The 72,089-nt window shown below is 43.0% G+C and overlaps 2 long non-coding RNA genes across 3 annotated transcripts in view; one reads left to right on the plus strand and one right to left on the minus strand.

Annotated features, from left to right (window-relative positions):
* LOC309525408 overlaps window positions 1-1,165 on the plus strand; it is a 12,789-nt gene extending 11,624 nt beyond the window's left edge. The window contains exon 5 of the long non-coding RNA XR_014216242.1: window positions 876-1,165. This is a non-coding gene — a long non-coding RNA (uncharacterized lncRNA). The remainder of the gene's footprint in view (window positions 1-875) is intronic.
* A 5,237-nt stretch (window positions 1,166-6,402) lies between these two features.
* LOC309525527 lies at window positions 6,403-26,677 on the minus strand. 2 transcript variants are annotated; one of them, XR_014216382.1, is made up of 3 exons: window positions 26,431-26,677; window positions 23,518-23,624; window positions 6,403-6,855 (listed from the first exon to the last, which is right to left on the minus strand). It is a non-coding gene; the product is annotated as an uncharacterized lncRNA (long non-coding RNA). The 2 variants fall into 2 exon arrangements; XR_014216383.1 differs by lacking the exon at window positions 6,403-6,855 and adding an exon at window positions 17,964-18,212.
* Between the last annotated feature and the right edge of the window lie 45,412 nt (window positions 26,678-72,089).

Here is a 72,089-nt window from a genome sequence, read left to right on the forward strand (position 1 = left end):
AGGACACTCTTCAAAGAGTGACAAGGTCTTCTCTTTGGTCACCACCTGCCTGGTTTCACCTGACAAAAGACACCTGAAGGATCTCTGGTGCAGATCTTAAACTCCAAGAGTTCATAGAGGAGAATGCTGTGTTCCAAGGTCTGCAAATCTTAGCAGGATCTGGACTCACACTACACTTAGTAGAGCTATAGGTTTATTTCAGAGTTTCTTCCTTGCATAGGAGTACTCTTTTAAGTTTTTCTGTACAGTCATATTTATACAGTCTAACACTTTCTCCCAAAACTTAGTGAGAATTGGACACTGTAAGAATGTATGTTTCGAAGAGGCATTATCCTTATTTCATCTCCAACAATGAGCTGCGTTAGACAGTCCTTCTCTATACAAATTCAAAGGAGTTGTCCAATAGATTCCAAATATTATTTTCTGTTGTGTAAGTCTTAGTTTGAGATCCATCGATACCTTTGCTACGGAAGCCAAGAGACTGTTCCACTGTCTAGGTAGTAGAGAACATTCAATTCTTTATTCCAGTCGTTTCTTAAAGTTTGCGTATCAAACTTACTAATTAATAACAAATAGGAAATGATTGCTTTTTTTCTTTCCAAAGATTTGACCAATTGTTCTAATATCTCCTGTGTCTCAGAAGCTGAGAATGTAGGAAAAGCATGGAAGCCAAATTTGATTAATAGAATACCTGGCCTCTAGTGGGCGGGGCTTTTATGCTGTACTCTAGAATTGGGCCCACCCTTCAGTTGTCAGTTAAAAAAGGATAACTGTCACTTACCTCAAGATGTTTCATTTCTCTTAGTATGTTACTATGTTACATTTTTCTACTATTAAAGCTTTGGTGTGTGCATGTGCGTGTGTTTACTTCACAGGATGAAAAGACAAACTCTGCTAAAGAAGGAGAACGTGGAATATCTTACACTGGATCAGTGAGGAGATATTTCCCTAACAGGAGGACTGATTTTTAGTCACCCCCCGCCCACAAGAGAGAAAGCTGCTGGTCCAAACACTGTTGTTACAAGATGTAGCTGCAGTAATTGCCATTGGGATGCATCTGATCATGATATTTATTTCTTAAAACAATGTACATATAAAATTCATCTTCCTCATCTATCAGTTGATCCAAAGTCAATATGCCTGTTTCCACCCAATTTTTCCATATTACCATCTTTTCCTCATCTATCAGTTGATCCAAAGTCAATATGCCTGTTTCCACCCAATTTTTCCATATTACCATCTTTCCCCGCAGTTTTAAAAATTGGATTTCTCCACGAAGTTAATTTAGTGTGGGGAAATGGCTCAAATTTGTTTCTATTAGGCATTATATTCCATATCTTTCTAATGGATTTGTTTCAAGAGTCTCCCAAATTCTCAAATATTTTGATCCTAATCTTTGGTCCAACCAATCAAAGGTGTATGTGTATATTCTAAAGTTGCCCAAGTTGGATAGTTAGCATCAGATATAGGTTTCCAATATTTTATACTTGACAATAAGTAAACATGATGGTTTTGCTCAAAAATTTGAAATACCAAATTCATCTTCATTCATTTGTAGTTGCATTTTTTTAGCAGGGTATTTTTGGAGTCATTGAACGCTAAAGAAATTTCCTGAACAAACAAACATTTTTTTTTAAAATATGCTTTTTTGCAATGCTGCCTTTAATTACAATGACAATATTATAAAATAATTAGAAGAATAAAACCCAGCAGCCAAGTTTATTCATTATAAGTTAGGAGGAATAATAATATCAAAAAGCCCTCTGACTAGACAGCATCTCAGTACTATAGATTGAGGAGTATGACTTGTAAGCCATGCATGTGGTCTGAGCCGAGAGCAATCAAGTCCTAACCTCCATTACACAAATATTTCACACAGTAGACTAAGTGTTTCCAAATTATTTGTATAGAAACACAAAGAGGGATTTGCTAAAGCCACACTTGGAGTGATCTCCCAGACATCCTTCCTGCTCGGTTACATGGTAGAAAAGAGAGAGTTTTGATATAACTCGCTTGCTGGATGAACTCAGAGGCTGTGAAAACGAACAAAGGATTAACATTGGATTGATTTATGGGAACCACCTGGACTAATTAAGAAAGCAGTGCAAATGTGAGGTTATGGCGATCCTCCGACCTCAGAGCATGGGAAGTCAAACAAGGATTTATGATTTGGCTTAATATTTGGACTGTTTGATTATTTTACAATTCAGAATGTCTTTAATGTGGCCTTTATTGGATTGTTAAACTGGAAAACTTAATAAATATTATTTTTTAAAAAAAGAAAAGAGAGAGAGAGAGAGAGAGAGAGAGAGAAGAAGAAGAAGAAGCAAAGAAACTTGACTTCCTTCCTTCCAAGGTGAGGGATGTGCCCCAGATAAGTCTAGGAAAATAGCTTCCCTATGGTCTTAATTAGAGCAAAGCATGCTGGTTATATGAGGCTGATTTACCTCATAACTAAGTGCTGACATGACAGAAGTGCATAACATGCATAGCATGGAGAAAGTGGATAGAGAGAAGTTTCTCTCTAACTCATGGACATCCAATGAAGCTGAATGTTGGAAGATTCAGGATAGATAAAAGAAAGCATTTCTTCATGTAGTGCAGGCTTCCTCAAACTCAGCCCTCCAGATGTTTTAAGACTACAATTCCCACCATCCCTGACCACTGGTCCTGCTAGCTAGGGTGATGATGGCTATGTTCTGCCTCCACTATCAGAAACAATATGGTTCTGAATACTAGTTGTTGGAAACCCTAGGAGGGGAGAGTGCCCTTACACTCAGGTTGTGCTAGTGGACTTCTCTAGGAACCAGGTGGGTCATTTTCCTGACCCAGCAGGCTCTTCTTATGTTCTTATGTGTGTATTATGTATGCCTTCCAACTTGGATATCTTCATACCACAATAACTTTGCAAATATATGCACAGCTTCAAATTTCTGATTATTGTATTTTGAAAGTGGATCTGTGTCGTACAGTGGTACCTCGGGTTAAGTATTTAATTTGTTCTGGAGGTCCGTTCTTAACCTGAAACTGTTCCTAACCCAAAGCACCACTTTAGTTAATGGGGCCTCCTGCTGCTGCCACACCGCTGGAGCACAATTTCTGTTCTCATCCTGAAGCAAAATTCTTAACCCGAGGTACTATTTCTGGGTTAGCGGAGTCTGTAACCTGAAGCGTATGTAACCTGAAACGTATATAACCCGAGGTACCACTGTACTCTGCAAAATACCCAAGTGCGGGGCATTTGTGGAGGGTAGTTGGCTGACCACTAAATCCTATATAAACAGCTGGTCCCCCCTCTCCCTGCTTGCTTTCTGCAGTATTCTGAGGAACTGATCTTTCATGAAGAAGCAAAGCACATGTCAAAGGTTGTGTAACTGTACATGTAGGGCATCGTGATATTGTTTATGATTTAGCTGGCATCTTTATAGATCAGAAATATGGCTGGTCTTTCATACCCTTCATGAAACAGAAGCCAGAAGACGTATGATGCTTTTAGAATGATGACAATGAGAAGGCATCTGTAAGAAGATTCACAGACAGGAAAAACAGGCAACAGGCAACCAGCCCCAGCATGGAGTCTCTAGATAAGTAGTTTAATTGCCAGACTGCATTGCTTGGAAGGAGAAGGAAATCTAAGCTAAATTAAAAGATTAGAGAGAGACATTTTTTTCATCAAGTGGCAACAAATAGAAGAAATGGTCGTCTGCTCAGGAGAAAATAAGAAGAAAGGAGCTGTGAATGTTGCAAAAATACATCCATTAGGCCTGTGTTATCAAAACGTGCCTGTGCCCCTGTATCCAGCCGTACATTTCCATAGCAACAAGGCCTTGTCAACGAAGAAGAAAGTGTTTTTGTCAGGGATAGGCCCAAACACATAAAAGCCATTTCTATCTGGGAGCAGTACAATCCTCTTAAATCAATACAGCACACGTAGTAATTGCACTCACCATTTCTCCCATAAATCTTCACTTTTACCCCTTTCATTTCCTGCAACTTGTCATCATATGAACTAGAGCTGGTTTTACCTGCTTTCTGCAGTTTTGATTGCCCCTTACCTTCTTCCATAGAAAACAGGTTCTACATTCGGAAGATAAGCCATTTCCTCCATGCCTAGATAGAAATGTTGTGTAGAATAGTTCCAAGCTGGAGGTCTTCACTTTATTGTCTTCCTGGTGTTTCTTTCAAGACCAACGGCACCAATTCTAGCTACTAAAAGTGCTAGTGGTGGAACTCTTCTCTAGGGAAATCAGTAACTGAAAATTCAAAAACAAGGAGAACCCTTCCCCTGTGTAGATGCAATGGATGATACTTGAAAACGTTTGCTCCTTTCATTGGACCACAAACTCAACCTGTACTGGAATGCAAGTACCGACTCTGGGTTATATTCAGGGCTGCAGCTCTGATTGCACAAGACTTCCATGCACACAATGGAACTTCCTCTTCCTCTACAGTCAAAGGTGGATTTAGGGGAGCAGGGCCTTGGGGACACCACAATGAAGATTTAGAATAGAGCATGAGAGGTGGTGGGGGGCACTGAATTTTGGTACCACACAGATAGATTCCAAGGTCTGCCACTGTCCTCTGACCAAAAAGCTACAATTTAGTTTCCAATTAAGGTTTCAGATGAAGGTTTCTTGAGAAACATATCCTATTGATATGAAAACCAGTAATAAGACACTTCTTACTTTGAGGGCCCTAATATATATATATATATATATAGGCAATTTCTGATGTGTTGCAAATAACATAAATACCATAAGAACCAAACCTGGTTGCTTCCGCTGGGAGCTTAAAAAGTATGTTTTAAAGTATCTGATATTTAATCAGATTTCCCCTAGAATGGTGGTTGTTGTTTTGAGACTTGGATCAGTTATTATCAGCTTTTCAGCATTCAGTACCATTGGCAGCCTGTAAAGGGTAAGAATTAGAGGAGATATAATGATTATGACAGGAACACTAACAAGACAATATCTTGCATCTCAGAGAGCCCCACATTTTGACAGATGGAAATGAAAATGTTAATTTGGAAGTGAAGTAGAAAGAAATAATTCCTAACACACATACTCAGTGTGGTTCAAAGAGAATGAGATGCGAGGGAAGGACACATTGTTCTAACCGACAATGCTTTTTTTTGGGGGGGGGACGACTGCTGGCCCACAAATGTATCGCTCCTACCACTGACTTATTCCTGTGTCAAGGCAACCTCAGCATCAGATATTATGAAAATGCAGTGGAAGAGGAAGGATTAGAAGTATGTACTGAGTGAAAGGCGTAATTGATTAGTAGGACTCATGCTTTGCATGTAAAAAGTCTAGTGCCTTCTACGTGTGCCCACTGTGGTAGTTAAATGCACCAGAAACACATAGCTCATTCCGTTTGGTGAGATGGCCTCAAGATTGCCTGCAGCTAATTAGCGTAGAGAAGGTACTAAAAAATGAGGGCCCTATCCTGCTGAACAAGGAGAATCCCATCCCTTGAAACATGGAAATTACTGAGAGATTAAAGAATATAGCCATAGAAAATGCCACTATAATGACGAGATTGTCTCATTATCTTTCTCCACTTTGAAAGTTATACATACAGGGCTTCCCCCGCCCAGCAGGAACTCAGTTCCGGCACCTCATCTTTCCCTCGCTCCCATTCTTCAGTCACCTTTTGTTTCCTTGGGTCCTTATAGTGGCATCACCCATCTGTTACTTCTCTTTTAGTTGACATGTTTGAAAGCTGTTGCATATAAAACAGAAGTTGCTCTTTATAGGTCTACAGAATTAAAGTGTACCTCTGTTCCCTTTAGGAAAACACAGAACTACTTGGAACATAACTTTCAATTATTGGCCCTAAAACGCACTGCATCTGGAGAAAGGTTACGGCAAGATTATGATTTTCGGAAGAGAACCCAGCAGTCTTTTGTGGGAATGACAAAAACGCCCATCTGCTTTGAAGCTCACAGAACGTTTGGTGCATTGTTGATGGGTATTCTTTATTTGAATTTTATTTAGCAAAATGTGTGAACTGCATAATCAAAAGATAAAATAATTATCAATAAAAGGTAAAGGGACCCCTGACCATTAGGTCCAGTCGTGACCAACTCTGGGGTTGCGGTGCTCATCTCATTTTATTGGCCGAGGGAGCTTCCGGGTCATGTGGCCAGCATGACTAAGCCGCTTCTGGCAAACCAGAGCAGCACATGGAAACACTGTTTACCTTCCCGCTGGAGCGGTACCTATTTATCTACTTGCACTTTGACGTGCTTTTGAACTGCTAGGTTGGCAGGAGCTGGGACAGAGCAACGGGAGCTCACCCCGATGCGGGGATTCAAACCGCTGACCTTCTGATCGGCAAGTCCTAGGCTCTGTGGTTTAATCCACAGCACCACCCACGTCCCTATCAATAATAATTATTATTATCAATTAACAAAAAAACCCCCAAACCAAGAATGCATAGCTACTTGTTGTCTGGGTAGGCTTGCTGAAATGAAGCAGTTTTTCTTTTCTTTTTTAGCAGGCATCTTAAAAAATGGTGCCTGTCCAAGGGAGGGCAGGACATTCCAAAGCATAGGTGCTGCCACACTGAAAGATCAAGTCTTCACAGATGCGGAACAAACATGTGGCATTTGTAAAAGTGCAAGTTCCATAGATCAAAGCAATTGAGTAGGTATGTATGGAGCAAAGTGATCGTTCAAATAAACTGGTCTGAGGCCACAAGATACAGTGTTTGCATTGAAGTTTCACAGGGAAATGGTTTGACCCACTGATCACCAGTTTAAGCTATTGGACACTTGAAAGCAAAACCAATATGCCTGTGATGAGATGATTATTTGCCTGTTATTTGTTGTCCTCACTAGAAGGTTTTGCTCTGTGAATAAATAAAATAAATGAAAATATCAAAAGTTTTTTTTTATTTAAAAAAAACTGGAACTCCTCCTAGAGGTTATATTAATATTTCTGTGTTTGATGGATATGTGAATTATTGATACTGTTCTGTTTTCATCAAACACCATAGCTAACCCAAACTAAACTTGCAAAACAAGCCTGCAAATGGTCAATTATTAATCATTCAATTATTTGTAATTTCCCAACAAATTTTGCTCTACAGTTTCGATGGGCTTTTCTTTGAGGAGCCAAATCTGGACACTATGGTATCAACATGGATTCACACAAGCAACTGCATAGCGTAGAATTTGGGGGCATGTGGAAGGGCTGCAGGGAACTGTAGAGGAAGGAAAGGCCCTGTTGCACAAGCTGCAGTAGATAAAAACATAAGATGAGCCCTCCTGGATCAGATTAAAGCCCCATCCTGTTCTCACAGTGGCCAACCAGAGGTACTGAGAAGCCCACAAGACACTGATATTAGGTCAAACATGCCCACTGCTTTATTGATTATGGTCTTAATAAAGGTTACTGCTACCACAGAGCATGGATTCTGCAGAGGGCAGCCTGTCTTTTGGCTGAAACTTCATGCTCAGCCTATTGGCTGGGCACTGGAAGTTGCTGGGTATTAGGGTTCCACCCCAGCGTAGACCATTCCAGTGGACCCTGCATAGAAACTGGGTCTGTGGTGACCAACTTCAGCTCTTTGATCTAGAGCTGGGGCTGTGCCAGGGAGGCTAAATCTCCGGGGCCCAGCTGTCTTCAGCCCACCCAAAATCTGTTAGGAGGGGGCCAGGCCCCCTCAATGTTGAGGGGGTGGAGGAGGGTGAGGGCAGAGCTGAGTGTGGAGCAGCTTCAGTGGCTGGCTTCTCATGAGCGTGAGAGAGGAGGAACCGCCGGGCATTGAAGCTGCCCCATGCTGGGCTCCACACTCGACCTTCTCCCGATGATGCAGTGTTGCTCACATGTTGCGTGCTGGGCACATTGTGTCAAACACACGTGATGCATGATACACGCATTATGTCACACACACATGCCACCACATGCAGCGGCAGAAGAAGCCGCTTGGGTGCCAAGGGGCAGCACGCACTGCAGGGCCTCTGGAGTCTGCCTCCCTCCTCCCACTCAGCCACCCTACAGCTGAGGGGGAGACAGCGGGTGGGCTGTTTGGGCAGCGCAGAGCCTGCAAGTGCTCCATCCACTGCGCCTCTCCTAGGAGAGACACGTGGCTTGGGCGCACTGCAGGCCCTGCGGTGAGTGCCACCCAGCATTTTGTCACACACACCCCTCGGTGGTGACATCCGGGGTGGACCGCACCTACCACACACCCCTTCTTCTGCCCCTGGCCACATGCTGGGCCCTCACAATCTTGTGTGCAAGTCGGTGCCTCTGGGCCATTACGGGTTTCTCCCTGTTTGGCTATAGAGCCTGTCCAATATGCCTGCTCTACCAACACCTAAAGTTGCAACAGAACAATAACTTGAGAACAGAACTTGACAGAACTGCTAACCAGTGACTCTGCAGTAAGGCCATTTTTAACTGAGGGTGAGTAGGTGAAGTAACCATAAACAATGATATGGTGCTGGGGAATGGTCCTTAATTTCTGCCTGTGGGATGGGCTGGAGAGAGAGAGAGAGAGAGAGAGTTCTCTCTTGGACCTACTCTGAGGTTGCACCCCATTCACTCTGGCCAGAGCCTGGGATTGGTTCCACTTCTTGATCATGCAGTCCTCTTCCACCTGCCTTCCCTATTTCAGTGTTTAGCTTTGAGCTAGTCTCAATGCAAGCGAATGATATCTTCACGTACATAAACATGGGGATTAATTAGTGCATGCAAAGTGCTTTGGAAATGTTGATTGAAGGGAGAGATATAAAAGCAAAGTAGTGTATCATGCTCAGTAGCCTTCACCAATTTAGGAAAAGGCACCTGGCCATTAATCAGACAGTTTTAAACCTGTACCCATAGCCGCTTATGAATAAATATATGCTTCCTATTCACATCTCAGAGTGGCTAGAGACCCTGTCCCTCCCGTCCATCATTAACTCCCTATGTGCTTATCCTCCTCTGATGTATTCATGGTGTCAAGGGCACGGAGGTAACTTTATATCTTTGGTGTGCACATATAAAAGCTCAATGGTGGGTGGCATTATGAGTTTTATTGCCAAGCATGTAATGACTGCCTCTCTTTTGCATGAATGAATTCAGTGGGTGACAGGTATGTAATTCATAGCTTTGTAAAAAGCTTTGAGAGTAAGTGTAAGAAATGTACTATATAAATGTCAATATAATGCACATTTTAAAGACTATGGTTTGAATCACAGAGAGGTAAGTTTGTGGACTGGGGGGGGGGCTGTGATGGTGGGTGGGAAGAGAGAGAAAAGAAACATAAATAGAAAAGGAACAGCAGGGTTTTTTCTGGGTAATGATGACTGGGGATTTGTGCCGCAGTTCCATAAACGCATCTGCTCTGTCTAGAGCACTTCTATGGGCCTCATTACTGGGATATCTGAGTGACTCACAAACATGAAGAAATGTATATCTGCACAAAACAGTAGGGAAGTCTATTACCCTGATTTTACAGAAGAGACTCTGGGGCACAAAGAGATTAAAGAAGCTCTCTGTTGCATTCACAGACGGCAGGCAACAAAGGTGTGGTGTGAACTACATCCCCTGGTTTCGGGCCCAGCACCTTGATCAGAGCAAATGGCATGTGTATGTTTTGGTCCCCCAGGGAAGAGGAAAAAAGACTATGAAATCCATTCTGCTATGAGCCATTCATCGTCCAGCTCTTTCTCCCCTACCACACAAAATGACCCTTGCAGTCACTTTGCAATGGAATCTCTGTGGAGCTGTTGGCCAATTCACGTGACACGCCCCATTCCAAAATGAATTGTAATCATAGGCACCTTTAGGAAACAAGGTTTGTGAAATTCCAAATAACTGAAAATATTTTTGTGCACATCCCAATGTCCAAGAGCCCCCAGTGACCCAGGGTTTGGTTTTCTTGAAATGAAGGTCAAGGGAGACTGTGGTGCCATTAGGATATATGACTTTATTTACACATACATGGAACCTGCACATAGGACTCACCATGACTGCCTCTCTTCTTCTCTTATAATGGCAATGGCACCTATCTGAGAGGTGCCAGAACAAAGTTCTGGTGAGTTCCGGCTGAAAAAAAGCTCTGTATAACAGTATCTTGGAAGGCATGTCAGCTCCAGGGAATTCTGGGTCATGCCTCCCTCCTCGCCATGCTCCTATGTCCCACACATCATTCGTGGTGTTGACTTAGATCAGGGGTAGGCAACCTAAGGCCTGGGGCCTTGATGTGGCTCAATCACATTCTAAATCCGTCCCACAGACGGTCCGGGAATCAGCATGTTTTTACATAAGTAGAATGTATGCTTTTATTTAAGATGCATCTCTGGGTTATTTGTGGGGCATAGGAATTTGATCATCCCCCCCACCCAAAAAAAGATATAGTTCAGCCCACCACATGGTCTGAGATACGGTGGACTGGCCCATGGCTGAAAAAGGTTCCTAACCCCTGACTTAGATAGTAGCAACTGTGTTATCATCAATTGTTCCGTGTATGTGAAGAAACCTAATTATGCGACTCAGTGCTGTGCTGATCATTCACAGATACATATGGAACTTTCCAGAAGCATAGCTGTATTGGTCTGGGGTAGCAAACACAACTGAGCCTCAGAGACTAAGGATGAAATTCTTAGCTCATCATGGCAGCAGTGGGGCTTAACAGAGCAGTCAAACTTAGGCCAGCTAGGGTGGAAGTGAGTGGGGAAAGAAAAATATATTTTATTCCTCTTATGCCCGCTCAGTGGTCTGGGCCCTTCATCTCAGCCTGCCAGCAGCAGGGCTGGCTTAGGATCCAGACATTCCTTCACTAGCGCAGCTCTGCCCCTTTGTCACTCCAAAATGGCGCATTTGGGGGATTATGCTAGCAACCACCAGCAGGGCTACCATCAGTTGTAGCTTCTACCCACAGTTTTGAGCAGGGGCATGAAGGGGCAGAGACAGCCCCTCCCCTTGCCAGTGGCCACTGGGCAGAGCTGGGTGGAGGGACACCTCAGTCTCATCCAAACTCTGCAATGGTAAGTCAGGGCTTGGAATTACTCTGTTAATATATTTATTATTATATAAGCTTTCATGAACCACACTTCACTTCATCAGGTGCATGAAGTGTAATCCTAGATTGGGTGAGGAATGCAACAAAGTGAGATCACATATCCCTCTAAGCTCACTCCTCTATAACAACCAAAGAGCATCTTGAGGAAGTGGCTCCCATGTGGCCTGGTCTCTGTCAGAATTGCTGCTTCTTTTGCCCCACATTTAGTCCCCCTTCACACATACAGTTTTCATTAGCCACAGTTACACCACCCTTCCCCTGTGCTGGCTGGCTTCTCTTCTGTTAAATGCCCTTTCCTTCCCAGTTTAACAGTTTTACTGCTTCTACTACTGGAAGAACAAAGTGTCTGGAAGCAGCTTCACCCAGTGATCAACAATACAAGGAAATCTCTATTAGATGTGTTGAAGAGCCACCTGCAAAGCAAATATTTATAGCACTCAGACACCAGAGAAGGCTTCGCGGGGCTGACTGAGATCATGACATGCCAAAACCTGGGCAAATGACTGTAATTAAGTCTGGAGGAATCATGTTCTGCTTTTTATAAACAACTCAGCATGTGATAAGGCAGTTCTTGTGTGTCTGTGGTGCGAATACAACAGAGTGGGAAGGAATGGGGGATTAGTTTGTCTAAGCAAGATAGGTTAGAGCTTCAGCCTTTTCAAGGCACATGGAAACACAACCTATAAATAATGTGCAGCTCTGGGAACTAATTAAAAGGAGAGATTAAATCAGAGCCCAGCAAAGGAAAGCTTAGAGTAATTTGTGGGTGTCCTGTTGTTATTACTTAGTACAGGGATGGGAATCTAGAACTCATGAATCTCTTATCCAGTTTTTGTAATTCCATTTGTATTCCCAGCTTTTGGATTTTATTTTTTAAAAGACACTTTGGGTTGACTCGGGTGAAGTTATCACATGAAAGGAACAACTTCTGCTCATGTGACAAAACTTCTCTCCTTTTCCTCTGCAACCCCCGCAATCTGCTCTGGAGGGTTAGGAGAACCCCAAAAAAGATTTTGGGGGAGGTTATTGGCCATGCAGGGAGAGGAGAGGAACAGAACGTTTAATTGTACATGAAATGTCCTTCTACCCACACATGGTTGTTTGAAACAATGCTTTATTTCCTGTTGGATACAGGTCCATAGTTTTGTAAATGATAAATCTCCCCTGCCAACACACATTTCTGATTGTGTGTGTGAACATGGTTGGTTTCTAAGAACACTGGAGGGCAGCGGTGCCAACCTGCCCTCAGGATTGTGGGTGCCTGTTGTTGCAAGATGGACGTCTCTGCAGCCAGCGAGGCACCCTTTTCCACAGGGAGGGGCTCCGACTCAAGGGCAGAGAGATTCTGCTTCTGTGTCTGAGCCCCACCCCCAAAAAAGGGTAAATCTAACAATAATCTGGGCCCATCTTACCTCACCTAGGTTGTTAGTTAATCAAGAAAGCATGTTCTCACTAGAAGAGAGCACGTGTTGCGGTTGGGGAACAGGCCACTGTTTCATGACTAGGCAAAATTTGGTGGAACCCAAACTCTTAAAGGGTTAATTGGGTTGCTGGGGATTTTTGAGTGTTGCCAATTTGGAGGAGGGGTCAGAGGATATAAATATAGGTGCCAGACGATGGGACGTCCTCTTGGCCGTTTTGCACCGGATCAAGGAGCAGCTACGCTCGAGTCGGTTGTATTGTGCCTCGTCTATTCCCCCCTTTTTTCTGGTTCCTTCTTCATTTTCGTGGTTATTCGCTCTCTCCTGATTCTTTCCCTGTTTCTCACCTTTAATTCTTGCTCCCTCTTGCTCTTCACCCCTCCCTGCCTACTAAAACCCCTCTCGGAGGAAGGCAAGGCTGTGCGGGGCAATCCCCCCCCTCTAGTCGGGGGGAGGCTTTGCCTTTTCAGCTGCTAGGCCCCGAATTCTTGGTGGGGGGGCTGCAGCCTCCGCAGCCGCGGAACGCGGCCGGATGCTCCTACCCCCCTTTTGCCTTCCCCCCACCCCCGTTTGCGTTAGGCCGCTCCGCATTTGCGGAGCGCGGACGGGCTCTCTCTTTTCTCCCGCTTTTCCCCTTCAGTGGGGGCCGCGGCCTCCGTAGTCTCGGAGTGCGGCCGGGCTCCTTCCCCTCCCACCTCCCCCCACCTCTTGCTTTTGGGCCGCGGCCTTCGCTGCTGCTGAGCGCGGCCGGGCCCTTCTCCCCTCCCTTGCGTTCGGGCCGCGCCGCTGCTGCCGAGCGCGGCCGGGCCCCTTTTCCCCTCCCGCCTCCCCCCCACCCCTTACGTTTTGCCGCGGCCTCCGCTGCTGCGGAGCGCAGCTGGGCCCTTCTCCCCTCCCTTCTCCCCTCCCACCTCTTCGTTCGGGCCGCGGCCTCCACTGCTGCGGAGCGCGGCCGGGCGCCTCCCCCCACCTCCTTGTTCTCATCGCGGCCTCCGCTGCTGCGGAGCGCGGCCGGGCCTCTCTCCCCTCCCCCTCCCCTCTTTGTTCGGGCCGCGGCCTCCGCTGCTGCTGAATGTCCTCGGGGTCTTTTGATACAGGATGTGCAGTTGTCTCCTGTTGAACTTTGAATTACAATTAGACGTTCTAAGACAGATCAGAAGGGCAAGGGTGCCCTCATTCGTCTCCCGGCCACGGGTGAATCGGGCCCTTGCCCTGTAAAAGATGTCAGGAGGTACCTTGCTTTGCGCACCCATGGAGATGGGCCGTTGTTTAGGCATGAGGATGGGTCGCCCCTTTCTAGGCAACAATTTGCGAAGGTGATGCGAAAGGCGATTCTGGCGGGTGGCGGCGTAGCAACTGACTTTGCTCCCCACTCGTTCAGGATTGGGGCTGCCACGACGGCAGCACACTGGGGATTGTCAGCAGCCAGAATAAAGGATTTGGGCCGCTGGAAATCGGATGTGTTTAAGCGTTAGGTTCGTTAGCACAGTTTTTTTACATTGTTTTGTCTATTCATCTCAGGTTCCGCGGCTGTCCGCATTTGGATGGTGGGACACAGCATCATCCACTGGGCTTGTGTCGCAGCACGGCAGTCGGGAATGGGTCCAGGTCTCGGCCTCCCTCGGCATATTCAGTTGTCTTGGCTGTCCAGAAGGGGAATGCGATGGTCGGAGCTTCTGCCTATGATTCGGAGGCAGTTGTTGTTGGAAGGACCCCCATCGGCCATTGTGGTGCAGTTGGGTGAGAACGACCTGGTTTTTTCGGACTGTTTTTCCCTGCGTGCTGCAATTTTGGCGGACGTGGAATAGCTGCGGGCAATGGTGCCGTCAGCTAAAATATTTTGGTCGAGGTGGCTACAACGGCGTGCTTGGAGGGACAGTCATTGCCCAGCTGCCACGGAGAGAGCCAGACGACGTATTAACTCCGCAGTGTCGCTAAGGATCCTGGAGATGGGCGGTGATGTGATTTTTCATCCTGAGATTTCCTCTCAGGAGCCATCCTTTTTCGAGTTGATGGCGTGCACCTTTCTGCTTCTGGTAATGAGGCATGGATAGGTGCGGTGGTGTCCAAGCTGAGGTCTTGGCTGGGTCTGTGAGTGGTTTGGCGGTGAGCTGTGTGCTCCATGGCGGTTAGGCATTGATTAAATTGGTTCTTGGAGGGGTAAGGGCCTATCCCTCCAAATGATGCGGAAAGGGAATTCCGTTAAAGGAATCCAGGGGCTTGCCATTCTTTCGTCCTGTCCGTGGAGCCGGGCTTGGGCCGTGCAAGCCCCACCGGAACATGAGAGTGAGAAGTGTTGGATTGATTCCCAGCCTCATTTCTCACCCAATACTTGTTTCCCACGCTGGCTTCCGGTGGTGTCCGGAAGTGCCAGCTCTGTCCTGTGGGGGCAAGGACAGATAGTCAAACCAATGCCTAAGCAACCACTCACATTTTTTGTATTTGAATAAAGCTGTGGCCAAAAATTATGCCAAAAACCTTAAACAAAAAATTGAAGTGTGAAGTGTGAATTTTTTGGGGTGGCACTGTGGGACTCAACACGCAAAGCGTGTTCTCACTAGGAGACAGCACGTGTTGCGGTTGGGGAACAGGCCACTGTTTCATGACTAGGCAAAATTTGGTGGAACCCAAACTCTTAAAGGGTTAATTGGGTTGCTGGGGATTTTTGAGTGTTGCCAATTCGGAGGAGGGGTCAGAGGATATAAATATAGGTGCCAGACGATGGGACGTCCTCTTGGCCGTTTTGCACCGGATCACCTGCCCCCTCCCTTTTATAGGGTGGCTTCTGGTTTATTGACCTTGCTATGCCTGTCATGGGGTCGTCCGCCTTTGAGCGGGGGCCTGGTAGGAATTTTGCCATTTGGCTGATTGGCTGTGCCACTTGGTTTTTGCCTACTACGTAGCAAATCGTCACAACTTGTAAGGTTGGCGGTTAGGCATTGGTTAAATTGGTTCTTGGAGAGGTAAGGGCCTATCCCTCCAAATGATGCGGAAAGGGAATTCCGTTAAAGGAATCCAGGGGCTTGCCATTCTTTCGTCCTGTCCGTGAAGCCGGGTTTGGGCCGTGCAAGCCCCACCGGAACAGCCTCATTTCTCACCCAATACTTGTTTCCCATGCTGGCTTCCGGTGGTGTCCGGAAGTGCCAGCTCTGTCCTGTGGGGGCAAGGACAGATAGTCAAACCAATGCCTAAGCAACCACTCACATTTTTTGTATTTGAATAAAGTTGTGGCCAAAAAATTATGCCAAAAACCTTAAACAAAAAATTGAAGTGTGAAGTGTGAATTTTTGGGGGTGGCACTGTGGGACTCAACACGCAAAAGTGCAGGCTTCAATCCATTGCAGAGGCCTTGAATTAGCTTCAACCACTTAGGAAAGAGATGATACAGTGTGAAAAGGGGTGATTTTTTTTACTGATTTCTTACAGATAATTTTTATTTTTTATTTTTGTAAACCATTTGAGATTTTATTGCAATCGAGTGGCATATAAACGTTGTGAAACAAACAAACAAACAAACAAATACAAATGGCATCTAAAAATAACCGATAACAACAAACTTAAATTGTTAGGGCAGGGTTGGAACAGCTTCCTGATGAAGACTGGCAGACATTTCCATTATTATCTATTATTATCTATTATTATTATTATTATTATTATTATTATTATTATTATTATTATTATTGAAATGAGAGAAATGGTTCACATTTTACTGCAATCCTACCTAACCTATGCTTCCTGAAACAATACTAACGTGAAATGCAGGAATTATTTGCACTTCTCTGAATTTTGCGATGCAGTTCTACAACCCAAAAATATGTACAAAAATGTGTATATTTCAGGGACTAGACAGAGGAGGAATGGTAGAGATCGCCTCCCCACCCTGACCCTTCCAGGGAGGAGGAAGAGGAAGACAGCATAGACTTACAACAGTGGTTTGGGGAGGTCACAGCTCAGAGGCAGATGAAGGGCAAAGTTGGGAAATAATAGGAGAGGAGGAGGAGGAAGCGAGGTGATAGCTGATGGACACGGTGTCATTGGAAAGCCTTCCAGATGCCCCCCCGAACCCGGTGAGCCTTGAAAGTAGGAGAGCAAAGAGCTAGAAGACAGAGGGCATATAACAGCACCCGTAGAAGTGATGAATGAGCAAGTGGGAGAGTCAGGGGGTCGAAATTCACTTGGGACAATGCCGTTATCCAAGAGGCTGGGTTCTATAGCCTCTCTCTGTAATTACTGAATAAAAAGGGATGGTAAGAAACCTTCCCTTATGTTTGTACTTTCCTGGGAGCCGCTGACAACATCCTGACAGTATATTAGGTCGGAATATAAAAATAAATAAATGCACATATTAGTGAAAATAACATAACATGTTGCCATCTTGACTTTCGTGTGTGCCTCCCTGTTGAACTCAGTGGCCAGGAGATGCCAATCTCACCCAGAAGACAGTTTTGTATGTATGCATGCCATGTATCTAAATAAGTTGTCCATGCCACCATCACAAATTCATTATACAGTAGCTGTGTCTTACAGAGCAGATTGCTAGTTTTTCACCAAAGAAGTAACATGCTCGGGGAGGGGATGCATTCTCTTGTTATTGATGGCTTGCACACAGTTTCCATCTGTCAGCAGAAGGGATTTCTGCTAATGCAGTGAGACCTCCCCCTTCCCCCTTCCCCTGTGTAACCCTAAATCTGCTCCAGAGGATTGAGGGGACTCTCCAGAGCAAAGCTGTGATACTTAAGAGAGGAGAAGGGGAGAGGGAAGTCCCATTGCATCAGTAGAAGTTCACTCCCACAATGTTGGAGGTTCCCTAGTAGTTTCTATCATCCCCCCCCCAACATGGCCTGCACCTACTCTCTCTCTCAAATACCTAAAATGTTAGCAGACAAGACACATATAAATGGGACCTTTGTTGTTGTTTTTAAAGTTGAATGAGCTTTTCTTAACATTATTTTTCCACCCTTCATTGAATTTAAACACTGGCAATTCCAGTAAAGCCATTGGAAGGGGAATTGTCGGTATCCATTAAGATGCTGAGATTTCTCCCCTTTCATATTGGCCCTATTTCTTAATTTCCAAAGTAAGAGGCAGCGGGGTTCAAGAGTTCTGAGTCATTTCCCGACAGCAGATGCATAGAGGGTGCTTTGTGATGACCCAGTGGTGAAGGAAAGCTACTTTCCAGGTGCTCTGCGACACCCTCCTATGTTAGCTCTAGGAAGACTGGTCTGAAATGAAGTTCTGCCTCTGGGTAGAGGACTACACACTTTAGCTGGCGGCAGCAGACTTTTGTAATTACTATAAAATATTTTTGTTCTCTGCCCAGCTATATCTCTTTGAGGGGGAACAAATACTCGAGAAGCTTTGTTTTACCTGTGATGCAAAACCTTTCCGCTTTATTTTCCTCCCTGCCTTCCTTTCTGAAATTCAGTTTTGTTTCCCCTTCTCTCCTCTCTCCCTCTCCCTCTCTCCCTCTCTCTGGCCACTGGATTCATGTCTTTTCTCTCTTGTTGCCCTCCCAGCGCTTCATTACTGTCATCTTTTTTCCCAGCCACTGAACCCTTGATGTTGTTCTAATTGACAGACGGGGTTTAAAAGCACATTTGAAAGCGCCTGTCTTTTTAAATAGACTCCTGTCTCATCAAAAGATGTACAGCAACATTCCATTAGAGCAAATCATTTGAAAATAGATTGGGCTTTTAGTAACTGTGGTTGTGTTTTTATAGTTGGGCTATTCAGCAAGGTTCTTCCGTTGCCCTCTATTCCTCTTTCTCTTCCATTCTAGAGGGGAAAAAGGAAGCAAGAAGAAGAGATACATTAAAGAAAGATTAGGGACTATTTCTGTTGTTTGGATTCTCCCCCACCCGACTCCCCTTTTCAACTTCTCAAGCAGCTTATTTCTACTATTCATTCTTCATTGCCGAGGCATGAAAGTTTTTGAAATGAAAGTGGTGATGAAAAATGCAAACACGCACACGTTGGAACGGAACAGGGAATAGAAAGGGAAAATAGCATTACTCTGCCCACCGTTCTGCCTGGCAAGACCAATTTCCATTGCCTTCACAATTTATCTATTGACAGCTAACCTTTGGCTTTGCTACAAGCGCCGTGTGTGGAGTGGTGCTTTGATGCACTGTCCCAGGAAGGCACTGAGCAACAGGCTGGTGCCCAAAAGAACCACAATAAAATCTTCTGGTTTGTTGATTTTATTTATTGAAAGGGTTTATTTCATCAAATAAAGAAACAAATAAATAAATGTTGAGGGAGCCTTGCAGCAGGGGTCAGCAAACTTTTTCAGGAGGGGGCCGGTCCACTGCCCCTCAGACCTTGTGGGAGGCTCGACTATATTTTGAAGGGGGGGGAAATGAACAAATTCCTATGCTCCACAAATAACCCAGAGATGCATTTTAAATAAAACGACACATTCTACTCATGTAAAAACACGTGATTCCCGGACCGTCCATGGGCCGGATTTAGAAGACGATTGGACCGGATCCAGCCCCTGGGCTTTAGTTTGCCTACCCATGCCTTACAGCATCTAAGGAACAAGCCCAGAAGCAACCCTATCACTACCTTGAGGCTGTTTTTATGAAGGTCCTCAGGAAGCCATGGAGGTGCTGCTCCACTGGTGGGGAGGGAGGACTACTAGCAGGGCAACTCATATGCAACTCATATCCTCAGCACGTGGACAGAGAGCTTGGCTGCTGTGCATGTTCCATCAGTGCATGTTCCATCCATTTTCCAGTGATTGGAATGTTAAGTATGACTGTTTAATTGACACTGAAATGAAAAATGGCTAAAGGTTTATTGCAGAAAGTTTAACATGCTGCTTTCCCATGAAGCTGTACTAAAGCCAAGTAGAGCACACTGAGCTCTTTCTAAGTTGATGATTAAGTAACTGATTGTTGTTCTCTGGTAGTTAACATGTGAGTGTTGTAACTTTAGATCATGTGATGAAGGTATTGAGTTGCAAATCTCCATTTTGAAAGGGACTTGCCTTTAGTCTTTGTCTCCCAAACTCAATCAAGTGAAACTTTCCTGAAGGGAGAGTAAACAGCCTAAGGCCAATGAAGGCAGGAATGCAGGCTATGGATAGAGAGACAGAGACCTTTCAAACTTTCTAAGATGCTGAGCCTGTGCTGGACAGCACAAGTCATTGTACAGGTATTTTTATGTACATTTGATGTTTTCATTCTGTTATGAAGAAAGTTTGCTAGTAAAATTTGAATAATATCTTTATGGGCCTGGAAAATGCTTTATTTCCAAAAGGAGTCAGTTCTTATGCTTTCAGTTGCTCCAGACTGCACAATATTAATATCTGCAACAGGTGAAAGGAAAAACTGAGTGTGTTGAAGGAGTGTTATGGGTAGGCCTCCATGTTTCCATGACACATCCTCTGGAATGGCACAGAGATATATGCCAGCCTTGGGATGGTGCAGAGGCAGGAGGGAAGAAGGAATAGCTGCCCACTCACCTCCCACCCTGGCTGCAGCAAACTGGTGGGGCAATGGAGGTGGCCGTGGCTCTACCACCAGCTCTTCCTTCACCACAGTGACTCTTAGGCATACTCTGCTCACCTAATAACCCAGCTTTAAAATGCAGAGAAGAAACATGTCACAGAAGATAAAAGAGACTCAAATCAAGGGATTGGTAAAACATCTATGCTCAGCAGGTTGAAAGCCTAGCAGAAAAATAATGTCCTTGAGGAGGCTTTTAATCACATAAGCAAAGATGGGGCACTTCTATATTCCCGGCCTATTGATGGCAGGCAGGCAGGCAGGCACCTAACTCTTTTTGGTGCTGACTCAAAACATCTTTTTTAGGCAAGCCTATTCAGACATATAGAAGCTGCCAAATGCTTTCATCAGGTTTTGGCTTATTGCCGATTTTAATTATTGTTGATTATTTTAAATATTTGTTTTTATATGTTTTTACTGATAATTTTATTTATTCAAAATTCTATTTATTTACTGCATTTATATACCACTTTTCTCTCTCTCTAAAGGGGCTCAAGATGGCCTACATGGTCCTCCACCTCCTCATTTAATCCCCACAATAACCCTGTGAGGTAGGTTAGGCTGAGAAGCAATGACTGGTCCAAAGTCACCCAGTGAGCCTCAGGGCCAAGTGGGGATTTGAAGCCTGGTCTCCCAGGTCCTAGTCTTAGACTGTGCCACACTTTCTGTAAGGTGCTCTGAGGTTTTATGACCATCCAGGTTAGGGCTGGGAGGTCCATATTGTGTGGAGACAGGGCCTTCATGTCATCTTTACCTTTTCCTGATTCACATTTAAAGAAAACATAGTAGCCCTTAAATAGTTTCCCCACTTCCTCTTGTTCCTGCACATATTGTAAGCATACAGGCAGAGGTCCCAATGAATTCTGTTATTTTCCCATGCTGATGTAAGATTGCTAGGATATGGGAAGGGGGTATTCTACCTTTAATAATTACCTTAAAGGAACATTAAAATAGGTGTGGCTCTTTCACCCCTGCACTGTGATGGGAAATCCATGCCTAATGTATTTCTCAATTCTATGCAACTCTGAAAGATACAGGATCTAAAAGTTACAGGACTGCAATTTGTCTCCCTTTAAATCAAAATCAGGAGAGAAACTTATCCCCCCCCCATAGTTGGCAGAAAGGCCTCCCAGGTGCATGCCAGATGTCCCTAATTTAATTACTTCCTGATTTTAAAGGATTGTTGTCCCCCCCCCCCGAAGAGTCTATCTTCACAGGAGGCTACTACAGCTTCCTATAAACTCTAGGACAATATACTATAGCTCTACAGTGTTTCTAACATTTGAATTCTTTTTCTAGAAAGCTGAGAGAAACCTGTCATATGTTTCTGAGAGCTGTCAGTGAAGATTTCGAGTCAAGTGACGCTACCACTGGTTTCCCGTTGAGGAGTTGATTGATCAAGTGGGAATCAGGGTTCACATTTGGAGAAGTGGGTACCTTGTGCTGAGAGTTAAGGTGAATCATTGGCACATGACAGCATAGGTATACTTAATTGGATGTCTTTCAGAAAGTGTGAAGAGATGAAGAAACTTTCAGTAGATGTTCTTCCTCAAGGTGGCTTAATGAGGATTTCTGCTGGCAGGCAGCAGGTTAGGGTATCTTATTAGTGTGAGGAAATGTGAGATGATTTCAATCTCAGAAGGAAAGGGTCAGCCATTTTCAGTTTTGTGCAGTCCACCCACTCAATGCCCCAGCACCCTTCCAAGGAGAGAGATAGCTGTCAGTGAGTCAAGCAGACAGTCAAGTAGACATGTTCTGTCAAGTGATGTCAGAACTGGGAGTGCTCTCTCTGTCTTTTCTGTTGCAGCTTCCCTGGTTTTCTAGCTGTGGAAATGAGAACCGGTCCCAGAAACCTCATCACAAAATGACACAGACATTGGTGTGGTAGATCCATGATGGTTTTCTTCCCTGGGGGTAGGGGGTAATAGAATGTTCATTTGAATGAATTATAAACAAGTAGTGGACATCAAAAATGGGGCAAGACTCAACAGTATAGAATCACAGAATCATAGAAGTAGGATTGTCTCGTCTAACCCTATGCAGTTCAGGAATCACAGCTAAAGAATCCCTGACAGATTTAGGGCAAGTCACATAATGCATAGATATTTTCTCCAACACCTCACCATTGCTCCTCAGTGCCCCCACTTCCTGCAACTGCCACCTTATTCTGCTTTGTGTTGGTAGTGGCAAAATTCAGGTAGAAGTACCTTCCAAGAGTAGAGACCTCCATGCATGGAGGGCCATTGCCTGTTTTGGAGCATTTATTGCAGCCTCTGTGCCCTATCCCATGCTGTTCTGGAGAAGCTTTGGGGTCATGGAAGGGACTGTCAGTGGTGGGGCTTGCAAGGAGAGCATGGGATTGCTCCCCTTTGCCAAGTTTATTTCTGGTCATGGCTCCTTGTATCCAACTTGTCAACACTGTGGTGGTTATTCTTTTTGAAAAATGTTTTTATGGTGCCCGAGGACCCTGCTATTTTTATAAGAATGTAGGCTATACACAACAACCGTTTAAGATCTTTTTTTTTAATCATCTGAATCCTTTTCACCCACATCTGAATCCTCTTCACCCAAGATACGCAACCATTGTGTATGCTTATGTTCCAGCCATATAGCAGAACCAGCTACATATATTTAACTCCCACAGATCACACAATTCAGAGCACAATGGTGACACAATAAGCAAGAGGGAAGCAAGAGCAGATAACACAACACATTGAGCCAACCTGAAGAGCACAAGTCGAATCATAGACATACAACATATCAGTGATGAATCAGTACATTCCTGTACCCATTTCAACAAAGTAACAAACTTCTCAAAGAACCACATTCCAACAGTCTGAAAACAGAAAGAAACTGAAACTGTATCTCTCGAATATGGCACAAAGGAGACAATTGAAGCAAGAGACAAATACACAGCATTTAAGTGCTATTTAAATATTTCAAGATGGTTTTAAAAAATATTTACAGATTAATGTGAAAATGGAGCCGAACAGAATGTGAAAAAACTTGCAAAAGTACTGTAAAAAATAGGCAGATCTGCCCATCCGAGTTTCATTTAGCTACTAAGGCTAAGACCATTTGATAAAGATGTGCTTCAAGAATGTGTTTCGCCCTTTTGTGAAACTATCTAGCTTGCTAGCTATCACTATCAGATCTTGGGGAAGTGGATTCCATAAACTGATTATGCATCGTGTGTCCTGAACCTGCTGCCACTCAATTTTATTTGGTGACCCTATATTCTAGCATTATGAGAGAAGGAGAACAAATGTAGAGGGGGCAGGAAGGTTGTTTTGACAGCTCTAGTGTCAATATGCATTTCATATCTTAGTATTTTATGGATGAAAGCAATGTCTTTCAACTTTGAGCAAAGAAATATCAAAGAAACAGAAGATTTGAGAGTTCCCAAGTGTGGAAGAAGCACAGTTAGGAGCAGCATTAGAGTCTCTTACCTGCTAACAACTCTGGAAACTCTTACCTTTCCTCTTTCATTTGCCGATATTTTCTTCAGAAATACCATATCAATGTAATTATGACACTTCTAAAACCACCGAAGCTCAACTGCGACGTACCTAGTAATCATGTCATGAGAAGCTTTGCCTCTTCATTCTCCATAGCGTTACACAACAAAAGGTTCAGTCCAGCCAATTACCACTGAGAAAATAGGGTGAGAATTCTCCTAGATTTAAATGAAACCTTTATTCATACACTTGTGGTCAAATTTATTGTCCAAATGTTGATGGACTACAACTCCCATGACCCCCCACTCACCTGGGGGGGTGCCACATGTGAAGCTACATAACCTGCACTTTCCATAAAAAGACGTAAACCGAAAAGCAGCCATTCATTAATGTTCACACTGCTGTGAATTTTGCGATGCAGTTTCCCAACGTGGGCAAAGGAGTATAAATGCATATTTTGGTGAAAATAACATGGGGAAATACATTCTATTATGGGAAATTGCTTCTAAAATGAGTATATTAGGCAAAATTGCATACAAAAAAATGTGTGTATTAGGAGAAATGTACACTAAAAAGATTAGCAATACTGCAAAGCAATATAGAAATGTAGAGGACTGAACTTGGATAAATGACAAATTCATCCATTCCTAACCCCAATCAACATGGCCAGTGATCAGGGATGATGGGAGTTGGAGCCCAGCAACATATGGATGACACCAGGCTGGAGAAGTCTGGCATAAAGTTATGATATTGCTATAATTTACTTTGATCTCCAATCACAAATCAGGACCTTGTAAGTGGTGTGTGGATGTGTGTGTAGGTTACCAAGCTGTTGTGTTGTAACTTTCCCATTCCTGTGACAGAAAGAAATGCTTCCCTTTCTGAAATCTTTAGCAATCAGGAATTGGGAAGAAATTATGCCCTCCCCAAAATCTTTATTTCCACTCCATCGGTGTTGCAATTAAGTCTGAGAAAGGGGCCAAGGCAGCACACTCAGACCTTCCCAAGAGAACCTCTCTGTGCTCTTTTCTTGCTTTCCGTGTCCTGGCTCCTTGTGTCGTAGCGATAATCTCTGTCGCTTTGTTGAATCTTCACAATAAATGGCCTTTGAGATTGATTAAAAACCCTCTGCTCAGTTCTGGCTCAGCATCGATTTCAACCGTTGCTGCTTCTAGCTTTATGTGCTGTACATCATAGAAATCAGAGATGGAAAAGACCTATTAGGTCCCATCTGGTTCGCCTCCCCTCCCTCCTCCTCTCTGCATGGGCCAGCAGTTTCTCCTTGCCCTGCCTGATAAATTCAACCCATCTCTCTCTAGTCTATCCTGAGCTGCCGTTTGTGGACATTATTCCAAACCTGTAAGGAAATGTCTGCATTGGTGGGTGGATTCGCTTTTGTGTTGCTATTTCTGGTGCCTTTGTTTATTTATATTTTGTTTCTCACATGAAAGTTGAGCGCTTCCTTGTTGCCAGGCTGACTCCAGCTACAGATATGAAAGGTGCCTCCTCCCATTCTTGCAGAGTGTTGAAGGATGCAAGGGAGGGGCATTTCTGTTCATGAGTGTGAATGAATCCTTCCATGTCTGCTAAAACAGATTTTTGCAGGTTCATGCTGTGATTCAAAAACCTGCCAACACTGTTGGGTCAGAGATGACAGTGTTACCCAGAAGCATAAAAGGAAAGTATCCAAACTGGGGATCGGAAGATGGCTGAAGGTCCCGGTCCAAAATGGCTTTTGCTGGTAGTAGGGCTTTCACTTCAACAGCATCCTGAGAAGCAAATAATAATAATAATAATAATAATAATAATAATAATAATAATAATACCCTGCCCTCCCCAGCCAAGGCCAGGCTCAGGGCAGCTAACAAGCAATAATAAAAACAAGTTGAATGGATACAACTTAAAAACAAGATTAAAATACAACATTAAAATATTGAAACATTGAAATATTAAAATGCAGCTTCATCACAGGAGGAGAAAGGAAAAATAAAAAGAAAGAGGGGGAGGGAATCAAATTGGCTCCAAGCCAAAGGGCCAGGCGGAACAACTCTGTCTAATTAAGCCGTATACAAAGTAAATAACAAGTTAAAATTTAATTAAAAAGAGGACACAGATTTGTGTAGAATTTGTGTATCCTGATTTATATGCATGAATCCAAATTCAGATAAATATAGGTTATGCTTCACTTTTTTCCATTCTGACGTCTTAAATATCCCTGTGCAAGATTATCCATAATACAGGAAATTCTTCTAAAACTTAGGGACTAGCATCACCCTGGGCAGCAGATCCTTACCTTAAGGAATTAACTTAAATTCACTCTTACATGGACATCTGCTTGGCTGACTTCAGTCATTTTAATAGCTTGTTCACAGATGCCAGAGCCAGAGGTTACTCATCTCTTGGGGAGCATATTTGATTCCCCCCCTCCTATGCCTCTTTACTTGGATGTAAGTACCACTTTGTCCAGTGGGGCTTACTCCCTGGTAAGTATGCATAAGATTTCAGTGTTAATGTGTGAAAATAGAATATAGTTAGTTCTCATTCTGGGACAAATTTGGTTTTGCGTGCATCAACTGTGTGGATTTCAAAATAACTAATGCTGATTTATACTAATCTTGTCAAGATGGGCATCCATTCTGTAGCACGGGAAATTAGCAGGAGCAAATATAAAATGCTGCATGGGGTAAGTTTTATAACTGAGCTCAGAGGAAAGGATGCAAAAACTCAGCACCGGGTGGCAAGAATTCAGCATTCAATAACCCAAATTGGAAACAGACTGATATCTTCCAACATTTGATAGAAGGAAATTGGTACACTTGGTTGTTAAATGAGCAAACCGTTTGTACATTAGTGAGAGAGCAAAGCGAACAAACAGGTTTTCCCCCAGGTGTTGAAGGCAAGGGAAAGAAACATCCGCAAGACAGAGGATTATTAAAATGTCAGCCTAAAAGTACAAACAGGATCCCTCTGACACATGATCTTTAAGATCAACCAAGTGCGGCTTAATGACGAACGTCAACTCACCATGCTTCTTGGAGGTGTAAGATGTAATCTTTACATGCAGGATGGTGATCAAATTGTTTAATTGAGAACAAACTCTAACACGGAAAAGCCCAAGCGAAAACTGCAGCTGCTCCCCACCCACACACCTAGGCTCCTGCGTTCCCAAGTTTTGTGTAAATCCTGGACTGGAACTACTCTGTTTAAAATATGGAGCAGAATCCCTAATGTTATAATATCTACAGGAAATATGTACGCCCTTTCTGTTAGTTCTGATATTTGTTGGATGTTTATGGGTATATAAAAATGATCACTTTAAGCTTAGCACATTTTATAGCATAGATGCATTGTCTATGTTAAATCTCTGTTTCCCCATCCTGAGATAGTTTGGAGCATACATCTAAAATAATTAAGTAGATGTGGTCACATCCAAGATGCAAGCAGGTTGTTTTATGCAAACTGCTTAAAGATGTTAACAATTAAGCAGTATACAAATCATGTTAAATAAAAACAAAAATAAAGTAAATGAATTCCTTAAAGAGAAGGAACAGACTTAAGATCAGAACTTCAGCATTTAATTATTGGCTGGATCTTTTGAGCTGCATTGAATTTGAGGCTGGTAGGTGAAGGACTGAGGTTCAGTGGCAGAGCTCTGCTTTGCATGCAAAAGGTTCCAGGTTCAATCCCTGGCAACTCCCAGTAGAGCTGGGAGAGATTCCTGTCTGAAATGCCATAGGGCTGCTGCCAGTCAGTGCAGGGACCATATTGAGGCAGATCAATCAGTGGTCTGGCTCAGTCTAATACAACCTCCTGTGTTCTAGGGACTAAGTGAGGACTTCCAGTCAATACAACAACAAAAGTGATTCTTTTTGTTAATGCTTAGCATTGTCTACACTGACTGGCAGGGGTAGCCCCATGTAGAGAGCATTGCAGTAGTCCAAGAGGGAGATAACCAGAGCATGCACCACTCTGGCGAGACAGTCCGTGGGCAGGTAGGGTCTCAGCTGGCAGAAATCAGATGCTCTGCCATTGTGCACAAGAATATCTTAGATCCATAATATGCATGATCAAGTTGGCTTGTTTTGCAGTGTTTCATTCATGCATCCATGCACATCCAGAAACAAAGGTGGGGGTGGGAATGATCTGAAGGAATGGACAGCTGCAGCATGCTATTCTACTGGTATAATTAAATCAAGGAAGTTGTTGTTGCTATTGTTGTTGTTGAATAATTTCTATGCTCCCCATCTGACTGGGTTGCCCCAGTCACTCTGGGTGGCTTCCAACAAATATAGTTAAAACTGGAATGCAGGAGGAATGGCTGGAGGAATAGAATGGGAAAAATCTGCCCATCCCTGATTATTGGCTTTCATTTTCACATGGAGTTATGAGGAGAACCTTGTTTCAGGCTAACATTTTGGCTGAAGATCCAATGCTGTTTTTATTAGCAGCCTGTGAAATGCTTTCCAGAATTACCAAGTCTGCATGTGACATTTTTCTTCTTCTTCATTTACATGGCATTATAACAGATTCAACTTAATAAATTAAATTTGACAGATGATTAGTCCATAATGTGGTGCAATCACTTCTGGTATTTGAAAGAAAAATGGAAAATGGACAGGGTATTTAACTCTGACAGATCTGCTCTGTGTATAATGGGCAATGCCTTTAGCCTCAAAGACATTAGGACATCAGGAAGGATGCACAGAATAATTATATCTCCATTCCCAGATAAGGGTCTAGTGAACAAAGCTGGTGGCTGGAACGATAAAAAAGAGACCTGGATCAGAATGAAAGAAGATTCTTCTGAAAGAAGATTCTTACGAGGGTGTGGTTGTGGGTTGATCCTGATGTTCCTAATCAAGTCCTGATTCCCAATATCTTGTGAATAATATTAATTTTCAAAGGACTTTTGACTTTACAGGAATGTACATTTGTTCTAAGTTTTATACAGTGGTACCTCAGGTTAAGTACTTAATTCATTCTGGAGGTCCGTACTTAACCTGAAACTGTTCTTAACCTGAAGCACCACTTTAGCTAATGGGGTCTCCTGCCGCCGCCACGCCGCCGGAGCACAATTTCTGTTCTCATCCTGAAGCAAAGTTCTTAACCTGAAGCACTATTTCTGGGTTAGTGGAGTCATAGAATCATAGAATCATAAAATCATAGAATCATAGAATCATAGAGTTGGAAGAGACCACAAGGGCCATCGAGTCCAACCCCCTGCCAAGCAGGAAACACCATCAGAGCACTCCTGACATATGGTTGTCAAGCCTCTGCTTAAAGACCTCCAAAGTAGGAGACTCCACCACACTCCTTGGCAGCAAATTCCACTGTCGAACAGCTCTTACTGTCAGGAAGTTCTTCCTAATGTTTAGGTGGAATCTTCTTTCTTGTAGTTTGGATCCATTGCTCCGTGTCCGCTTCTCTGGAGCAGCAGAAAACAACCTTTCTCCCTCCTCTATATGACATCCTTTTATATATTTGAACATGGCTATCATATCACCCCTTAACCTCCTCTTCTCCAGGCTAAACATGCCCAGCTCCCTTAGCCGTTCCTCATAAGGCATCGTTTCCAGGCCTTTGACCATTTTGGTTGCCCTCCTCTGGACACGTTCCACTTTGTCAGTGTCCTTCTTGAACTGTGGTGCCCAGAACTGGACACAGTACTCCAGGTGAGGTCTGACCAGAGCAGAATACAGTGGCACTATTACTTCCCTTGATCTAGATGCTATACTCCTATTGATGCATCCCAGAATTGCATTGGCTTTTTTAGCTGCCGCATCACACTGTTGGCTCATGTCAAGTTTGTGGTCAACCAAGACTCCTAGATCCTTTTCACATGTACTGCTCTCAAGCCAGGTGTCCCCCATCTTGTATTTGTGCCTCTCATTTTTTTTTGCCCAAGTGCAATACTTTACATTTCTCCCTGTTAAAATTCATCTTGTTTGTTTTGGCCCAGTTCTCTAATTTGTCAAGGTCGTTTTGAAGTGTGATCCTGTCCTCTGGGGTGTTAGCCACCCCTCCCAGTTTGGTGTCATCTGCAAATTTGATCAGGATGCCCTTGAGTCCATCATCCAAGTCGTTGATAAAGATGTTGAATAAGACCGGGCCCAAGACAGAACCCTGTGGCACCCCACTAGTCACTCTTCTCCAGGATGAAGAGGAACCATTGATGAGCACCCTCTGGGTTCGGTCAGTCAGCCAGTTACAAATCCACTGAGTGGTAGCATAGTCAAGACCACATTTTACCAGCTTCTTTACAAGAATATCATGGGGCACCTTGTCAAATGCCTTGCTGAAATCAAGGTAGGCTACATCCACTGCGTTCCCTTCATCTACCAGGCTTGTAATTCTGTCAAAAAACGAGATCAGGTTAGTCTGACATGACTTATTTTTCAGAAATCCATGCTGACTATTGGTGATCACAGCATTCCTTTCTAGGTGCTCACAGACTGCTTGCTTAATGATCTGCTCCAGAATCTTCCCTGGTATTGATGTCAGACTGACTGGGCGGTAATTATTTGGGTCCTCTCTTTTCCCCTTTTTGAAAATAGGGACAACATTTGCCCTCCTCCAGTCTGCCGGGACTTCGCCTGTTCTCCAGGAATTCTCAAAGATGACTGCCAGTGGTTCTGAGATCACATCTGCCAGTTCTTTTAATACTCTTGGATGCAGTTCATCTGGCCCTGGAGACTTGAATACATCTAAACTAGCCAAATATTCTTGTACTATCTCCTTAGTTATTCTGGGCTGTGTTTCCTTTGCTGAATCATTTGCTCCAAATTCTTCAGGTCGGGCATTGTTTTCTTTATCGGAGAAGACTGAGGCAAAGAAGGCATTGAGGAGTTCAGCCCTTTCTGTGTCCCCTGTTTGCATTTCACCATCTTCTCCTCTGAGTGACCCCACTGTTTCTTTGTTCTTCCTTTTGCTACGAACATACCCATAAAAGCCTTTTTTGTTGCTTTTAACCTCTCTAGCAAGCCTGAGTTCATTCTGTGCTTTAGCTTTTCTGACTTTGTGTCTACACGTGCTGGCTATTTCTTTGAATTCCTCTTTGGTGGTTTCCCCCCTTTTCCATTTTTTGTACACATCCTTTTTTAATCTTAATTCAGTTAAAAGTTCTTTAGATAGCCACCCTGGCTTCTTTAGGCACCTTCCATGTTTCCGTCTCATTGGTATTGCCTGACGTTGTGCTTTTACTATCTCCCTCTTAACAAACTCCCAGCCATCATGAACTCCCTTTTCTTTTAGTATTGCTGTCCATGGGATCTCACCCAGCACTTCCCTAAGTTTTATGAAGTCGGCTTTCTTAAAGTCAAGAAATTGAGTCCTAGTATGCTTGGCTGCTCCTTTCCGCTGTATAGTAAACTTCAGAAGAGCATGATCACTCGCGCCTAATGATCCTTCCACATCTACCCCACTAACCAGGTCATCGACATTGGTTAGGACCAGATCTAAAATGGCTGTTCCTCTTGTTGCTTCTCCCACTTTCTGGACAATGAAGTTGTCTGCAAGGCCAGTGAGGAATCTGTTTGACCTTATGCTCTTGGCTGAGTTTGACGTCCAACAAATATCCGGGTAATTGAAGTCCCCCATTACTACTATCTCCCTTCCTTTTGCATGCTTGGCCATCTGTTCCAGGAAGGCATCATCTATGTCCTCCGTTTGGCTTGGGGATCTATAGTAAACTCCCACAATGAGGTCTCTGTTATTCTTCTCTCCCTTAATTTTGACCCAAATGCTCTCACTTTGGCTTTGAGGTTCTAAATCTTGGATCTCTTCACAGGTATACACATCCCTGACATATAACGCCACTCCTCCTCCTTTCTTGTCTGGTCTGTTTCTCTGAAATAGATTGTATCCCCCCATTATTACATTCCAATCGTGGGACTTATCCCACCAGGTTTCAGTGATGCCTATTATGTCATATTTGGTTTGCTGTACCAAAAGCTCAAGCTCATCTTGTTTATTTCCCATGCTTTGCGCATTAGTGTACAGACATTGAAGTCCATTAATCATTCCCCCATGTCTCTTATTTAAGGATTTTTTCCTCCCACCACTAGGTCCGCGTGCTGTTTGCTCCATTTGGTCTATGACATCTGGATGATCATCTTCATTAATTGATAAACCCCTACCTTCAGGAGCACTGTCTCCCTCCCCCACATTAGTCAGTTTAGTCTGTAACCTGAAGCGTATGTAACCTGAAGCGTGTGTAACCGAGGTACCATTGTAAATGTATTTTTTTTTTTAAGCTACCCAAGCAGCATATATCATTCTACTTTGGGATGAGAACCCAACTATTATACTAATAACTAGTCTTAAGCTAAAACACCCCAATGTTGTCTGGAACACACTAGAAACAGAAATGGAAGAATCAAAAATTTACATGGGTTTAACCATTGTGGTGTAGTGGTTAGAATGTAGGGCTAGGACCTTGGAGACCAAAGTTCAAATACCTGTTCAGCCATGAAGCTCCCTGGATGGCCTTGGGCCTGCCACCATATCTCGAGTTCCTTGGAGGAAAAAGTGGGATAGAAATGTAACAATAAATAAATAAAATTGCGGTGAATTACTGTGTAGCAGGTGCAGTACTGTCACCGTGGCTATGGGAGAAGCACTACTGTATTGTGGTATTAATGATGTGAAGCCCTCCATCACAGGCTCAGGTTGTGTGTTTGTGTGTGTGTGTGTGTGTGTAAATAAACCATATATCCTAAAGACACCACAGTCTCCACTCTGCCTCATTCCAAAAGGAAACGTGAACCCTGGGCAAGCGCTTAGAACCCCTGGAATCTTGCGCAGCTTGGAGAATGGGGCAGTGTGAAAAATTATTTTATTGTTTTTTTCTGACATTGGTTGCAAACCATTTTATGAACCGAAAGAACATAAGAAGAGTCCTGTTGGGTCAGGTCACTGGCCCATCTAGTCCAGTAGTGGCCCATGGGAAGTCTGCCAGCAGAACCTGAGTGCAACAACACTCAGTCCACCTGCAGTCCCCAGCAGCTGGTTTTCAGAGGTTTACTGGCACCAGCCATGGGTGCAGAATACAACCATCATGGCTGGTAGCTATTGAAAGCCTTACCCTCCAAGAATTTGTCTAATCCTCTTTTAAAGCCATCCAAGTTGGTGACCATCACTACCTCTTGTTGGGGGCAAATTCCATAGTTTAACTCTGAGCCTCATTGGGTGTCTCTTGATCCAATTTCCCCATGCCATTCTGAATGTTATGCTTGTCTATCATGTCCCCTCTTACTTGATTTTTTCCTCTCTCAACTAAAAAGTCCCAAATTTTCTAACCTTTCTTCATAGGGTAATGGCTCCACCCCCTTGACCATTCTGGGTTCCATGCCCTTTTCCAAACCTTTGAAAAACAATCCATCCCTATTTGGATGTAATATGTGGGGTATGAGTATTTCTTATAAACTATAAATAAAGACTCTGTCTCTCAGCTACCCAGCTCCCTAAGCAATTGCCTAGTCACTTCCATGGAAACATTGCTTCTCCATATATCCATGCATGGTGGCATGCATTCAAAATCTGGATGAATACAAACTGTAAACTCACAAATAGCTCCTAATAATAATAATAAAAATACTAATTCGATTCCTCTTCCCTTTAGATGAGTCTAGTTTTAGAAGAAACAATACAGACCACTTCTTTCCCAAATCAACCGAGTAAGGTTATTGTGCTAAGGCACGACTGGACACATCACCGATTGGTGCACCATAGTTATTTATGAACCCATCGATCAGTATGTTGAAAGCACAGTCTTGGAGAGTAGGAACTTTGAGCTTATGACTCCCAAGGAACATCAATATTGAACTTCTTTTACAGGGTTAGGGGAAAGGTTGGTGGTTGTGACAGCTGCTTTGGGGTTGGCAAGGAGAGTAAAAACTAGTGGAAGAATTTAGGTTTCTTTAGTTTCAAGTTGTTAGTTAATGACTATTTCCAGCCTACTTGATAAGGATGCTGTCTATGAACATTTAATAATGAAACATTCAGTTTTGCTGCCAGAATGTCTATTGATTTGTAGAAAAATCCAAGAACAAGAGAGTAGGAAACTGAATAAATAAGAAAAGGTTGATCAACCTAAACTTTGCTGATTCCCAGTCTCTTCTCTAGAGAGTAAAGAACATCTAAATTTAAAGCATCAGATCTTTGCATACGTTGTACAAATTCCTTCCTTAACCTTACACTTTGGCAGACAGAAGACTCTTGTTAGAATTCTGAGAGTCAACACTTGTTTTTTTCCGCCCCTAAATATATATTTTATTCAGGATTTTCTTGTTTTACAGAAGTGTAGTGCCTCGTATTATTATTTTTTATGAAACATTTTTACAAATCCGTTTCATTTGTTGAGGCATTAGGGGGAGAAGAAGAGAAAAAAGAAAAAAGAAAGGGGGGTGGAGAGAGGGAAGATGGATAGGGGTGGGGTGGCGGTGTTTCTATTATGTTTAATGTATGTAGAGTTTGGTGTCAGCCATAACCAGACACTGGAGAGACCTGTCAGGAGTAAGCATGGACCAAGAGTCAACACTTGTTTATCAGATATGCTTAAAAAACATACCAAAGCATGGCGAAACTAAGAAAGAAAATGGCAAAAACAATGTAGAGATTTGATCCCATACTCCTGAGAATAATGGCTGAATCCGAACTCCCTTTGAGTTGGGCTGGATCCGTCAGAGGTGTCCCTCCCCCTGACCTGCTGTCCTCCTCCTGTGGAGTGCTGTCAGTGCCACTCCACAAGTGTAGTATTCCCCATTCTGCTAGACAAACATGTAGGCAGAAGTGCTGCTGACAGTAGGCTGCAGAAAGTCTCCAAATCAGGTGTTCTTGGTGTGGGAACAGAGAGGGGTGAGCCAGCCTGGGATTCACGGGACCCTGAACCAGCCACACTGCTGTCCTTTAACATCATCAGACTCAACTGGGGCTTGAACAGTGCACCAGTTCCAGACTGGCATAGTAACTTGCCTGCACCTACCTTCCACTCATAGCATGAGCAACATGTGCCATCAAACCCCACCAATGCCCAGCAACTTGTCGAAGCAGAGGCATGCTGCACTGGCCCTTAAGGGACTGTACTGACTGTCAATACATTTCCTGTCTGAATTGCAGTTCTTGCTGATAACTTACAATGCCCTAAATTTCTTAGAGCTTAAATACTGGAAGGAGTGCCTGGGAGTTGAAATCCGTCAGGAAGACCCTTCTTAGCACATCATCATGGATTGGTCATTCTCTCCAATAGCAAAAAGATAAGTTAGAGGGAACCAGGTAGAGGGCCTTCTTGGTAGTGGTGCCCACCTGTGGAACACTCTCACATCAAATGTAACTATACAACCTTTAGAAGAAATCTGAAGGCAGCCCTCTATAGGGAAGTTTGTTTAATGTTTAATCTTTTAGTATGTTTGTATATATGTTGGGAGCTACCCAGAATGGCTGGGCAACCCAGTCAGATGAGCGGGGTAAAAATAAAATAAAATAAAATAAAATAAAATACCTTATTATCTTGGCTATAAACACCCTCCCCGTAGAAATTCTGCTGCCACCTGTGTTTTTCTGTTTGCCTCAAAAAACAACTTGGGGGTTTGCAAGCATTCTTCGTGAGTGATGACAAAACAGTGAGAAGGTTTGCAAATGTTTGCACAGAACGTTTGAAACCCACACCATCTGCAAGAATTTTGCCCCTTCTTAGGCAAAGGAAAAACACAAAAGCCCACCCCTGACTTTTGTTTGCAAGGAAAGAGGTGGCTAGAAATGGGAGAGAGGCCAGTTCTCACCTCAGCAGCCAAGAAGCAGGCAGCATGGAGAGCTCCCTGGGCAGAGAGCTGGGAAAAGCTGCAGCTCATTATCACAGCACATGTTTTGCATAGAAAAGGTGCCATGTTCAGTCCTTGGCATCTTGGCATCTTCAGCTAGGGAAAGACCCATTCCTGACATCCTGGAAAGCCACTGCCAGTCACTGCTGATAATAGTGAGCTAGATTGACCCATGGTCTGTCTTGGTGTAAGGTAACTTCCTATGTTTCCATTTGCTGATGGTTGCTTCCCTCCCTTTTCTGAGCTTGTCAAGAGGGTTGGGGGAGCAGTCCAACTTGGACTCAAGAGCCTTGGGCTTGAAATTTGGTGCAAATGTGCAGGGGTGTATATGTTACAAGCTTGCCCCCCTACCACCGCTTTTGGCACACTCAGTGCATACTCAGGCGACTCAACATCCTCTCAGGGCAATGTCACATGCAGAGGCATTTGCAGCTTGTGAACACCCCATCTGCAAATAACACCACACCCTTTTACAAAGGGATGTAAGGAAGCATTGTTTTCCATTCTGCCCTGTGTTCACACTGCATGCTGCACTGTTTCCATTCCACTGCGATTCATCTGCCAGCAAAGACTATGTAATTTGTCTCACTGTCTGCTGTGTCAAAATTGCATAACTTACGTAATTTACGTAACTAATTACATACCCTACATAAAGTACCTTATCATTCCGTTATTCCACTCCATTCATTTCAATAGAAAGGGGCCACAATGCTGATGTGGGGGACCTTAATCAATTACATATTGACTGAAAGCAACAGCAGCAGCAGGAAATACTAACCATATTCACTGGATTGATTTCTGTCTCAGATGTGGGACAAATAAGCAAACATCGAAAATTTCTGCTCCTGTTTCCATTTCTGTCAGAATTCTCTGACATCCTTCCTTATAACTTTCTCCTTTCCAAAAAAGAGAAAGCGTTCAGGTAAATACTGTGGCCCTTCTTCACCACCACCACCACCACCACCATCACCATCATCATCATTTATTATTTATACCCCGCCCATCTGGCTGGGTTTCCCCAGCCACTCCGGGCGGCTTCCAACAAAGTATTAAAATACAGTAATCTGTTAAACATTAAAAGCTTCCTAAAGAGTGCTGCCTTAAATGATCAACAGCCCAGACTTTCAGGAAAGAAAGTTGGAGCACGGTCGGGCTTCCTACCTTCTCTCCACCCCAGCTTTTCATGAAAGCAAAGCTGCTCCTATCTCTGAGTTCCCTGGCTCTCTTCACTATCTCCTGGCCTGTTGTCGCTCTGAGATTCCTTGCACGTAAAGGTTTTGCTTGAAGAGTTTGAAGGGGGGAGAGAGAGAGAGAGAGAGAGAGAGAGAGAGAGAGGAGAAACCACATTGCACAGTCCCTGTTGATAAGGTTCAAAGCAGCCAGAGATGCCTCAGAAGCACATATGGCCGCTCTCCCGTCCCCCTCCTCCCTACCCCCCAGAAAGCACACTGTTCTGTGGCAGAGTAGACTGCACACCCTCTTGCCACTGTTATCTGCTCCCGCCACATGAGCTAGAGGCAGGAGGAGGACCAGAAAATGCCCTCTGTTGTTTAAGCATTTCTAACTCTCCTCAAAATGCCAGCTGTAATCTCCCTTTACTCACACCCGAATTCCAAAACGTGTGGTTGATTGTTCTTATTAAAGCCATCAAAAACTACAAGGAAACTAGGAGATGGAGGACCTTACTCCATATTTCTGCCCCACTCGCCACACTGTGTAAAGCTCACCTTTCAACACCCCTTAATACACATTACCCATTATTCTTTTTTCTTTCTTTCTTAGCCTCTTGCTGGAATGACAAATGAATGATGCTAAGAAACCTTGGACGTTTCATGAAAATCAATGAAATTTATTTTCATGGAAGTATTAGGATCAGGGTACAATTACAGCACCATTTTATTTTGACAAGAAATCTCGCTCAGATTGGCTTAGCACACCAAGAAGAAACCAAAGTAAAATACAGAGCTAGCAACACAACTGTTTCCCAGAGAGCTAAGGGAGGAAATACACACAATAGAAGAGTGAAATAGTCAAGGAATGCTATCAGCAATGTCTCTCTGGCTTTTTGATTTTATATCATAAAAAACAGTGTTTTTAATTAATAGCAAGTGCAGTATATACAAACAACATATGCAGCTTTATGCACAGATGAGTGTGCATGTTTTTGATAATATAATGTGTTTGTGTGTGTGTGTGAAGTGATGTAAGTTGAGCAGTTAATGGCCATTGTGAGCATTCACCAAATCTCTCCAAGAATGTACACATATCTGTCTATGAAGAGGGAATTGGGCATGGTTCTCAGTCAATATACATAATCCCCAGAAGGCATTGGATTCAGCTCCCAGGATTCTTTGGGGGAAGCCACAACTGTTTAAATCTACATCATAGTGCTTTAAATAGATGTGTCCTTTGTCCACAGCTAGCCTGTGGTTCCCTGCAACAAATTGTCACAGATTTTATTCATGCTTCAGATTTATGCAGTTTAAGGAGGAGGATGTTCATAAGTGAGGATGTGCATGAATCAGCACACTAGGTGGAAAGAGTGGGAAGCGAGAGCCTCAAAGGGAGCAGCAGGGTTTTCTGTAGGAATCAGTTCTGAAACATTTAAGGTTTTGCCTAGTACCTATTTGGGGCAGGAGCACCGTTTTTCACCAAATCAGTTTCTGACAAAAGGAAGTCCATGTGTGTTCTCACATATTAAATAATGGTGGGAGGGAAAGACAATAGTGGGCTCTTTCCCTGACAATTACTTTTATTACTTTTAATTAATTTTTGGAGGCTCAAACTGTTTTTATCTTGGTCTGGGAAGGTTCACACTGCTGGACTGCGAGAATCATTGTGTTATGAAGATCATAAAGGTACGAGCTCCCCTTTAATATTGCAGTCCTTTGCTAACGGCCTTTCATTTTAATTAATGTGAAGACGTGTTCTTCAGGTGTGGATAGAGGCACACTATAAATTCTCCAAGGTAACCAACTTATAAAATGAATTCATATTAATCCATGGTGCTCATAAAGCCTCATTTGTAAGGACCCCTATAATTTGGAAACAAAGTGTAAAATTCTTTACAATTTTTTATCTTGTTCACTGAGATACTTGCTATTCATGTTTTATACATGGTGGCAACAAAGTTACCCTGAAAGATGATCAATTTGCAATTCGGAGTCACAGCGAGCTGTGTGTGACAAAGAGAATGTCCCAACCCTTCAGTATTAGGGAATGCCTCCATGCTCACAGAGCATCTTCTGAGATGGGAGTCAGATGCCCCCTTCTCACAAAGTTTTCAATGCATGATGTGTCAGAGTCTCACACTGAACTATGGCTGACCAGTTGCCCAAGGCCAGCCAGTGTGGGTGCTTCTCAGAGAAAGGATATGAATCCATACCTCAAAGAATAAAATTCCACCCAGGAGACCACATTGACTATGTAACACGTCTTGTGTACTGCAAATGCATCCAGAATATAAGAAATGTTTCTGCATTTGATTGATGATGGCATTTTATGACTCAATATTTGCAAGACATACTCTATAGCTTTATTTTGTTTGTGTATTTTAGCAAAAATATATAGAATCTAGTGTTGCAATCTTGATACTTTTGAGTTCATAAATACCACTGTGTCAATGGGATTTATGAGCTTGTAAGTAAGTTCCACAATTGCATCCAAAATCTAAAAAATCACCCCCATCCCCACTGCCCATTCTTCATCTTCAGGATCTCAAATCCATCTTTCATCACCAGAAACATTGTTTGATTCATAAATAGGCTTGGCTTCTAATAACTTACAACATGTAGCAGAATTGAACACACAGGAAACTGTGATTAATATTACTTAGCACCTTAGATGTTGCCACCTCTCCCTCCCCTTTCCACCAGTGTGAAACTTAAAACAAATGTGTTAATGAATTATACATAATTCTTCACATCTTATGAAAAAGATGGGGGGGGGCAAAACAGGCTACAAATCAACATAACAGTAACTTTGTCAAGCTTACATTTTACCAGCTTCTCTGCAAGAATATCATGGGGGACTTTGTCAAAAACCTTACTGAAATCAAGATACACTGCATTCATAGCATTCCTCTAATCCACCAAGCTTGTAATTCTATCAAAGAGTGAGATTCATCTGGCATGGGCTTTGAGAAACCCATGCTAGGTCTTAGTAATCACAGCATCCTTTTCAAAGTGCTCACAGGCCAACTGCTTAATTATTTGTTCTAGGTATTGTTGCCAGGTTGATTGATCAGTAGATACCTGTGTCTTCTTTCCCATTTTGGAGATGGAGATAACATTTGCTTGCCTCCAGTGTGCAGAGACCTCACATGTTCTCCAAGAATTCCCCAAGATTATAGATAGAGGCTCTGAGATTACACCTGCAATTTCCTTTAGTACCCTTGGGTGCAGCTCATCAGGCCCTAGAGATTGGAATTCATAGGTGTTCCCTTACCACCTCTTTTCCTATCTTGATCTACATCTCCCTCCTTGCATCATTTATTCTGTTTTCGCCAGGTTGGGCCCTGCTTTCCTTTTAGGTGATACAACAAAGAAATCTCATGGCTTTGTACAAGAATAAGAATATCCAGGGAACAGGGTAGGAGGAGAAGCATGGGGATAGATCATTTTGTCTGCCAAAGGTTCACTTAGCCATCCTATCAAGCCTCTAGATTTGTTTTCTGTAGCTCCAGAGGACTAGAACTGATGGGTGGAAATTGCAAGCAAGCAGATTTCATTTAAACACAGGAGAAACTTCCTAATGGTAAGGGATGTTTGACAGTGGGACAAACTGCTTGGGGAGATGGTGGACTGTCCTTCACTGTCATGGATGCTGTAGTTGCATCTTGCATCATAGATTCCTCATTGAGCAAAGTGTTGGACTCCAAGTTCCCTTCCAACTCTAAAATCCCACAATTCAAATTCATCATCCATTTTTTAAGGATGCATCTAGCAATAGGGCCCTCTCCTTTTTTTTAAGATAGTCAACTTTTGGCCCATACAGTGTATCGTGTTAAAATTTCTGGAGAGAATAGCCATCTGCCCCCACCCTTTAAGTCTTATTTACTTGGGCTAGGATGGGCCACTGATCTGACTCTGTATGAGACAGCCTTCTATGTTCTATGAGCAACAATGAAAAGAAAGAAACTTGCAATGAATCCAACTGAATGCGTGTCAGAGTTTGTCACAGAGGATTATTTGCAACAGTGATGGCAGGGAAGAAAGCATACATCTCTACCACCACCATTGCATCTGCACTGTGCCTTCCAGGAGGAATGAGTGACTCTTTCAGTTTTGGTATTTAAACACACGCACACACACACACACACACACACACACACACACACACACACTCTTCCTTATTTTTCCACTCTGAAATATAACTCTCCATATTTCCATATCATTTAACTTTTTTTTTTAGTCCTCATGAAAATTCATCAGCATTTTAGTGTGAATTTCCTCTATTACACACATTTATGAAAAGCAATTTCCCTTAATATAGGTATTTTTTTTTTTGCAAAGCAATCTTCCCTAATATCATTTTTTGAATTCTTTTTTTAAAAAGAAAAAAATTCCATGTGTGGTGTACACTGTGTACAATATAAAAAACAATATCCATTAAAACAAAAACACAACCTAAGGCCAATGAAAGAATGTAAAAATACACAAAAGCTAAGCAGGTAAAACAGAGATTTTGTAAATAATGCATTTTTAAATGCTATTTTCACTAACATATGCATTATTCATGCACTTTGCCCTAGCCTAGCACTTGCATTTTACACACGTTATTTGGCTGGTGAACTACATTACAAAATGTGGAGAAGTGTGGATTTTGAAGGATGACTGTGACATAGGTAGGTTCCCCTTCCAATGCAAACTGAAATGAATTTCTCTTCCGCCCCTCCTCTAACCTCTGTCCATGCAAATATTATTTTTTGGGTATATAATTTTTATTAAATTTCCTGTTTTACACTTTAGAATATTCATTTAAACAACCTTAAAATGTTAATGACTACCCTTCTTCTCTTTCAATGGTTCATTTTGCACAGCCTAAATCCCTGCATATTTTACATAAACTAAACCATTCAGTATTCCATTATTACATCCATCAAAGCTTGTTTACACTGTTGAATTTATCTTACTGCTGCCAACATTTTCAAGTGTACACAATTACCCCCCATATATTCAATAAATATTTTCCAATCTTCTTTAAACATATGTTCTTCTTGTTCTCTTATTCTATATGTTAGGTCTGCAAGCTGCGCATATTCTATCAGTTTAAGTTGCCATTCTTCTTTAGTTGGGACCTCACTTGTTTTCCATTTTTGGGCTAACAGAACAGTGGTGGTATACATAAATAGCCTTTTTCGACACCTGGGAATTTCAGTCTGACTTATCCCCCCCCAAAAAAAGTACTTTTACACATTTTCCCCCTAATTCATTATGAATTATTTCCCAATACTCTTTTACAGGGCCAACATATATGAAAGAATGAACATATGAAAGAACGAAGCAAATATTTTAATGCTAACTTAGTTACCGGTAGGTTTCTCTTATCTGAGAGCTAGTCGTTGACATCAGATGTCATGTAACTGAGCAACTAGCATGGCAAATGTGTATCTTTTTCCTCTATTGCACTTTAAGAAGTATGCACATGTATACATATACACAATGCCCCTCTAGAATGACATTTCCATATACGAAGTAAAAGTTTAGAAGTTTCACTGTGGATTTACAAATATTATCATAAGACATTTTATGCTTTAGATGCATGGATTCAAGCAATGGATTCAAGCTACAAGAAAGAAGATTCTGACTAAGCATCAGGAAGAACTTTCCAACAGTAAGTGTGGTTTGGCAGTGGAATGGGTTCCCTCTGGAGGTGGTGGACTCTCCTTCATTGGAGATTTTCATGCAGAGGCTGGATGGCCATCTGTCATGGATGCTTTAGTTGAGATTCTTGCATTGCAGGGGGTTGGACTAGATGATCCTTGTGGTCCATTCCAACTCTACAATTCTATGGTTCTATTATTGTTGTACAGTTCTCACAAGAGGCTCAACTGTCCTTCCTCAATATACTCCTTCCATGTTGGGGTGATTGTTTTTCTACCAGCTGGAATGTTGAGAAGAACAGGGCCTCTCCAGCTTGTGTGTAATTTTTGGCGCACATCAGAGCCTTGCAGAACTCTGAACCAAAGCCCATGTTTGGAGGATCTAGAATTTCTGCTTTCATCAATTAATACTTGACTAAAGATGGGGGAGAAATTCAGTCTGGATCCAATATGCACTTCATGAAAGACTATGCACCAAACCAAAGCTATTCTTTAGAGTTCTCTGAATTTTGTGACGCAGATCTCCAACTTAACAATGTGTGCTAAAATGTGCATGTTAGGGCAAAGTCTGCACAAGTCGCATATATTAGTGGAAATAATTTACGGAGATCATTTGTATTAGGGAAAGCAGCTGCAGAAATGCGCACAACAGGCAACATTGCATACAGATGTTAGGAGAAATTCATATTAAGATTCAGCTGAAGTTACACGAGGCCTTTAAAAAATTGCAAACTGATGCAAAAATGTGAGGAACTGAACTTAATATTTTGTTTTTAAAAATGAGATTCTGAGATTGACAGATTCCTCTGTCCTCTTCTTGACATCCGTTAAAACTCTTCTGGTGCTCCCTTTGTTCACACAAATGTAAAATGTTCTTATTTATGAGAAATTTAATCCTTGCTCTTCGCGGGTAGAGAATATATTAGGACTGACCAGTATTTTGAATTATCATACTTGGTGCTTATCTGAGCTTACAGAAAATGATTGAAATTCCCGCCGTTTCTGGGGACATATGCAAAAAATACGTTGTGTGTGTGTATTTACCTTCCCCCCCCCCCGCTTGCCATTCTTCACTCAATAAAAGAGAAAGTGTTGCTCTTGGGAGCACCCCTCACTCATATGTTGGTGGTTAAGTAAAGTAGGTCAAATACTTAATTAGCCTGACTCTTCAAAGTGTTTTGAATAAAACATTCTGCATACTTTTCACTACGAGCCGTGTTCTATACATATCCCCAATCAGGAGTATTTAAAACCCCTTGATTTCAAGGAGACATGGACTGACTGATTGCTAGACAGGCAGATACTTAAATGTGCATACAAATAAATGCTGGGTCCTTGGGGCTTTTGCTGCTTCCAAGGCCAGCTTGCGATTCCTCTGGCTCCATGTACTTAACAATAAATTGAGTTGCTTTTGGGTGAGAAGCAAAGGCAAGCAGGATTATTGAGAGTTATGCAATTAATTAGAAAAGGGGCAATAAAAACTGTTTGGTCTTTTTCAATCATTAGTCCTTTAGTGACTAAGATTATACGTTATTAGCAGGGCTACCTAAACATCTTGTACCTAAATGGAACATGTACCTAAACATCACACTCTAATGTTTGGGTGCCTGTCTCCACATTGATTTGCATGCTGTTAAAAAAACCCAAAACAGGCACCCCCTCTTAATCTGCCTAGTTTTGTTTTATTTGTGTATCACATGTGAAGTGAGCTCCACAAAGAAGACACCACAACCAAACAAGACCTTTTCCTTCAGAGTCAGATGGTGTAGTGCCCTGGAGAAATATCTTACTTTATGGTCCCAGGGTGTTGTTCAGAGGCAGAGGAAGCTGCCATCTTGCTGCAGTTAAGCTGGTCTAAGTCCAGTCAGTACCTGGACAGGAAATCTCCTGGGAACCCCATGCAGGCCCGTCTTACTCATAGAGGCTAGTGGCGCGGGGTGCCAGGGCACCAGGCAAGAGTCCGGGGAACACTGAACGAGCGCGTTGAATGAGCAAGGGTGCGTGCGCCGCTCCCGCCGAGCGTTAGATCGGTCCCCCCCCCTTTAGCCTTCAGGCGCCGAATTCTGCAGGGCACCAGAAGGCTAAAAGGGAAAAAACCGAGCCGACACTCAGAGGGAGTAGCGCACGTGCCCTCACTCGCCCAGTGCAGGCCCGCTCGCTCGGTGTGCTGCCTGCTGTGGCCACCATGGCACAAAGTGGCCAGCTGAGCCGGGAGACACCACTTCCAGCCTCCGCCTCTTCCCCTCCAGAGGAGCTGCCCTCCAGCCGCTGCCCGCCTCCTCCAGCCCTAAAAATAGGTTGACAACTCTGGGAAGGGGGGGGCGCCAGAGGGATCTTTGCACAACGGCACTGGATATGCTAAAGACGGACCTGACCCCACGTATGCTACTTTGGGTTCTGTGATGGGAAAGAAAAAGATACGGTCTCAAGTTCTTAGGCCCCAAGCTATTTAAGGTGTTAAACTTTTGAATTTTGCTCAGAAGTGGGCCAGAAGCCAGTGGTGATATCAGCGACTGGTCCCAGTTTGCAGTGTAGTGGCCAGCTGCAATTTCTGGGCAGCAGTCTTCACATGTGAGATGCAAGGCTGTAGTCCTTTTCCGTATCCTTCACTATCAGATGACTTTCTTAATTTAAAACAAATTGTTTCCATGCTGGGTTAGGGCTGACAGCATGCTAGTGGTCGTGTTGGGGAGGCGGGGTGGAATTACTCCCCCAAAAATTGGCCTCTGTATACAAATGTGTGAATAGCTTATACTGGTGAATGACTTCCCGCTCTGTCCAGTCATGCAATATTTTTATGGAGCCGCCATTACAGTATGAGCAAAGAGCACACCTGGAAAGGCCATTTAATTTGCGTTACTATGTTCTTCCTTTCATATATATATATATATATGCGCTGTTCAAGAACAGATTGACTCCAGTAGTAATTTGTCATGTCACCTTCAATAAAATTTCAAATGAAAACATGGAAGATTAATGGGGAAGCAAGCGCGCCACATCTTTTATGCATTTTAGATGGCAAAATATAAATCAAAATTGTGACCTGTTTGTAGGGTGATGCCAAAAAAAAGAGAAGTAATACACAACTGCTGTAATAAAGTTGGATGTGCCCCTGTCAGTTCCGCTGGCAGTACTTGTAGAGTTTAACTCTCTCTCTCGTTTTAATTGTGCAGTGATTTATCTCATTTATATCTACAGTAACCGCAGTAGATTGAAAAATGAAGAAGAAGACAAAGACAACAACTTTTTCTGATAGAAAGGCAGCAGCAGCCTGCTGATCAGAAGTATCTATTTCCCACAGTAATTGGTTTAAGCCAGCAAGGACATCCTTGCGTTGTCACTCATTCGCTGTGCTAAAGCTAGTTTTTCTAAGCAGATGCAATAGGTTATTTTAAAACTCATGACGAAGCAGCGCAAATTGTCTGGCAATGCTTCAGTAAAGCCCCACGGACATCAGTGTCAGTATTTTTTACCTCCTCTCTCCTTAAATGGCCTGGAATAAGAGTTAGCTGGAACTAATTTGAGTAGCCCAGCCTCATTGGCCACAACCTCCCAGCAATCTTTGAAAAATGTTCCCAAAACGAATCCATACAGCAAGGACAAGATAGCATAAATGTACTGGACATGTTGTTTGTTGAAACACGGGGTCCTTGTTACATGCTTTCTATGCATAGGATCAATCTAACTGAAAGAAAATATTTGTTTCCGGGGTCATTAAACAATCATGTAGAAACCATCTTGTGTGGGGGAATGTCTTACTATTTTCTAGGTGGGCTTTTCTTGTGGGAAATCTGCCCACATTTTCTCATGCTGGGCTTGAAGGTCAGCCATTGTTCTACACTCCTTTAAATCGAGAAGAGTTTGATGAGATCATGCAGTCACAGGAGAACTCATTTGTACAACAAATCCAGCCATGACCTCCTTTCTAATGTTTCCCTGTCTTTCTCTGTTTTGTGTGTGTGTGTGTGAACTGTTGGTTTTGTGTTCGTTTTGAAGAACCAAAGTGCTTTTCTATCAATATTCAAGGACAACCTCAGCTGTTTGGGCAAATCTGTCAAACCCAGACAAGAACACACACACACACACACACACACACACACACACACACACACACACAGAGTGTGTATCTCTGAACCACTGAACCTGTAACTCCTTATAAGACATCAAAACATTTGCTTTTGGACTAAGTCTTGTGCTTTGTGTCTCTGGGCAAGATGTTGCATTTTTGCAAATCTTGGCACAGAATACAGACCCAAATGACCAAATTCTGATCCTAATCCGAAGCTAAGTGTGAAATAATTTCAACTTCTTTCTGCCATGCATTCAGTTTGAATATGTGTGTGATCTTTGTTACGTAATTTGCTCTGTTTGTCATATAATATTTGCTGTCTGATTTGGAGTGATTTTTTTTTTAATGCTGAGTCTTTAATTAATTGATTTTAATTAACAGGAGGCTATAATAATACTAAAAGGGATGCGGGTGGTGCTGTGGGTTAAACCACAGAGCCTAGGACTTGCTGATCAAAAGGTCGGCGGTTCAAATCCCTGCGATGGGGTGAGCTCCCATCGTTCGGTCCCAGCTCCTGCCCACCTAGCAGTTGAAACCAAGTCAAAGTGCAAGTAGATAAATAGGTACTGCTCTGGCGGGAAGGTAAACAGCATTTCCGTGTGCTGCTCTGGTTCACCAGAAGCGGCTTAGTCATGCTGGCCACATGACCTGGAAGCTGTATGCCAGCTCCCTTGGCCAATAAAGTGAGATGAGCGCCGCAACCCCAGAGTCGGCCACGACTGGACCTAAATAAATATTGCACAATTGGTCAGTGCATCTGGCTGTTTACAAGGGACAGTTGTGGGCAGGATTCTGACATTGCAGGGGGTTGGTCTAGATGACTATTGGGATACCTTCCAACACTAGAATTCTAAGATTCTCTATCCTGTTAACAAAACTCAGGGCCTCTCCATCTTTGATGACCATGCCAACCCTATGAGCACAAGGAAAGCTTGTTTCAGCTGCGTCCCATTGCTGACAGAGGGGAAGAGCTTGGAAAGACAGGAGGAGTTAATTAGGCGGGAATGCAGTAGAAGCCTGAGTTCTGAGAACAAGGAGGAGGAAGGAGGGAGTTCCAAGGAGAAGACACAGACTGACAGTTTAAGATTGGACTCAGTGGGAGGGCCACCAGATATAGCCTATCCCAAGACGCGTAGGCACGCAAGAATTCATGAGAGGTGTGAACAGGAAAGGAAGTGTAAGTGGGGCTTTAAAAGTGGGAAGAGGAAGGGGCAGAATTCAGACTCGGCAAACAGCTAATTTGGAAGCAGACACTGAGTGACTGAGCTCCAGAGTGATTTGTGTGTTTTGAGCAATTGTATGAAATAAATACATACATAAAATAGCACTAGTCCTACTCTAGCACCTATGCCACCTTGCTCTGGCTTAAAAAGGATAAGAGAGAACTGACCTAGCTAGTCATTTCTCTGCTTGGTATGCAGCCTTGCTGCTATTTCACCCAAAAATTTATTTAGCACTACATGTCAGTTAGTAGTGGCCTGCTGAAGTGGCTTCCCAGGTCCATTCTGTACTCACAAGCTTGTCTAAGGTGTTATAAGAAAAACTGCTCTTCTTTCCTTTATGGGGTATCCAGGAGTCCATATAGAGTCCTTCTAAGGTTCCCTATTGGTAGAAGAAAGTAACAGAGGCCAACCAGATTAAATTGAGAAGTAAAGTGGCTAGTAAGCCTGATCTTTATTCAAGGTACTGTCGCAACAGGGTCCCCACTCACCACATGCAGGAGGGAGGAGAACCCTGAACAATGGTGCGCAAGCCCTTATATAGACTTGTGAAATTGCCAACCCTGCAGTCCAAGACCACTCCCCTAAAACATCATACATACATCACAGAAGGAGGCAGTCTACAGCAGAAATCCTGTTTGCCAGGATACCTAATAATGGTCACTGATTGCATTACCTGGACAGTCTGGCCATTCTTTTGCGATGGTTCATACTTTAGTGCCTGAATCCAGGTCACAGGCTCGCCCTATTCATGCACAAATGCGCCCTTAAGACAGGATTTGCAAGCAAAAAGACAATGGGAAGGCTTTCCACATTTGCCTCCCTTACTGCAGAGGAATATTTGAGGTCATTGGGAGAGTCAAAAAGGCTTCAGGATTGCTTTCCCATACTATTTCAGACACATGATTCATATATTTAGATATGTGTGCATTTATGAATATGTATTCTATATTTGAGACCTTAACATTTTTATAACAAAGGGATGCCTCTTTCTTCATTCCAACATTTTAAGCTAGGACAGCTCCATGAGCACAATATCAAAGAATCTGTTATGTACTGAAGTTCTCACCCTGGGCCAGCAGGGGGATACTGTAGATAGTTCAGGTCAACATATGCAAATAAGGGATCGAAAGTGACATTCACTGATTGGATAGTTACAGAAAATGGTTACTGTTGCGTTCTAGTGGAGCTCTATATAAGCAGGTTGGCTGAACCCTTCAGTTCTGTTCTGTTCTGGCCTGTGAATAAACAAGAAATGTTTGAAGAATCGCTGTGTCGTCTGATATGTTCACCCACAACTTAACAGAATCTCTCTTTAAATGCTCCTTGGAAGGGGGCTGCACGTCATGACCTGTACATCTTCCTTTCCTTGGTTGTCTCTCCCATTGTTAAATTTCAGATTGTAAGTTCCTGGGGACATCACCTTCTCTTTTCTGCTGTGGTTGTTTGCTTTGTAAAGCAGGAAACACACTGATACTGCTACATCATTATCAATTGTTGCTGTTGTTGCTATTTTTATTGGGAAGAGGGAGATTTTTTTGTTAGGAAAAGGACTTCCTAATTACAATGAGGTAATTAAAAAAAATAATCCTCCCTCCTGCATTCTCTGCCTGAATTTGATTAGTTTCTTTTCAAAAGACCTTTTTTTCTTTTGGTGGGGGGTTATTTAATCTTTGATCATAAAAAGATCAACCCGCAAATGTACAAACACTCTTAAAAGAAGCATTTGCCAACTGTTACAAACAACATGATGCGCTGTGTTCTTTAAAGGCTTCCAGAAGAAGGCAGAAATGGGGCTGTGAAAAGATAGATGGGTCTAGCTAGGAAATTTTAAGGAGAGATTTGAAAAGAGCAGCTGCTGCTTTCCCCTGATTAGTTCTATAGCTCACCATCAAACTGGTTTCAAAAGAAGATAAGAACTAGGATTTTATAATTTTTTTTTGAAAAAAATAGAGGTGTCTAATGAGAAACAGACAAACAGCTGCTGCTAGTAACATCATTGCTTTCACTTCTGCCCTGATTATGCAGAGAGAATGATAGGGACTTGTGCCTTCCTCCCTGTTCCACAAGACTTTTCTGAGCTCTTTCTAATTTTGCAGGTTTGGAAATAGATGTTTTCCCTGTACTAGCTAATGCTTCCAAAGCTGATAAGTAGGAGATGCTTGCTGCTTGATATACTTAGCACCATCCTGCTCATCCTTTTACGGTGTACTGCAAATATTTAGCGGAGAGAGAAAATAAAGCAAAAGCTAAGTTGTAGAAACTTTTGTAAAACGTCATGGACATTGAAGGTGGCTCATATCATTTGATTCTTGCAATGTTATGGCTGAGCAAGGGGTATCTTAAAAAGCAATGATAACAACAACAACAACAACAACAACAACAACAACAACAACAACACAAATTACTGTGCATCAAAAATTCAGGGACATTCAAAGTATGGTAGGGCTGCTATTAAATGACTGATAGCACACAACACCACTGTCATAATCTCTTTCTGTTTTCAAACAGGCTTATACTGTGTAGAATGAACCAATTTGGCCCCATAAGCAAGTGGGACCCCTTGGCTAACAAAAAGAACTCATGGTACAACTCAAGTGAAGAAAATAGCCAGACACATCTGTGTCTGTCTGGAGTGGGGATGTGTTTCAGCAGAAATATCCAGCCCACACATGACGTAATTACAGTCTATCCTGGTCCAATGCAATTGCAAGGGAAGATATTGTTAGGAATCTCAGGTGAGATACCCATGCAGTCGAAGTTTTTCCCAGTACTAGTCACCACATAGAAGCAGAGAAAGGTTCACATAGTTTACTTGTTGCAGAAGATAAGGCTCAGAAAACAGTTTGGGGCATAGAGATATATTGCTTGTAGGCTTTTGCAGTTACAGGTTTATATAGATACCTACAAATACAAAGTATCTCCGTTGCTCTAAATAAGTTCAGCAATTTAAGACGTAACACTGGACAAGTAACACTGACTGGCAAACAGACTAACAGACTGGCATTACTGAGCTGACATGCATTAATTACAGATATAGTGTGGGCACTGGACCGATACCATAGCAACTGGCTTGGTTGACCCTACACCTGTGATTAGCTCATCCTTGAGGTGATTTAAGCTCATGAAGGAAATTAACTCCTTCTTGTGTCCAGTTACTCTAACAGAAATCCAGAGAAATGGGGGGTGGGAGGGTGTTTGAGCACAAAAAAATACATACAGTATTTTGAACATATGTATAGTACTTTTTTTAAAAAAACACCAAACCACTTATGAGGTAGTCTGAGTTCTGAACTTGCAGATATATGTTCACATCAATCAAGAAGTACCCAAATAATTATTGGTCCCTGCTTCACCCTGCCAGTGTGGTGTAGTGGTTAAGAGCGGTAGTCTCATAATCTGGGGAACCAGGTTCGCATCTCCGCTCCTCCACATGCAGCTGCTGGGTGACCTTGGGCTAGTCACACTTATTTGAAGTCTCTCAGCCCCACTCACCTCACAGAGTGTTTGCTGTGGGGGAGGAAGGGAAAGGAGAATGTTAGCTGCTTTGAGACTCCTTAAAGGGAGTGAAAGGCGGGATATCAAATCCAAACTCCTCCTCCTCCTCCTCCTCCTCCTCCTCCTCCTCCTCCTCCTCTTCTTCTTCTTCTCTGGCATTCTAAAATCTGGATGAGATGGGTTAAGGATCCTATTCACTTACCCAGGGTTAATCATGATAGAAGCTAATGGGGCTTGCTTCTGATATGTTTGATAGGACTGCACTTAAAGCCATTCAAATACATGTGGTGGTAGAGGATCCTGGCTCAAAAGAAGGAGTCGGATGCACTGACATTCAGATCTCCTTGAACTGTACTGTTCTATGATTCTGTGACAATGGCCATTTTGCATCCTCTGCAGATAATGAGCAAAGTTTCTCACTGATGTTAATGGTGGGACATTTCATCCTGCCATCTGCTACAGCTGCTATGCATGTGTTTGTGATCATGATATCATTAACTATTCCATCACACATTGGCACCATGTCCTGGCATGCATCACTGGAAGCTGGCTGGATGCTGCTGTAGATCAGCACTGCTGGTCCCACCCTTATTCACAACAGCCCAGCAGCCTAGTGTCAAATGAAACTGTGGATGAGAAAGTAGGGAGCTCTGCTTATACACTGACACAGTATCTTTGAAACACTTGCCTATGGCCTGTGTTATTGGGAGAAATTCAAAATGTATGGTCCTGCTAGATAACTTGTCCAAAAATGCTTATCTGGAGCTGGTGGAAGCGGAATACTTTCTACTTAAGTGCCCTATAATACATATTTAGTGATGGAGGAAAAATGTAATCAGACTGCATTTTGATATGAACCAACCTAATTCACCAGTTCCAGACTTATATGTGGATTGGAACAGTTAGATTATGCACTTCTCCAAGTCTTGTGATGCAGATATAGTGGGTCTACCTGGAGCATCTGATGCGCTGATTGGCTGCTGCAGTGTGTGTTGCTACAGATGCCATGTACTGTGTCCATCTCCCATTTGCTGGCATTCTTGTGCTGTCAGTTGTGTGCTACTCCCCATGGACCTTTCCCTTTTTTTTAAAAAAATATTTTTTATTAACCGACCAATCAAATCGAATCACATCACATAAATTCCGAATTACAAAGCTGAATTTTAATTTTTTTTTTTGGGAGGGGTACCCATATTTCAAGTTCTGAAGGGGATTCCAATCATCTTCTTGCTGCTGCATTAATGTCCACAAATCTGTCCAAATAATGTTCACAATTCTATCCAGTCCTATCTTGCTGTTTCCACATCTCATCTTGTTATTTTCATATATTTTTCTTTTTTCTTTGTGATCTCTTCTGATAATCTCCTTAAGCAGGTAAACACAAGTTGTAATCCTGTGTGAATTTTTCCGTTCGTCCAATAACCATATCGAGATGGTTTCCATGTATCATCACTTCCATAAATCACTCTTACCATCATTAATCTTCACAAATCTGTCGCCTTCTTTAGTCCTCTGAGGAGGTTCGCCCGCTGTATGAAAACAAATGCATTCCTCCTCCCAGACATAAGTCGACAGAACTTGCCAAAATGGCGACACTGTTTTTTACTGCGTCATCCCAAAGCTCTTGTACTTTCCACGATCTCCTTAAAACATGCTTTTGGTTAGAAATTATCTCCACACAGTCTTAAATCATCAGCTTAGGTCATTTAAGTGGCATTTCTGACTTGTGTGTGTGTGTGGGGGGGTTATTGGTTAATCACATAAAAGGAAGAAAGGAAAGTGCCCCCCCATCCAGTCCCGTTGCCGACATACCGAGCCTTGATGTGTCTTCTCATGATATATTCCTGTTTATCCAACCCGTCTTCTTTCTCAGAGATCCCTTCAATTAGCAATCTTCACTCCCCATTCATCCTTGAAATATGTGCATTTGCTTCTTTCTAATTGTTTCTTTTGAAGTTGCTGCAGCTAGTGGCGCGAATCAGAGACAGCGTCCAGGAGAGCCGAAGTCCACACAAGGGCTTTCTGCATAGTGCCCCCACCCCCTCGAATTCGGGGGTGGTATATGGGCACAGCAGGCAAGGGCAGTCCCCCATTTCCTTGGGGGGGGCAGGGAGGCTGCATACTCCCATCACAGCCTCTTAATTACCTCATGTGGGTCGGAGAGATGTTATTGTCGGCCATCTTCCAATGCGCCCCTAGTGGCCCCCCCATGGACCTTTTCCTGTGTGATGTTCCAGTTCATACACACCTGATAAGGGCACTGGGAACCCACCCCTGCATCTCAGCTGGTGGGCTCAGTTCCCAGAGTGACGCAGACTGAGCTGGCTCCATGTGTTTTGATGACTTATTTCCACTAGGACCAGTTCTGCCAGTGTTTTACTCTCCCAGAACGTCCTGAACCAGCTCTGGATCTAAACTATCACAATTTAATCTTGCTTCTTGTTCTTAGCATGACAGACAGATCCAGTCCCTCAGTGACAAGGCTTTGGGGTTTTCCCCTCACTTTTTCCTGGAGAGCACATTCTAATTTGCAGCTCTGCTGCTTACCAGATTAGGTGTGTCAGCCATGACTGTATGATGCTGTTCCTGTTCATTGGATGGGGGCACATTTGCCTCACTCTACCCACTTGGGGCAGATGTCTCAAGGGGCAACCCCTGGAGGGAGATGGGAGGAGAACAAGATTTCCATTGTCCCAAGGGGCCAATCAGATAGGGAAGGTTTTTTCCTGACCTCTTCCTCCTTCCTGCTGGTTTTAATCGGCCATGATGGTGAAGGGTCAAGAGCACAGGTGGTCACTCGGAATGAACCAAATAGCTTGTCCACATCCTTTGGGCCAGAGTGTGAAAGCCCCTGTCATGCCTAGAAAAAGCACTGCTGGACAGCACAGTGAGGATGCAACAGAGGCAGCAAAGTATGGCTTCTTTGTCACCTTCAATGGCACTGAGTAGGCCCAATAATGAGCACTCACCAGTATTTGATTGTGTTTGTCTGGTCTTTCCCTCCATTTGTGTTCAAGCCACATCTCAACTTGTTTTATTGCCTGGGGCTCTGACGTACACAAAAGAGTCAGGTGTGGTGTAGTGGTTAAGAGTGGTAGACTTGTAATCTGGTGAACCGGGTTCGCATCTCCGTTCCTCCACATGCAGCTGCTGGGTAACCTTGGGCTGGTCACACTTCTTTGATGTCTCTCAGCCTCACTCACGTCACAGAGTGTTTGTTGTGGGGGAGGAAGAGAAAGGAGAATGTTAGTCGCTTTGAGACTCCTTCGGGTAGTGATAAAGCGGGATATCAAATCCAATCTCCTCCTCCTCCTCCTCCTCCTCCTCTTCTTCTTCTAGCAGGCTGTAAGGAGAGTGTGAAGCAGTCAATTAATCACTCTATGTATCCATCATAGACTCACAAAATTGTAGAGTTGGAAGGGACCCCTGGTGTTATCTACTCCAACCCACTGCAACACAGGTATAATGAGTCAATATTGTTTGTTTTTTTAAAATAAAAATAAGGAGTCCTTGGTTTTTCCTTTCACAGGGGAAGGATGGGATGTGGTGCTACATAAATAAAATCATGAGTTATTGAATATTTTTGAGACCCAAACCGAACATTCACATATGCTGATGCTTTAAGCTGATAACTTTTCATCTCCCCTTGCCTGGATATAAATCAAGAACAATGCCAGTAAAGTTGCAGAACATGTCAAATTGGTGCTTGCCATGTTTTATCTACAGACTGTACAGGAGCATCTGCTAGCAGATGTTCACTTGCATCCTTGTTTTGGTGTTATTGCCTTTTTCTCTCACCTCTTTCTTTATTTCCCTGGCACTCGAACAACATTTCCTGTGATTCTGAAGATTTGGTAGGCTGCCTAGGTGATGACCTACTGCAAGAAAAAAGTTGGGCATCTTATCAGTGAAAGGTGCCTCATTTCCTATGTAAGGAGCAGCACGATATTTATGTATAAAGTGAAAACAATGGGAAACACAGACCAGCCAATTCTGGCAGTGGTTTTACAGCTGAGATGGTGGCAGTGGACGGGAGCAGAGGTAACAGTTGGCTGTTCTATTATTTATTCCATATAACACTCTCTGTGGAATATCCTAACAGTATACCCAGGATTGGAGAAAGATATTATCGCTTGGAGAGACAGCGGAAATGGCCATATCATTTTGAGAATGCTTTCTTTCCCCTCTCCCTCTTCACCACCTTATTATTGCTAAGTAATAATATCTCTATTGCACTGCTGCTTCTGTGGCATTATGTTCTTCTGCAAAATGGGATATTCTGCGAAGAGCAAGAGCGGCTTTAAAAAAATAATAATAATCTCATTTGGGGGGTTAAAAATAAGTTGGTGCTATGTACATCAGTGGGGGGGGGACAAAGGGGAGTATGATGCATGAAAACCTGCTGCCTTCTTATCTTCATGTGCATTCTTGGCAGAAGTGATGTTCCACATAATCAGGACAAGTGGGGGGGGGCTGGAAACAATATAAACACCACAAAGCCAACCAAGGAACAGTGTCAAGGCTAGACAAAAGCCTTTCTGCTAGCAGGATCCATCTACGTTGATAGCACTCATGTAGCAGGGGAGCCAAGCGACAAGATGCCAAAGGAGGAAGTAGTTGGTTCAAATTGCATCTCTGCAAAGAACTTTAGGCATAATGATATATTGCAAGCAAGGGCTTGAACTGAATTATCTATACACGTGTGTGTGTGTGTGTGTGTGTGTGTGTGTGAGAGAGAGAGAGAGAGAGAGAGAGAGAGAGAGAGAGAGAGAGAGAAATAGCTTTCCGGCAATTCCTGCAGCCCAACAGGTGCCAAATGTATCGCTCTGTTTTCCTTTGGACGACCTCTGTGAGGCTGGGTTGTGGGGTGTCTTGTCGTCTGGGCAGCCCAGGACCTCCATACACACTGCCCAGGCTTGCACCCCAGGGAGTTCAGTTCGGTGCTGCTAGTGCAGCAAAAACAACATGGGAGGAAGCAGTTATGAGTTACCAGTTTCTGCAGCCACAGCGGGCCCTGCGATTCCCCAGCAGTTTGGCTTCACCCCCGGAGACGCACTCCATTTTCTCTTGAGACAAGCAGATGCCAACAATATTTTTTTTCATCATTGTAAGTTTTTAAACTGTTTATAAAATTGTACTTTAAATTGTTGTAACCTAGCCTGGGCTCTGAGGGTGAAGGGCAGGTAATTAAAACAACAACAACAACAACAACAACAAAGGCTGCTCCAACCCACGGCAGCCAACAATGTGGAGCAGAAGAGGGAGGATGCAGAATGCAATGTTGTCATGATGACAAAATTGAGTGTTGCTTCATGCTACAGGAAATAAGGAAAAATCTCAATCAAGGTTTGCAGCTCTCAGCAACCTCCTAAGAAGCAGCAGAGGGAGAAGTAGAACAGGGATTGGAAGGTAGAAAGTTTTTGTAGATAAGCTAGTGATACAATCTGAATTGAGGCCATCTTTACAAATCCTTTTGTAGAGGACTGTAAGAATCTACTCTTCGAGCGCCTACTATTCTTTATTATGTCTGCAACTTGAAATCTATTAGCACAATATTGCAAAACAGCTACTAATGTAACTCTGGAAGCATGGTGGGACAAACTAAGGAGCGAATCCCTTATGGAGAAACAAATCAAACATGTTAGAGAGCACTAAGGGACACAAAGGCCAAAGATGATTTTGAAACTATGGTACATGTTTATCCAATACATTAGAAAGGACAACATTGTCTTGTCACTATCAGCTATCCATGGCTCACTTCAGGACAATCTATTACAATGGAGATTAGAAGACATTTAACTGATATAGTAAGTTCTAAACGTTGTTGTTGTTGTTGTTGTTGTTGTCATCCCATCCACGCCCCCAGACCAGGACTCAAGGTCTGCACTGACAATGTAACACGGAGGCGCCGGATAAAGATCTACCCAAACAGGAAGCCCTGGATGACAAGGGAGGTTCAGGGGTTGCTAAAGGCAAGAAATACTGCTTTCAGAAGTGGAAATAAGTCGTTGTACAGCTTAGCTAGAGCGGATTTAAAGAGAGGTATCCGTGTAGCAAAGGAGGCGTATAGACAGCGGCTGGAGAATCATCTACAAAGTAACAACACCAGGCAGGTGTGGCAAGGTGTACAAGAATTAACAGGGTATAAATCCAAGGATTCCCTGGCAGACGAGGGAGGGGCATCCCTCGCAGAGGATTTGAATGCCTTTTTTGCCCGTTTTGAAGTAACATCTGCAGCAACACCTGCTGAGGCTTTACCACCACCACCACCACTCCCTGTGAAGGCCTTGCCACCATCACCACCATCACCATCATCAGTACAAAGGAATGTAGTAGTCTCTGTGGAAAAAGAAGAGATGAGGAAGGTGTTGAAGGGAATCAACCCAAGGAAGGCCACAGGGCCAGATGGGGTAGCTGGAAGGGTATTGAGAGACTGTGCAGATCAACTAGCAGGAGTTTTCACTGGGATCTTAAATCGATCCCTAGCCCAGGCTATTGTTCCATCCTGCCTAAAGTCTTCTACTATCGTTCCAATAGCAAAAAAATCTAACCCGGAAGATCTGAATGACTTTCGTCCAGTAGCACTCACACCTATAATCATGAAGTGCTTTGAAAAGCTGGTACGAAATTATGTCATTGCCTGCCTACCAGAGGGACTGGACACATTCCAATTTGCTTATAAAATGAAAAGATCGACAGAGGACGCTGTGGCGATTGCCCTCCATGCCGTTCTTGCACATTTGGAGCAGCGGGGGGGGGGGTTATGCCAGACTGCTTTTTTTAGATTTCAGCTCGGCATTTAATACCATTCTACCACAACGTCTGATGTCTAAACTGGAAGATCTGGGGCTTCCGTTATCACTTTGTGGGTGGATATTGGACTTTTTGTCAGACCGCCCCCAGAGGGTTCGATTGGGCCCTTATACCTCTAGTATGCTTAGGACTAACACAGGAACACCACAGGGATGCGTACTCAGTCCGCTCCTTTATATTCTCTACACGTACGATTGTGTCGCTGCTCACCCTAGTAATAGGGTTGTCAAATTTGCAGATGACACAACCGTGATTGGGCTCATCTCTGAAAGGGAGGGTGAAACGGACTATAGAGATGAGGTGGAGCGGCTGACAGAGTGGTGCAGAGCTAACAACTTGCTCATAAATACAAGGAAGACAAAGGAGCTTGTGGTAGACTTCAGGAGACAGAAGAGCAATGTCCAGCCACTTTTGATTGATGGGGTCTGTGTGGAGAGGGTAACAACGTTCAGATTTTTGGGCATTGAATTACAAGAGGATCTGTCCTGGAGTGTCAACACAAGGGGGCTTGTGAAGAAGGCGCAGCAGCGACTGTACTTTTTGAGAATTCTAAGGAAAAACCATCTTCCGCAGAAACTGCTGCTTGCCTTCTATCACTGTGCCATTGAGAGCGTGCTCACTTATGGCTTATGTGTGTGGTATGGAAGCTGTACTACCCGGGACAGGTTGGGGTTGTGCAGAGTTGTTAAGGCAGCAGAGAGCATTGTTGGCTGCCCACTCTCCACCTTAGAGCAGATTTATGCCACAAGGTGCCATAGGAAGGCACTGGACATAGTAAAAGATCCATCGCATCCTGGTCACTGTCTCTTCGAGCTCCGATGAAGACAAGAACGAGCCGTCTTAAGAACAGCTTCTTCCCCAGAGCAATCTTGGCCCTGAATGGGAAGCCTGGACTTTGAAAGTCATCTAATCTTCCTTGCTGTTTTATACTGTATTGTTTTAATTAGTGTTTTTATAGTTGTTTTGATTTTGTGTGGAGTGGATGGAGCAGCCAAGTAATTTCGTTGTCCCCGAGAGGGGGCAATGACAATAAAGATATTATTATTATTATTATTATTACACAGATCAAAACAACACAGATAAAATACAGAAGGCTAAAAACATATAAAAGATAATAGTTTAAATGCAATTAAACATTATACAAACCTGCTTAATATTTGACTGCATCATTTGCATTGTGAATACACAGAATGTTTCTCAGGGGCGGAGAATTGGTTATTATAACTATTTTTAGAAACTGAAAAATAATGTTTTAAAAAACAGGGAAGAGTGACAATCAGGGGCAGGTGAAACAACAAAACTGTGTGCATTGCCTTACTAGTTCTTCTTCTATCAAGGGTACCCACCTGCTTTGTTAATAATCAGGGGCTCCAGTTTCTCAAAGTGGGGAAAGGAGCACCGCTAGGTTTTGTTTGTTTCAGTTAAATGGGAGTGTGGGCCATTCGGATTGCTTGGATGTCACAAGTATTCTGTAGACTTGGAGCTATTCTTCAGCGAATGCCAAACAAGATGCAGGCGATAACTTGCGAGGGCACCTGCAGAATTTGCCTCCCCTAATCTGCACACAGGGAGACACAGTAGACAAGGGCTGCCATGATCCAGGGCAAATGTCTCTGTCAGACTTCAGGTATTTTGAGCGGAGGAGAGATTCGTGTTTTACTTCGTATACATTTGTCATCCCGGTTGTCATATTGAGAATATAGAAAAGAAATCATATCCTTTGGGATGCAGAAAGCAAGGTGGTCCGCTGTCTGTCATTGATAATGGAGGCGCCTTCTCCGGTCCAGACGTGTTTCTGAATATTTCTCACATAAAAATGATGTCTTTTACTCTGTTTCTTGCACTGCTTGATTGATGGGACCCATTTCCTGCATTCTCAGCCTCCCTCTTCCAGATATGAATGACATGGGTAAACGGAGCAGAAATAATGTTGCACATATTGCTATATTAACAGGACCTCAGAGCCAGTGTCTGCACACAGTGGCATTTGGATCCCCGGAATGTGTTTATCCTTATGAGTTCATGCTCTTCAATTATATGCCCATCCTTAAGGTATCTGTCCATTGCCACCTGCTTTTCTAATTTTTCTCTGTTGCAGAGACTGCCATTTGCCTGCACTCTCATCACCCAGAGTTGCAATATTTCCCTATTTCCAGCTCACACTGTGATTTGAGCTCCATTACTGAACCTACCGATAGAGATCTATTGGTATGGCTGCAAAAGTTCACAATTTGGTCAACGGGGACAATGAAGCTGTGGTTTTGCTTGAAAAATAAGGCCTGGTTCTCAGAGACAGGGCTCAGAGAGGTATCTGGGCTGCAGAAGGGGCCCCAATGAATAAACAGCCCATGTAGCTGCATTGTAATGTCTGCTATTGCTTCAGAGAAGCCACCCTAAGCTACAGGACCATTTAAATAGTGCAGTCTGGAAATTTGGGGATGTTCCACTGCTGCAGATGAACACCCAGGATGTTACAGGTGTACCGAATCTCATCAGAAAAGCACAGAGTAAATTGGAGCAGGTGACACTGTGTGAAGCCTTGCAGAAGCCAGATGTGGTTGGAAAAGGGGTAAACTGGCACCGAATGGTAAAGTTGCAATACTAAGAGTAATCCTATCAATTCTGCTAAGAATAGGAGCCCCACCTTCTGCCAACCACAATGTTAAAGGGAAACTCATTGTTGGAGTGGGATTGCCTTTACAGGGTGCTGTGAGCACAACCCAAGTTCAGATTCATGGGGTGTGCAGCTCAAGAGATGGAGCGGTGCCCAACATAGTATTCAATCCAAATCAATGTCTACAGTAGCAACCCCTCAAACAAGCATTGGATTGTGCTGACCAGGGAGTGCTGGTGTAGATGACATGAACCAGGCTTCCTCAACCTTGGCCCTCCAGATGTTTTTGAGACTACAATTCCCATCACCCCGACCACTGGTCCTGCTAGCTAGGGATCATGGGAGTTGTAGGCCAAAAACATCTGGAGGGCCGAGGTTGAGGAAGCCTGACGTAAAGAGACAAGAAGCTTGTGGAGGCATTAAGTTGTCCCGTGTTCAAGTTTTTTTGGGGGGAATACATTCATTGTTTGTATTTCATTTTGTAATTCAAATCCCACAAAAGTCTCAAAACGGCATACAAGAATTAAAAAAATCCAATACAGAGAACAATGTTTTCTTTAAAACCCCCCGATACAATACAGATGAAGACTGGTGTTCTACTTCAAGTCTGCGGTTTTGAGCTTGTTCCCCTTCCTCATCAATCCTCCCCCATATCTCTTTTCATGGTTTTGCCCCTCTAAGCACCCCCGTAACACAAATGGAAGAGAGAGGGTGGGGTACATAATTTGTAATGGGGGGGAGTTTTTTTTTTTTTTTAAGGAGATGTGCAGGTTTCATCCGACAAACACTTTAAAAAAGAAAGTGTCCTACAGTACAGGTAGTAGAACACACACACACAAATGCACCTGTTAGCTATCAAATGCCCATTTAGCAGGGGAGAGGACCATCTATTTTGTGCTTGCTCTATTGCTTCCATTGCCACAGTAAATGATGCACTCAACAGCTGTTTCTAAATGGAGTGAAAGCGAGACCTGCCCAACTATTCAAAAGTTAAAGTGAATGAAATAGTGCCTACCTGGGACACGATGAAAGAAGTACAATGGAACTTTTGAAGGAAGCTGGAGAAATGAATATTGAAATTGATCTCTCTCATTCTGATGTTCTCTCTTGTGGGGTGTGTGTGTGTGTGTGTGTGTGTGTGTGTGTGTGTGTGTTTTAATGGGTTGCTGTCACCTGGATTCAAATAGCCGAGAAGCTTCTTATATTGTTCTACCCAATAGTAATTACAAATTTCCGCTCTGAGGAAACACAGAGAAGCATCTCGACAGATGCTGAAAGATGCTTACTCTTAAAATCAAGGTTGGGTTGGTTTTTTTTAAATTGTAGATGCTCTCTGAGTCAGGTGGTGGAGCCAATTGCTTGTTGATTTTGTGGGGTGTGGAAGTAAAGCCAAACAGGATTTGGCCGCTGTAGGGGAAGAGCATGAAATGAAAGCTGTCTATTAATTGAAGATTAACAGCTTAAAAATAGGGGGCAAGGGGAAATATCCTTACCACAGTTTTTCAATAAAGAGGGGGCAGTGGGGATGACGACCCAAAATGGCCAGGGTAGCGTGTGTATGTTTTTGCCCTGTTTGGTTGGCAATTATATGGAAAAACATATTTCACAGTGTACCTTTTAGATCCATCAAGTATTTGAGCAATTATGAACAGCAAACTCTGAGGGCAGTTCTTCTGTAACCTAAAAGGCTAGGGCAGGAAGCATGCCAGACTTCAGAATTGAACACAACATGGCTGCTCCAAATATCTTTCTGTTTCAGCTTGTTTGTTTCTCTGGATTTTGATATTTGTAAATGGAGGTACCTGCAGCCTTGAGGACTGAGCATGCTCAGTAGTCAAGGAATGCTGAGGGTGGGGTGGGGTGCGAGGTAATGGTGTTGATAATGATGATGATGATGATGATGATTTATTTATACCCTGCCCATCTGGCTGGGTTTCCCCAGGCACTCTGGGCGGCTTCCAACAAAATATTAAAAATACAGTAAAACATCAAACATTAAAAACTTCCCTAAACAGGGCTGTCTTCAGATGTTTATTTATTTCCTTGACATCTGATGGGAGGGCGTACCACAGGGCGGGCACCACTACCAAGAAGGCCCTCTGCCTGGTTCCCTGTAACCTCACTTCTCGCAGTGAGGGAACAGCCAGAAGGCCCTTGGCGGTGGACCTCAGTTTCCGGGCTGAACGATGGCGGTGGAGACACTCATTCAGGTATACTGGGCTGAGGCCATTTAGGGCTTTAAAGGTCAGCACAAACACTATGAATTGTGCTTGGAAACGTACTGGAAGCCAATGTAGGTCAATAGACAATATAATGTAGACAATAGACAATAATGTAGACAATAGAAAACCATCATGAAGGAGGGATGTGTATCATGGAAGGAGCATGACTAGCTTCCTGGAACCCTGAAGAGGAGCATTCCATGCTGCAGGCCCCACTTGATTATAATTTTTTTTTTTTTTTAAGTATTGAATTTATTTTCCTTGCTGGCAGCTCTGGCTCTTCTCATTAAGCTAAGGAATGGTGAGCATTCTCACTTCAAAACAAATGAACAGACCTGGCTTGCCTCTCTTCTTGCACATAGGTATCTACCATTTCTCACTTGTAGTGCCTTAATTGCTTTTAATCCATGCCTGGTTTGAAAAATACCTGGAAATTGTCAAGGCAAGACTGTGGGGCTTTGCAGATCTGTGAAGAAAATGTGACAATAGCTGCAATTGTTCTTTCTTCTCCCTCACCACAGCTTTCTAAAAGACCCTTGATGGTGTGGATGGAAAGAAATATTTTAAGCATGAGGCTGTCTTCCGTCTCTTTATCAGATCTCAGATCATGCAAGGAAGAAGAAAGGCCCTCTTCCTTTCTCTGCGAACCCTCTGTAGCTAGATGGCTTCCAACCCAGGATTTTTGGCTCCACTCCAGAGGTCTCTGACCTTATTACTGCACTAGCTGCTATTGAAGTTGGCAATATCAGTCAATGTGGCAGCTCAGAGGGGGGTTCCCGCCAATGTCTTCTCAGAGTTTTGTGTGGAAAACTTTCTACAGGACTCCTGAGATCAATTCTGTTAGTAGAAAAGCATTGCAGACTCCTAACAGTGATAAGAAGGCGGACCTTCAGGCAAAGAGTGGGCGAGTCGTTCTGTATCTGGAGGCCAGGTTTTGTAAAAACAATTTTATTTCTGCAAAGGGGCAAGGGGCAAAATCTATAGATTCCCCTTCCTTTGGCTTCATGCAGTTCTGTTGAAATTTTAGCTAGCTCAAGATGTTTTTTCTGTAGCTGCATTCCATGCACCTGAAAGGATTCGAACTTATTCGGTGAGGTGTTTTTCTGAAGTATCTCTGCTGCTATGGAGTTTGCATAATTTTGAGGGTGGCAGGGGGGAAGAGCAGAGTACTCATGAGGTGTCCGTAAGTACTGCTTTTTAGCTGGTGGTATTCTTTTTTCCTTTGCTCTTGAGAACCAAGAAGCACAAAAATAAAAGTCTGTGTGTTGAGAGGAGAGAGGCTCTATGGTTATGTACTCATTCCCATTTGTTCTTTATCCAGGGCGGTCCATTGGTTTGCCGCACGTACTGGAAAACTTGGGCGTATGTCAATCCATATCAGAAGTGGTGGGTTTTTTGCTTTGTTTTTTGAATTTCATTTTTAAAAAATCTCAAAAACTTCTTTTTGAGGGGAGATTTTGCAAATGAAAGCTCAACCACTTTGCCAAAAAAACAAAACACAACACAACAACTTTTGTGCCAAAATTTTCACTGTTTGAAATATGGAAACCCTAGCCACACAGTACATTGGCCACAAGGCACATCTATCCTGTATCTGCCCTGTTGTTGTTGTTTTTATGAAATGTTTTGTTTAAATGTGCCCTTCCCCAATGCTTTTCTTCTAGAAAAAAAGGTGCCAGTACTTGGTACCCCCTAGTATCGCCAGGGGAAAAGCCATGGCCTTCCCTAAAGCAGCTTCAATCCAAACTGAGGAAAAAGAACAACCTAAGCTGGTAATGTGTACATAGGGCTGCCACCTTTGTTCCGGAAAAATACAGGATAGGACTTGGGAGTGATCCCCCACCCCCAGCCTGGTGCTGATATAACTTGAAAACAATCCATTGCAACATAACAGGACGGCCCCTCTGGAATTTCTCTCTCTCTCTCTCTCTCTCTCTCTCTCTCTCTCTCTCTCTCTCTCTCTCACACACACACACACACACACACACACACACAAATTGTAAACCTATCTGTGCTTTGCTACCCAGAGCTCAAACCTTTCACGCAGATGCAGTCCTGTACAGCAATACATGCAGTCCGGGGCAACAAAATAAATAAAAAGGGCAGGCATATTCTGATGAATAGGGGAGGAGTTTTGTTCCACATTTTAAATTTCCGAAAGAGAGAGAAAAATATTAGGGGGCAGTGGGGGAGGGCAATCCTTGTGGGGAGCTGCTTTTCTGCCACCCTCCCCTCTCAAAGATCATGCAGATAACTGTTCAGACCTGGGGCTTTGGGGCTACACTGACACAAAACCACTTCTTTCTAGCACCCCAGAATCTGAAATAAGGGACTTGCTCCTGTGTAGGTGTGTGCAGGATTACAACCACTGAGCCTAGGGCTTGCTGATTGGAAGGTCGGCGGTTCGAATCCCTGTGATGGGGTGAGCTCCCATTGCTCAGTCCCAACTCCTGCCCACCTAGCAGTTCGAAAGCACATCAAAGTGCAAGTAGATAAGTAGGTACCGCTCTGGCGGGAAGACAAACAGCATTTCCGTGCACTGCTCTAGTTTCACCAGAAGTGGCTTAGTCATGCTGGACAAACGCTGGCTCCCTCAGCCAGTAAAGTGAAATGAGTGCCGCAACCCCCAAGTCGTTCACGACTGGACTTAACTGTCAGGGGTCCTTTACTTTTACCTTTTTAAGATGAATACAAGATAGGAGGACACAAGAGAAGACAAAAGGGTGCTTCTATCTGAAGTGGGGCATTTTGGAAAGGGAACTTTCAGGCAGTAAATTTGACTTGACTTTACAAAGTAGAGCGCATTCTCTTATCTAGAAACTACTACACAGGGGACAGTGAGAAACTGGGGGAAATGCCAGATAATTTGGAATGGAGATTATTTGGCACAATGCCTAAGAAACTTGTGCCTTTTTACTTAGAGGATGAGAGAAAATGGATTATTACTATTATTATCAATTATAATAATAACTTCTAAGTTTTACTTTGGTATTCCTTTAAATCTTCTGAACTTGGAATTATGTCTCAGAAAAAAGGAATACAACAAAAAAATCATCTCTATGTAAATAGAGCTTTTTATATATATACAAAAGATCGGAGGATGGGGATTTTAATAAGCAACCTTTTATCCTGCAAAAATATGCATTACTTCCTATTATGATAAACAGTTGGTATATTTGAGAAGAAAATGGCTATACATATACATTACAATTACATATTCATTTGACTTTATATTACATAAACACAACTCAATTTGGATAAATGTCTGAAGCCAGAGGAATAAATTAGGATGGGAGCCTCAGCGCCTTCTTTGCCCTTCCCTATTGTGCTGGCAAGATTTGCATTTTATAGTTGCACATTACAAATATGCATATTTCATTATGGTTTTGGATTAAAAGGTTATCATCTCCATTACCCTAGTAGTAAACAAACACAGGCTTTCAGGATGAGTTTTTCTAGGGCTCAGCTGCCTGCTTATTAGGCTCCCATCAGTGGGTTTCCTTGCTTTCTCCTTGTAGAGAGCATCCCCAAAAGACATCATGAAGTGCTGGCGTCCTCTGAGAATGAGAACCAGGGTTAGGCAGCAGGCAAGTCAGAGCCAAAAAGGCAGTACTGTGGTTAAAGGAGAAAGGAAAATCTGGCATGGCAGGTTCATTCTAAGTAGAAGGCCCCAGTATGGGATCTGGAATGAAACAGCAGCTCAGCCCAAGTTGCCTGGGTTTAGGCTGCCTCTGGCCGCTACTCTGAGAGACAATATTATTGACTGTCCAAGACTCAGATCTGTATCCAGATTTAAAAGCTGGCATCTTTGGCCTGAGGTGGCACACTGAGGCGTTTGGGCTTCTGTGCCAGTTTTAGACTGAAAGGGGTGTGATGTAATGCTTCTCCATAGGGGGGAAATCCATACAAATATACCCTCTGCACATAGAAAACTAGGACATTAGAGCCAATAACCTAGGGAATCTTCTCCCTGGATTGGCAGAGGAGAAGAAAAGAGAGAAAGAGGAGAGCCACGGGTTTATGAAGTAATGAACACATACCTAATTAAGAGAAAGATAACGCTGAAGCAAAACTGACAGCAAATAGAGCACAATAAAGGTATGGTTTTATTCTTGCATGTTAGAATCTTGGGAGACTTGTCCCTGGATACTGCAGCAGACTAACAATTCATGTCTGTCCAGTTCATTTCTGAATATAAGGTACTACTTATACTGTCAGACCAAAGATAATGCCTACCCTATCTGGCAGCTACTCTCCAAAGTCTTGATAAGATGCGTTTTCCAGCTTTGCAACCTGACAATTTCTAACTAGAGATGCTGGGAGCAGAACCACCAATCTTTTTTGTTAGCGCGGCTGACTATCACACACACACACATACACACACACGTTCCTGCTGGACATGTTGTACTGTTGTTGGTTAGCCATTTTGCAAAAAAAAAAAAAAAAAAAGCCTCTGGAAACTAAAACCTTTATGTATGAATGGCTGAGTATTCTTATTTATTTAGGCAACATATGTGATGGGGGAACTTGAGCCAAAGTCGAAGCAGTTGGTTACCGATGAAAACTGTGTTTAAGCAGGCAACTGGTGTCCACCTCAAAATTTTACCTGCTCTCTCCATTCTATCGAACCTGGACTATTCTATTGAATGACTTGTAAAGGGGATTTTACACGGGAGCACCTCTCTCTCTCTCTCTCTCTCTCTCTCACACACACACACTCACTCACTCTGTGTGTGTGTGTGTGTGTGTGTGTGTGTGTGTGTGCATTTATTTAAAACTTTTCTATGCCTCTTTATATTTTAAGAAATATCCAAAGCAATGTTCAAAAATAGTAAAACAAATAAAAAAACTCTCTCTCTAGCCAGATGTTCAATACAAAACACTGTAGGCAGCATTGCGTACTAAATCAGTATTAGTGGTTGGGTGATACCTGGATGAATAAATAGGTTTTTAACCAGAAACAGCTTGCTAGGTGGGGTGGAGCCATTACGATAGCTTCACGGCAGGCGCACCGCTGCTTCCTACTAGGAGGGAGAGAGGCAACGGTTAGCTCAATGGAATCGCACTGGCAGGAGCGCCAGGTCGGCTTTGCATTTTCACCAGCAAGCCGCTTCTGTTTTAACATATGCTGAAAACATAATGTAGTCAGCATATGCCTAATTTCTAAATAAAACTCCTACTCACTTAATTTGCTGGCTCACAAAGGAGGCTGTTTATTACTTGGAGTAACAGTGGGCAGGGTGGAAATGATAAGAAACATCTAAGAGCGGATACTTTTCTCCAGTACAGAATAGGAAGAGATTCACATGGAAGATGGAGCAAGCTTATTTCCTCCGTCTCTGGAGTGCAGGACTCAAAACAAATGGATTCAAGTTACAAGAAAGGAGATTCCAACTAAACATCAGGAAGAACTTTCTGACAATAAGAGCTGCTCCACAGTGGAACGGACGCCTCCAGGAGGTTTTGGACTCTCCTTCCTTGGTGGTTTTAAGCAGATGCTGGATGTCCATCTGTCATGGAAGCTTAAGTGGGACTAGATCACCCTTGCAGTCTCTTCCAAATCTACAATGCTATTGATTCTATGATTCCTATCCTAACTGAAGATTTGGTCTAACTTCCTCTAGCCCATCTAGTTGTTTGCTGTTGTTTTTAATTTGTTTAATCATTTTTTGATACAAACATCAACCGCAAAAGACACATACAACAAAAACCATAATAACAATAATAACACAATTTGACAATTCAGATTTGACTACACTGATATACCCATGACTACACCTTTTTAAACAATATTTTCCTACCTCTCTCTCCTCCCCCTACTTCCCACCACTATCTGCCTTAACACTTAAATATTCGTTCCAGATTTCTTCATATTTATCTATTCTTATTTTGCGTCGACATGCAATTCATTCGTATGTAGTTAATCTGTCCATATTATCAATCCATGTGCTCAATGGAATCTTTTTGCGGCTCTTCCAATTCATCAAAAGAAGTTTTTTTTGCTTCTAATATAGCACGGTACCCATCTAGTTGTGAAACATAATTTTTAAGTTCCCTAGCTCATTAGCTTTTTGGAATAACATTCAACATTACCAGGACTGTGAGCCATTCAACTTTACAGGTTTTTTGTTGTTGTTTTTTTTTTACATCAGCCTGATGGTTATGCATCTAATGGTAAAAAAATGTACGGTGATCTTGAATACTACACTAGATGCAGAGATCAGATTGGTGATTTAAGCAATTCTATAGGAAAGGAGGCACCAACCTGCCCCCCTGCAGCTGGAGAAGAATCTGTGGGTTTCAGGCTTAGCTTGCCAACCCTTCACCATTCCAGAGATTTGTGTACATTTCAGGAGCACTTTAGATGAGTGACTGTTCAAAGGACTGATATCCCAGAATGAACCAAGCACACCGATGGTCTGTCCATATGGCTGTTTGTTTAACACACTGGGTTATTTGCCTTTAACGTACTCCCAAGACCACCCATAGCTCAGCACAAAATGTCATTTTTATTTCTTTAACAAGGAAAAGAAATTGCATAACCTACGTTATCCAATCACCTTGGAAACAGGCATATTTCCCTGTAATACAATGAGATATGAAGCATAGGGCTAGAGGAAATAAAGCATTTCTAAGTATAGATGTTGGCGTGGAACATATCCACCCAAAAAGCTGTTTTGTCGCATTGAAATGAGATATGCATGTATGCAAACTTCTCTGTCTGTTTTCCCAATCAGTGCTCACTGCATTGTTTACTTCCTCAGCAACCATCCAAATAGATGGAAGTTTAAGAAGGAGTGTTGGTTGTGCTTGAGTCCCCATAAATAGCTGGTGTGAAAAGCTTTTGCAAGCAGGGTTTACCCTTTGCAAACTTCCATATCTAAAGTTCTGAAACACCAAGGAGATGGTTCATCTTCAAGTGAGTAAGTAAGAGATGTATCTACATGCTTGAACCAGCCATTAGATGGGCAACTAGTTGTAAAAATGATGGGTCTCTTTCTTAGTCCAGTGGGCCATTTTCGTGTCATTGTTGCAAAGCTCACATAGACCTTGGTCTTCTAAAATGAGAAGTACCAAGGTTCAAGTCATCACAAATGATGACTTCTAATGCTTCCTCGGGGGTGAGTGTCTAGTGAGGTAAGTCTGTTTGTTTTTATTAACACCAGTGATGGAGAACCTCCAGCCTTCTAGAAGTTGTTGGACTCCAACTCCCATCAGCCCAACCAGAACAACCATCCCTCAGTAATAATACTCCCTCCTCTCTAGCCTGATAATCGAAATGGGTGGGTGGGATTACGCTGAAGTCGTCACCTACAGTTTGTGGGGTTAGTCGTTCATTGAACACATTTATTTTCCAAGATTTTTGCACCATGGCCCCCAGAATTCCTTGGCTCTTTTGCAGATTTCCTCTACACTTTCAGCTTATGAATAAGGAAAGGGAACATAATTATTTCCACTCTGCCCTATGAGTAATGGCTGCATGTGTGTTCTACCACAATGACCTTTTCAGTATGTTGCACTTTGATTTGCCGTCTGCTGTTTCTATTCAACAACACTTGCGTTCCTCACCTAACGGGGAGGAGTGCAGTGACAAGCCAATCAAATGACAGAATACTGAAAAGGTCAAAGCACTAGTAAAGCATGCTAATGAAATTTGCCCAGTAAAACTAAGCAAGGACATTGTAATAACTGCAATGTTCAGACCAAAGCTTTTGAAGAGCGCATGAGATATCCGAGCATGAGCCTTAAAGCCTGGATGATGTTGTATTTATTTATTTAAACAATTTACACCACCATTTCAAGGGTTATGGTGTCCCACAAAACCAAAACAATAAAATATACAGTTTAACAATATCAACATCATTTTTTAAATAAAAAAGTGGCATACAATGTGATAAAACCATAATGAAAATCACAGTTCTCTGCCTTCCAAACGCATTTATGACCAATAACCCTTATACTGGAAGGAAATTCCATGCCTTATTAAACGTAGGGCTGCTTCTGAACAAGACTTGGAAAATTCAGCTGGAACAAAATGCACTGGCCAGGTTGCTCACTGGGGCAAGATGGTTTGAGCCTGTAATGCCAATCCTGGCCCAACTGCACAGGCTGACAATTAGTTTCTGGGCCCAGCTCAAAGTGCAATACCTCAAGGACCACCTCTCATTGCATGAGCAGATCTGGACCCTGCAATCATCATCTGAGGCCCTTCTTCACGGGCCTCCTCTGCAAGAGGTCCGGAGAGTAGCAACATGAGAGCAGGCCTTTTCTGTGGTGACTCACTTGTGGAATGCCCTCCCCAGGGATGCTTACGTGGTGCCTTCATTATATCTTTAGACACCAAGCAAAAACATTCCTCTTCTCCCAATAGATTGTTTAATTAGCCAAACAATCTATGACCTGCTAAACTGGGGGGAGAGGCAGGGTATAATTTTTGTTAGTATGTTATGTATATATTTGTTAGTATATATTTGTAAACCACCCTGTGATCCTCGGCAGTATAGAAATTTAATAAATAAATAAACAAATAATAAAATTTTAGGCATGCTGGAGGAATTCATTCCTTGTGAATTCCAGTATAAATTGACTTGATCCACACCTACTGACTGTTCTGGTGCAGTTCTTGACTCAAATAAGACAATTTTTTAAAAAAACAAAAACCAAACAACCAAGCAAGAAACCCTGTACGGTCAACTTTCAACTTGTGCGCATTTAACTTGCCAGATTGCAGCTTTACGCGCTTGGCGGTTGGCCAGCACTCAATCGAACAAATTGAATGCATGCAAGGCAGAGAGCATAGAAGCTCTTTCTGTGTTGGGTTTGCAGCCTTGCTTACCAGGCTCTGGGAAGGACTTGCGTGGGCTCTGGAGGAAAGGAAGAAGAGCAGCACAGACAAGAAGTGAACCTAAGAAGACCCTTCTGGATCCGGACAATGGCCCATCCAGTCAAGTATCCTATTCTCACAGTGGCCAACCAGATGCTCACGAGAAGCCTGCAAGCATGACCTGAGCACAGCAGCAGTCTCCCCTCCTTCCAGCAACTGGTATTCAGAAGCATGCATCTCACATTGGAGATAGAGCATAGTCATCTGGGTTAGTAGCCACTGAACAGAGCAAAGCAATTGAGTAGGTTATGTGCAAAGCTGCAATAATAAGCAGATATCTCAACCACTGGAATAGTACACCAGAAAGTGCTGAAATAAAGAGAGGGTCGGTGAAAGGCTCAGAAGCCCATAGTGCATGACCGACCATAGCTGAGCTTGTTTCACTGGGCAAGGGTTCTCGCTCTGCAAATAGTGAGCCCTTCTGTCTTGCAGACCTAAGCACAATGTGATCCAGTTGCTAGAAATTGAATTTAGATAAATTCATGCCTGAAATAAGACGCAATTTCCTAGCAATGGGGGCAATTAAGCAGTAGGATATATTGCCAACGAGATGGCTGACATACTTTATCTTTGAATAGTTATAATTAGATTACGCAGCTTTATGAAAGATGCACTTCAGTCGAGCTGGGCTGGATTCCACAGGCTATTCATGCAGGAGGTCAGACTGAGAAATCGCAATATAGAATTGCTATAGATAGTCAGCAATAGACTTATGAAACTGCTA

This window comes from Podarcis vaucheri (assembly GCF_965113315.1).
Source record: "Podarcis vaucheri genome assembly, chromosome: 2".
NCBI classification, from domain to species: domain Eukaryota; kingdom Metazoa; phylum Chordata; class Lepidosauria; order Squamata; family Lacertidae; genus Podarcis; species Podarcis vaucheri.